General features: G+C 40.9%; 2 protein-coding genes across 6 annotated transcripts in view; both read left to right on the top strand.

Annotated features, from left to right (window-relative positions):
• LOC149815302 (serine/threonine-protein kinase PBL34-like) overlaps positions 1–3624 on the top strand; it is a 9641-nt gene extending 6017 nt beyond the window's left edge. Inside the window, exons 4-7 of one of the 3 annotated variants that reach the window (XM_089988353.1) lie at positions 381–517; positions 1796–1919; positions 2865–3344; positions 3527–3624. In XM_089988353.1, the coding sequence (XP_089844479.1) occupies positions 381–517; positions 1796–1919; positions 2865–3344; positions 3527–3561 (776 nt within the window). In that variant the 3' untranslated portion in view covers positions 3562–3624. Of the gene's footprint in view, positions 1–380; positions 518–1795; positions 1920–2864 lie in introns of all 3 variants that reach the window. The other 2 variants (XM_089988354.1, XM_089988355.1) reach the window with 2 other exon arrangements.
• A 17014-nt stretch (positions 3625–20638) lies between these two features.
• Positions 20639–64352, top strand: LOC149815301 (hypersensitive-induced response protein 1). 3 transcript variants are annotated; one of them, XM_089990310.1, is made up of 6 exons: positions 20639–20757; positions 24385–24583; positions 62194–62314; positions 62948–63039; positions 63143–63239; positions 63758–64352. In XM_089990310.1, exons 2-6 carry the CDS (start codon positions 24395–24397, stop codon positions 64159–64161), a joined length of 903 nt encoding a protein of 300 aa, XP_089846436.1. In that variant the 5' UTR covers positions 20639–20757; positions 24385–24394; the 3' UTR covers positions 64162–64352. The 3 variants fall into 3 exon arrangements, with proteins under 3 accessions (XP_089846436.1, XP_089846435.1, XP_089846437.1); XM_089990309.1 differs by having other exon boundaries at positions 20667–20757; positions 24392–24583; XM_089990311.1 differs by lacking the exon at positions 20639–20757 and adding an exon at positions 22406–22420.
• Positions 64353–72089: the final 7737 nt, after the last annotated feature.

Genomic DNA, 72089 nt, shown 5'->3' with positions numbered 1-72089 from the left:
TGTCCAACTTTTGGACTCTATATATAATATAATTTTTTATATTTTTGCCGCACCCCCGCACCCAGGTTTTTTTAAAGTGCCGCACCCGCACCCATGTGACATAGTTTGGCATGAATATCATTTAACACCATGTGCAATTTAGGACCAATTATTGTGCTTTTTCCTTTTTTGTACTGTACACTGTCTTTTGCTTTTTGATCTTCCATTTATTGATTTGACCAGAAATCAAATTGTTGGTGATAACATTAGTGATCTTATTTTGTGAATGGCTTGAGTCTCTTTTTCTTTTGTTCCCTTGGCTAGGTCATGTAATACTTTTTCTCGCTCTTGACTATGAAGGCTTTAATGTTTTCTGGTAACAACCACTTTTGATGCAGAAGGGTCTCTGCCTCTTCCATGGTCTATCAGAATGAAAATTGCCCTCGGGGCTGCAAAGGGTCTTGCTTTTCTTCATGAAGAAGCTGAAAGGCCAGTAATCTACCGGGATTTCAAAACGTCTAATATCCTGTTAGATGCGGTATGTATATAAGCAAACTGTCATTCTTTTGATTCTATTGTGTTGGTTTAATACTTGACTCATTATGTGATAGCACTATGGTCTAGTCAATGAAGGGGTTTTCATCTGCTTAATATTAAGCATGCTTAGTATAGGACGTGGACCAGGCTGTCATCCATTGTTTGTTGGTTGATGAGAGTTTAGAGTCAGTTAATCTTTGTTTTGTTTTGTTAAGAGTGTTGTATCTCCACCGAATCTTCTCTTTATTAATGATACTTTTAATGTGCAAATTGTCATAAATGCATAATGATAGTTTAAGGTGATTCTAGCATGTGGAGTATTTATCCATTTTTCAGTTTTGTGTTGGTTTCATTGTAGTATGTCAAATATAAAGGAGTATATCCTTGACCATATCTTTTGTTTTCCCCCCATGTTTATGTAGAATATAAAAGTTCTAGTTTATCCATTACTGTGATTACATGAAACCTGGTCCATCTCTTTTTCTTAATAAACAAAAATGTTCATCTTTTGATTGGACTCACCATATCAGTTTTTTTTTTCTTTTTGTGTTTTTGTTTGTGTTAAATATGACAATGTGATATCTAATCTTGGCTAGACCCCAATTGGTTGCCCACATGGCCTCAGGCTTGTGGATGGAGAGCTTTCCCCCTACCTTGGATTTGATTCCCTGCGTGCACACTCCCCTTTCACAAGGCAAAGCTGGAGGCTCCCTAAGGGTTGAGGGGGGCACCCATGGAGCTTTATGCCCTGGACAGCGACTGCAGGTACAGCAGGCAAAAGAGCAGCGTGACCAGGTCTCTGATTTTGGGTGCACTCTCTCTGTGTAATAAATGGAAAAAGATCTAGTCTAGGCTGATCTAGATGTGACAACAATGTGGGGTCTTATATTGAATTTGTTTTCTCAGTCTTTCTTAAGTGCACTGTTGTTATAGCCCTATACTATTTGGATATCATGGTTTTATTTTTCATGTATTGTCCGTGAACTTATGTTTGTTGGTTTTGTTTATTAATTAATTTGTAAACCACATATATACATGGAAAACTTATGCATTTGATCCATGAGTCAACCTGCCTCAACAAGTATTTGATTCTGAAGCTCATAAGGATATTAGGCTGAAACTTTTGTCTTGTTTCATTAACTGACATGATATAAGGCCACTTGCACAAGTTTGCCTGGGGCTTATGACTACCAACTCTAGTCTCTTTTCAAGTTTTAGTATTTAGTCTGATTATGTTCTTTTTGGTCTAGTCCTCACAGTTGTGAAATATTTTCTACAGGAATACAATGCCAAGCTCTCTGATTTCGGGCTGGCCAAGGATGGTCCTGAAGGGGATAAGACTCATGTGTCAACCAGAGTAATGGGAACTTATGGTTATGCTGCCCCCGAGTATGTGATGACTGGTGAGTTTCATAAAATTTTCAATTTCTTGTGGTCAACTCTATATTTCCTCCTCCGAGGAGTTGTTAAAGAATTGGCAGAGAACCATTTGGTTATGGTTACGTAACAGTAAGACTGCTTATTGCTGGAGTTTTTGGCCAGTCCAAGTTTGAAGAACGTCTTAGATAGGGCCATCTGAAATGGTTATGGTCTCCATCTGGAGTTATCGAATGAGTTTCTACTTCTCATGGTAAAAAATGTTGGCATGCTGCTTTGCATTTGATTGCGCCCATCACATGTACCGCGGTTCATCTTGTCCCTTAGATATCCTCAATTTGAAACAAAAACTGCTTCCAGCTTGGGATGCTTGTCAGAACTGTTATGATCTTAAATTACTTGTCCTACCTCTATATTCTACTCTCCCTCAAGTTTGTTTGAGTTGTCCAATGCTTGGTTGATTAATCAATTATCGGGTCCTAAACACTTCTGTGCATATTGTAGAGTCTCTGGTTTCATGTATTGATAAGGTTTTGTCTGAGCTTTCAGACATCATGATTGCACCACTAGGGTCTTAATCAAACAGCCAATACCAATGTTTAGAGAAGTGTTTATAGATCAGAAAATGGTTGGATCCACTAGTTCTGTCTCAGGCCTGGTTATCCTACTGTCCTAGTGAAATCATGGTGTTACGTTTGAAGTTTGTCCTAGTGAATCAAGGTGTTATGTTTGAAGTTTGGTTAATAGGCTGCTATCTGTAGAATTGATCTGCATCTAGCTCGTGCAGTTTGTGGTACTTTTCGAATTCAAGTGTGGATAATTGTGAAAGGTTTTTGTTCGAACAGATAATACAATGATTTCCTTTTGTTATTGCTACTTATTGATGGGGATGACTAGTAAACTCAATCTGGAGTTAATTCATCTTTCCTGGAATTGTTGGTCTTTCTCAATCAATGAATCTCCTCCATCAGGGCATTTGACATCCAAGAGCGACGTTTACAGCTTTGGTGTTGTTCTTCTTGAGATGCTGACCGGCAGGAGATCCATGGACAAGAACCGACCCAATGGTGAACACAATCTTGTGGAGTGGGCTCGACCTCATCTAGGAGAGAGGCGTCGCTTCTACCGGCTGATAGACCCTCGGCTCGAAGGCCATTTCTCAATCAAAGGTGCACAGAAAGCTGCACAGCTGGCTGCCTACTGCCTCAGTCGTGACCCAAAAGCTAGACCATTGATGAGCGAAGTCGTCGAAGCCCTCAAGCCGCTTATAAATCTCAAAGACATGGCCAGCTCCTCCTACAATTTCCAGCCTTTCCAGGCTGAGCGCCGTAGTGCCAGTTTTAATGCCAGAAATCCCAAAGCTCAGGCGCATGCTTTGAGAAATGGCCCGGTGAGGACCTTATCAAGTGGTGTTCATGCTTCTCCTTACATTCAGTCACCCAAGCCGAATGGTAAGCAAACATAGATCGGCGACCCTTGCCATGTTATCTTTCTCTTTCTCTTTCTCTTCTTACCACACGAAATTCATATATTTGAGACTGAAATTGTGATGCCATGGAGTTATTTTGACTGTTTTGGGCAGCGGATGAGGGTCTCTCTCTAATATAGTTTTGGATATCAACCTTGTTAACAGAGGAATACAGGGGAGTCGTGCTTATGATTCTGTGAAAAGCTTGTTACTGTTATAACTAAGTTTGTGTTATTCTGAAATGAGTAATCATCTTGCTCGTCTATCTGCATCTCTATGTGTGCACGCACGGGTGTGTGTGTGGAGAGAGAGAGAGAGAGAGAGAGAGAGAGAGAGAGAGAGAGAGAGAGCTATTTCATTCGAACCCAGGTAAACATTTGAAGGGAGAGATTGTACATCTTATTTTGCATCTGTTTGGGGCCTTGAATTAAAGGTGGATTGTGGTTTCTTCTAGTTCTCTCATGCTCTCTGCTATTGCTATTTGGAAACAGTAGTGGTTGCCAAAACACTGCATTGGGAACGGAGTTGGCAGCCCCAACAGCGCATTTCAACACCATTTACAAGATGTGTTTTTGGCAGTTCCATTCTCAACATTAGATCTTGGTGAAACCATATTTTGGCAATACATGAAAATGGTGTTTCCATCTCGATGCAAGGCTGTCAAACAGAGCCTTAAATATGAGAGATTGTTTATTACAAGAGTTTGTAGCTACAAATGTCTCTTTATCTCCATGGTGCTTGTTGTTTTGATCCAATTGGATTTCATAGATGAAAAACATGTCCAAAATAGTGGTGACTGGCTTTTGGGTCATGTTTTATCGATTTTATGACTCGAAAAAATTATCATTATCGTACATTGTTGACCGTTTATTTTTTAAATCTTATAAAAATCTGCCCAAGTGTCTTAATTGGACGGTCCGAGAGCTAATTTCCACTAAGAAAAACATGTAGATCACGTCTTTTAAGTTTTTTATTTTTTATTTTTCGAAAGGCAAGCTGGGGTTAGGTTGGCCCCCTACCAGAACAACACAGCCACCCCATGTGGCAGAAGGATTCGATCCTGGGCCTTCAGCTTGACACAGGATCCAGATCACGTCTGTAAAGTTAGTTTCATGAAAACACTAAAAAAATGAAAAAAAGAAAGGAGGCATTTGTAGTTGCAAACGAATGTAGCAAATATGGTTTCTATAAATATTATTTTAGTCTCTAGTAAAACCCGCAACGCTGAACGAGTTTATCGTTGAATGACGACAGACGCGCCCCTGGGCAGAAAAATGACGCCCGCGGCTGATCTGCACGCGATCAACCGCAGACATTTGTCCGATAACATCGGACAGAATGTTCGTCAACTGTTACGTGTTACTCTCTCTATATCCCAAAAAAAAATTAATCTCTATCTACATAAACATTATTGGTATAGTTATTAATAATGTTGTTAAGTTGATGATATTAGTGGGCAATGTGCATGTGCAAACTGATAATGATCTTATTGGGCTTCTAATGATCCGAGCTTTAAGGTTGAGTTTGGCACATTAACTAAATAAAAAGTTTGAGCTAAGCCCTTGAAGAATTGATCTTTGTGCTTCACGGCAGAATCATGGCTCGCTGCCAACTCTTCTATATCGTGTATTGGACCTTGTTATATTAGAACCGAATGCAATTATGAGAGACCCAAATCATATTAGATATAATCTTACAAATCTTGTATGCTAACTCATATTAGGGGTGCAAATTGGTGAGATTACAGACTCTGTTCTGAACTGAATCTAACTCATGTTGTCAGATCTGGATAGTATACATCTAAATCTGGGTTGGTTTCGAAACAAATATGGTGAGTCTAGTCGGATCTAGGTTGGAAACGAGTAATCGGACTGTTGGATATGGGTCTAACACAACCTGTTCACATTTTTAATATGAAAACAAATCATTTGACCATTTTCGGCAGATCTAATACCATAGAGACTCAACTCATACTGGATTGAGGACTCACATTGTGACATTCGATTGGATCCAGATCTGAAACATATTCCAAACTAAAAAAAAGATCGATAATTTGTCAGGTAAAGTATGAACCGACCCATATACCACAAGTCCCTAGTCTAGATGCTCATTTTTTTTAGTTTGGAATATGTTTCAGATCTGGATCCAATCGAATGTCACAATGTGAGTCCTCAATCCAGTATGAGTTGAGTCTCTATGGTATTAGATCTGCCGAAAATGGTCAAATGATTTGTTTTCATATTAAAAATGTGAACAGGTTGTGTTAGACCCATATCCAACAGTCCGATTACTCGTTTCCAACCTAGATCCGACTAGACTCACCATATTTGTTTCGAAACCAACCCAGATTTAGATGTATACTATCCAGATCTGACAACATGAGTTAGATTCAGTTCAGAACAGAGTCTGTAATCTCACCAATTTGCACCCCTAATATGAGTTAGCATACAAGATTTGTAAGATTATATCTAATATGATTTGGGTCTCTCATAATTGCATTCGGTTCTAATATAACAAGGTCCAATACACGAATGCAATTATGAGAGACCCAAATCATATTAGATATAATCTTACAAATCTTGTATGCTAACTCATATTAGGGGTGCAAATTGGTGAGATTACAGACTCTGTTCTGAACTGAATCTAACTCATGTTGTCAGATCTGGATAGTATACATCTAAATCTGGGTTGGTTTCGAAACAAATATGGTGAGTCTAGTCGGATCTAGGTTGGAAACGAGTAATCGGACTGTTGGATATGGGTCTAACACAACCTGTTCACATTTTTAATATGAAAACAAATCATTTGACCATTTTCGGCAGATCTAATACCATAGAGACTCAACTCATACTGGATTGAGGACTCACATTGTGACATTCGATTGGATCCAGATCTGAAACATATTCCAAACTAAAAAAAAGATCGATAATTTGTCAGGTAAAGTATGAACCGACCCATATACCACAAGTCCCTAGTCTAGATGCTCATTTTTTTTAGAATATGGTGCATCGCCTTTTTCATAGGCTTTAGGGTATCTGTGGGCATCGTGTAACTGCAACATGACATGTATTATTTCACAAACTTGTGTAAAGTTGGGTTCGGGACCCACTTTCTGCAATGAAAGCGAGTATTTTTTTTTAACCCGAAGAAACAAAAAATGTTCAAGGCTAGGACCCCAGTCTTAGGAGCCCATGCTGGACGTTGGCTTGTGCAGATGAGAGATGCTCATAGGAATCGAACCTTGACCGCCCATCTAGCAGCCAAGGCCGCACCCCAATATGCCAACCCCCTTTGGGCATGAAAGTGAGTAACTTGTTTGTATTACCACGGTGAGTTAGATTTTTTTAATTATATAAAAATTTTAAAAGTTAGCTATTACATAGTAACTTGGATAACTATTATTATTTACCTAATTAGTTGCATGGGAACTTTCTATTTGTTAATTATTACTATTTACCTAATTAATTGCATGAGAACTTGCTATTCTCACATTAACCCAAAATTTTATTGATGCATTTTAAGATTAGGCCAAACAGGGCTAGGCCTGTCTGGGCCATGAGCTTCTCTTCAAACACGAGCCCATTAAGAACCAGGCCAAAACCCGACCCATTAGTAAACGGGCCGAACCATTGACTGGTCCGGCTCGATCAACAGCCCGTTCCATTAGCGGGCCCACCAGATGCCCACCCCTAGTCTATACCTTGATGGTGCCATCTTACAATTAAAAGATGCTTAACTGGCTCACTTTCTCAAGTCCCACGAAAGCTTTGAGTGGTGAGACAATGACTGCCATTACAGTCTCAAATTCAAGCTAAACGTCATCAACACACTTAGAAATTGATAAAAAGAGATGGAGACATATGAAAGAAAGATTGTGCTATGGCTGCACAAAACTGTTTTTTATTTTTTTTGTCCTCAAGAAGACTACATAATCATGATATCATTTTTCATTTTTTTTCTTCTAGATATAGAAATGACCTTTCTCATAACTTTCAAGAAGCTATATCTTCATATCCAAACAAGACCAGGCGACCATAAATTGTTGAAGTGTTTGCTACTGCATATCTCCAATGCCTTTCATATAGATATCAAGCTTTTACTGTAATATCCCGTAAAAATCGTAGGTTTTAAAATTTAATACTTGAATAAATATATTTTGGTTGTTTTGGGTTAATATAATATATTCATAATAGGGGCTGACACCCCGATATGGATCATGGACTCATTGGCCAAGATCCATGATCCATCAATGTTAGGATAAATAAGTTTTAAAGATAATAATTATAATAATAACTATATTAATAAAATAATATATATAATATATATACATATATACTTTAGAGTTTAGATAGAAAGGAACTTCTATTTTCTTAAAGAAATAGAATTTCTTTTATTCTAAAAATTAGAGAACATCTCCTCCTTAGAGGAGGGGTTCTATTTTATAAAAAGGGTATGACCCTCTCCCTCTCAAAATCACGATTTTGAGAGAGAGAGAGAGAGAATAAGCGTTAGAGAGAGAGAGAAGGCTGCAGCGTGCTCTCCTCTTCACCATCTTCTTCTTCTTCGTAAATCAGCCTATAAGATACGGGTCTCTCTCCCTTGGTTTGATAGGCAAGGAATCTAGCATGGGTCGAATCTCTCATGGGCTTAAGAAAAGAGACTTTAAAACAAAAATTTGTTTGAGAATAAACGTTTTAGGATAGCAGGCTTAATTACTCAACTGTTCTAATTTGTTCTTGTTGTAACATGAATGGATCTGTGAGATAGCTTGTTCACAATTTTTTTTTTCATAAATCTGATTTCATAGATATATGCGTCTCTTTTTGGATTTAATGGTCAATTAAAATTGTATATTAAGCCAATCATGTGCGCCATGCATGGTTATGCATTAAGAATAAAAGGGGTTGAATGAATTGTAGGCATGTGTGGGATCTTGTTTTATATATATCTTGATCAGTTTATATATATATATATATATATATATATATATATATATATAGTATGACTTGTTTTTTTTGTATAGCATGATCTGTTTAGGCGTGTAGAAGTTTTAAATGCCTTGGATGGTTGTTGCGTTTCAGAAATTGTAATGGCTTAAACTGATCTTTGCTAGTTAAATTTTAATAGCGTAAACTGTTGTTGCATGTACGTTTATTGACTGATGTTTGTGCGATTCTTCTGAACCTGTATTGAGATGTTTATAAGGGGTCAGGATTAGATCCTTGGACTGTTTGGGTTTGGGTTTTTGGACAAAACCCAAGGGTCTGATCCAAACCCAGATTGCACGAGGGATTAGGATTGAACCACCATAGAAAAATTTAGTTGTCCAGTTTTCCTTGGTGGATTCAGATTGGACCACCACAGAAAATCGAACGGTTTGATTTTCCTTGGTGGGTATGGTCTGAGTCCTAGATCAGTCCAAACCTTGTCCAAGTTGGGTTTGGGTTTGGGCTGGCACATAAAAAAAATTGGGTGAACCAATTCTTCTCTTTTTTTGAAGACATAGACTGATCAAAATAAGAAAAAAAAAGAGAATAAATAAATAAGTAATAATGATGCCATGTTCAGTCGTGTATGCAAAATTATCTGTCTCGAGTATGGTTAAATAAAAATTGAATCTGGGTTTTTCTTTTGATTAGATTAAAACTGGTTTTGTCGTTTAGTAAAATCTGATTGTCTTTATTTAGATGGTATAAACTGGTTTTATGGTCTAATAACATTTGAATTGAGAGTTTATAAGAAAGAAAAATCCGAGTCTTAATTGACTTGTAAAAATCAGTGTTAGCAGATTAATTAAACTGGGTTTAGATCTAAATGTACCTGAGTCTTTCTTAGTTTAATAAATTTGGAATTTTTAAAGAAATAAAATCATGTTTTGTTTTGCTGAGAAATTCGGATATGTTTTTGCTTGAATTTAATCAACTAAGCTGCAAAATTTGTGTTCAAAATCTGCTTTTGAAATTTGATTAGAAATTTGAATTCATTTAGTTCAACTAAATCTGAGTTTTATTTGAAATTGTAAGTCTGATTTGTTTTGGTTATTGAGTTAAATCTGAATTTAATTGAAGTAAAAAGCTGAATATGGTCGGTTATAAAAGTTTGGATTTTAGTCAAGTTAGTAATTGAATTTTTGGCTGGCATTATAAATCTAATTTTGGTTACGATGTGCATGTGATTTTAGCCATGAATATGCATTGTGAATGTACCATGAATACAAATTAGTATTCCTCTATTTATGTGGGATTGTTATCCACTTAAATTTTGCAATGTCCTTTAAATATATTAACTATGTAGTGGTTATGAATAAACCACTAGTGGTTCTTTGAAGGCCAGAGGTTTGTGTTGTTTTTTAAATACCAAGTGTTGAATGCATTGTAATATTGTTTTATTATGCTTCTAAGTTAATTATAAATTATGAATTACACTGTTGAAATTAACGGAGCAATGACCCAATTAATGAATGCATGTTGATTTGCATAATTTTTCGTTTACGAAGAACCCTTAATTAAATAAGAATGATATAAGAGATCAAATAGTATAATAACTTTTTCTTTCTTTGTGGCCTCTGAAAATGTGGGATCCATGGATGGCAGTGATGGGGGACCATGAGGATACTGAATGTTGTTTTTATTGCTTTCTTCAAGAACCCGATGAGTAGTTTATGTTTTCAGCCATGGTTGTAGGAAACTTTCATCACTTTGTCTGGGGATGGTGTCATTTGACTCAGCTATAGTTATTAGTATACCAAGAAAAGTGGTGTTGAATGTTGATGGTCTTGTCGTTCCGACATTTGGTGATGATTCCTAATATTCTAATTTAGAATGATGATTCTCACCGTCGATCGAGGGATATGTGTGAGACCCAGTTAGTGTGATAAGATACCACTAAGGACTATCTTGGACCTCAAGATTTTTGCCCATTTTTATTATTTGCAAGTATATGCAAGATAAAAATTAAATGTGTTGCATTAAGTAAGGATATATATTCAAAAGCAATACTTAATAATTAAATTAAAAAGTTATTCATGCAAGTTGCATTGGTTTATGCATCCTTAAATATTTATGTAACATGTGGTTTTTGATTGCTTGTAATTGAACTGATTATATTGCAAGCTTTTTTCGAGTATGAATTGTTTGTTAGAACCTTCTTAAACTTATATTTAATTTGATTTGATTTATATTATCTTCCTTATTATTAGATTTCGAGAGGGTTTCATACGAGAACTTTGGTTCTTACCCATTTGTTATTTTTTTTTCAAGTACTAAGGCTTAGTGATACATGACCGACTTATTGGAGGGAGCGAGAAGTTATGATTTGGTGGACCGAATTCTGACCATTGTAGTAGTTATTATTTTTGGGGAACTTGTTGAATCTGAAATTATGACTATTAAATTTAATTTAATTTAATTTAAATTTATGATTTGAATAATTCTATGTTTGAAATGTATGTTGGTTTATGGATATAAAATCTGTAATATGTCCTGGATCCCTAGGATATCTTTCTGCAGTATTTTAAAATAATTTATTCATTTAAAAAAATCTGCAAATTTTTTTAGGATCAGTTTGGGGTCATTACAAAGTTTGCATCAAAGCTGGTTATAATCAACACCAAAAATCATAAACTCACACTCCAAAAGTAGTCTACGCATCACTTGTAAGAAGCATTTTGCAAATTTTTATTTATTTATTTATTTTGCAATTATGAAAATTGTTATTATGCAATGTGAACTATTACAATTAATCAATGTATGTTGATTAAATTTGTATGGTTGATATGATTATTTTTTTTTTAAAGCGAGATCAAGCCTAAAGGGGTAGGTTTAATCTATGGGCATAGTTTAATAACAATTTTTTTGTTTGGGTTAATTTTTATATGTATACCCGTGCTTGAGCAAACACTCTTGAGAACTGGCAAGAACAGAGAGACTTCCTGACGAATGCTCTAACAGCTTGACCAAGATAGTCACTAACCATATTCAGGCCCAAACTACTCAATCTACTCTAGTTGTGACCCCTAACTCAAAGAAGTTTTTGAAATTGGATCAACCAACTTTTTTGGGGAAGGACGACCCTGAAGCCACCAAAAGTTGGGTCGATGAGATAGAGCATGCCTTTTGCATCCTGCCTATGCCAGAAGATAGACAAACTGACTTTGACACCTACCATCTGAAAGGCAATGCCAAGAAGTGGTGAGATACAATTCAGAAAGTTAAGTTCGATGTGGTGGATTTCATACCCTATAAGACTTTCCAGGAAGCATTTTTGGAGGTCTATTTTCTCTCATTCTCTAGTGAGGGGATGCAGTAGGAGTTCCTCGGGTTGACTCAAAAGAACATGAATCTGGTGGATTATACTACTAAGTTTCTTGGTCTCGAGCGTTGCAGCCTCAATCTTTTTACTAATGACAAGGCGAGGACATCGAAGTATGTGCGAGGACTCAAGGATGGGCTGTGAGTTCATGTGATGACTAGCTGTCCTACTATGTTCAACAATGCGATTGAGATAACTTAAGTCTTGAAAAAAGAATGAGAGAGATTCAAGAGAGGCCAGTCCAAGAAGACGGATGACAACAACAGTGGCAACGATAATGGTGGAGCTCGAAAGCATCCACCCACTAGTGGTAAGGCACAGAGGGCATAGCCCAAGAAGCAGAAGACCCAACAAGGAAACCACCAGAATCATCATCAACAGAAGCAACCACAACAAATGAAGACTCAACAGACATGTTGGCGGTGCAACAAGAGTCATCCTTTTGGTGCGTGCCCTCTTTTCACCGGCATCTGCTATATGTGCAAGCTTCCAAGGTACATTGCACAGTATTGCTCGAATAAGCCAAGAGCTCGGGGCAACCAGTAGCAGTCACAGCAGCAGCGGGCACAGTGAAAGACCAACGAGCGCGTGTACATTGCTATAGCTGCAGAGCAGAACGATCATATTGAATATATTATAGTTGTTGCTGATCACCTTGCACATGTTATTTTCAATTCAGATGTAACACATTCTTTTATTTCTTCTTTTGTTGGATTGCTTGATATTTTACTGTCTAGCTTAAAGACTGCGTTAGAAGTTATATCTTCTTTAGAGGTATCGACTCAGTGTGCTAAGTATTTTCTTGCAGTTAAAGTGGTTATTAACAAACTTGAGTCATCTGCCGATCTGATTTTACTCGAGATAATGTTTTACAATGTCATTTTGGATATAGATTGACCATCTCGTCATAACGTGACTCTTCAGTGTCGGGGCAAGAAGTGAGTTTAGAGCAACCTGATCTATCAATATTGGTTTTTCAGGAGACAAGGCATGTTGGCGAGGTGAAGATCGTATCAACATTGAAGATCTCGAAGTACTGCAAGCAAGGGTGTACTATGTTCTTGGCTAGTGTATCTGCAAGCAACTGATAGCTAGGAGTCACCGTTGGAGCAGTTGGACGTAGTCTGTGAGTTTTTTGATATTTTTTTAGAGGATTTACCAGGATTACCGCCTCACTGTGAGATTGAATTTTCGATTGAGTTGATGCATGGAACAACACCACTGTCAAGAGCATCGTATCGTATAGCACTTGCTGAGATCATGGAGCTAAAGAAGCAGTTGTAGGAGCTTCTTAACAAGGGGCTTATCAGACCATGTGTGTCGCCTTGGGGTGTATCAATCTTGTTCATCAAGAAAAAAGATGGATCAATGAGGCTTTGCATCGACTATCAAATGTTGAAACAAGTAATGGTGAATAATAAGTACTCTTTGCCTAAGATAGATGATATGTTCGATCAGTTGCGCACAACAAAAGTATTCTCAAAGATCGACCTTCGATCAGGATATCATCAGTTGCAAATTAAGGCAGAGGACATCCCAAAGACTACTTTTCGGTTAAGATACGAGCATTATGAGTTATTGGTGATGTATTTTAGACTCACTAATATCCTAATAACTTTCATGGACTTGATGAATCGAGTCTTTCTGTTGTGGTTAGATCAATTTGTGATATTATTCATTAATAACATCTTTATCTACTTAGAAAGTGAGGAGGAGCATAGAGAACATTTGAGGATTGTGTTGGAAACACTGAGGGAACATAAGTTCTATGCTAAGTTCTTAAAGTATGAATTCTGGCTAGATATGGTTATATTCATTGGTCATGTCATCTTGGTAAACAATGTTGAGTTAGATCTAGTAAAGGTGGAAGCAATATTGTTTTGGGAGCAATTGAAGATGGTTATAGAGATCAGGGTTTTCTTGAGATTGGTTGGATACTATCGTAGATTTATCCTAGATTTTTCTTGTATATCTAATTATTGCAAAAGGGAGCAAAGTTCGTATAAACGCTTCATTGTGAGGAGAGCTTTCAGGAGTTGAAGACAAAGTTGACCTTAGTTCCAATATTGACTTTGCCTTCAAGATCAAGAGCTTTTGTAGTATACTGTGACGCTTTAGGAACTGGATTGGGTTGTATCTTGATATAGCACGAAGAGATGATTGCTTATGGTTCTAGGCAACTGAAGGTGCATGAGAAAAAATACCTGATGCATGACTTGAAGTTAGCAGTTATTGTCTTTGCACTAAAGATTTGACATCATTACTTGTATGGAGAACAGTTTGAAGTTCTCTCTGATCATAAGAGCCTCAAATATATATTTACGCAGAAGGATCTGAATTTGAGACAACGCAAGTGGCTAGAATTCTTAAAGGGCTATGAGTTCTCTATTGCTTACCATCTGGGTAAAGTGAATATGGTGGCAGATGCATTTACTAAGAAGACTTCAGTTTTAACTAGTTTGATTGGACAAAGTTGGGATTTATTTGAAGAATTCATCAAATAACAACGGTTTGCAGATGAGGTTGAGCGTATATATTATGCAGGGATGAGAGCACGATCCAACACCATAGATCTTGTTAAGGCATTACTATCAGATGATTCGGACTTCGAAAAGATGTGTGAAAGTGCTCAAAAGTCAAATGCACAATTCTACCATGAGGAAGACGAGATCATTATGTTTTAAGATAGATGGTGGATTTCAAAGGATCTCAAAAAAGAGCTGATGAGTGAAGCCCACAAATCGAAGTATTCAGTTCATCCTAATAGAATCAAGATGTTCAAAGACTTATAGAGAACTTTTTGGTGAAACAAAATGAAACGGGATGTGGCAAAATATATGTCTCACTGTCTTACTTGCCAACAAGTTAAGATCGAGCACCAGAGACCTGGTGGGCTGTTACAACCATTGAATATCCTAGAGTGAAAGTGAAATGACATCTCGATGAATTTCATAGTGGGACTATCGATGACCCATCGTCAGCATGATGCTATTTGGGTAGTAGTGGACCGACTGACGAAGAACACACACTTTTTGCTTATCAGGGTGAGTCAGACCCTGAGAAACTTAGCACAAAGGTATTGAGGCTCACTGATATCAAGACCGGTTTGACGGAGGGAATGAGGGGTTATGATTTGGTGGATCATATTCTGACCATTCTAGGAGCTATTGTTTTTGGAAAACATGTTGAGCCTGAAATGGAGATTATTTAATTAAATTAATTTAAATTTAAATTTATGATTTAAATAATTCTATGTTTGGAATGTATACTAGTTTGTGGATATAAAATTTATAATGTACTTGGATCCCTGGGATATCCTTCTGCAATAACATGGACCTTTTTGGTGGCACATGCTGAGCAAATGCATTGTTTTTTTCAAAACCTCTCATCTGACTAGGGATGCAAATGGTTTGAATTTAGGATAAAAAAATACATTGGGAAGTTGGATCCGGTCGTATCCATACAGCCAAAAATTGCAAAAGCCCCATGCTGAATATGAATTGTTTGCAACCTTACATCTCACCACACATTGTTAGACACATGTATTTTTTTTATATTTACACGGAGAACAATTTTTGACAATGGTAAGATTTTCAGGTAGATATGAGAGGAACGAGTGGAACCTTGTACCACCTTTTTTTTCTTTTTTGAAAGGAAGTTTGGTCTAAGCAAACCCTGCCATTTTTTTTTTTGCCACAAAACCACTTGTACACTATATAGACAATCTAAGCAAAACAATTAATACACAAATTAGTTACTGTGTGCCACTTCAATGTGCCTGTCTAGTGGATAGTCTTGCCAGTGACATTCATTGAAATTGTTTGCTTCTCATTAGTAAGAATGTGACTGAATTGCACTTTGGACCTCATAAAATTGTACAACTCCTTAGTAAGTCATGTGGAACCAAATCTGGCTTTCTCTACCATTTATGCCCTAGGTCACTTGTGTGTAAGACATCAACGGGTCGGGTTTGGTTTGGACCCAGTTGGAATCAGACTTAAACTAGATTTTTGGATATGGTATCGGGTCCGAACTTGGGTTTAATAGAGTCCTCTATAAGAAAAACCATACCTGAACATGATAAGAACTACATGAACCAAACCCTGACCATTCCCAGTAAAACCACACTTTTTATCATTTTTACATTGAAAAATTGCAGGTCTTAATCACAACTTGCATCGGGTCCAGGCAGAGCCGTACCTATGTTTTATGGGGCTTGAGGCGGAGGGAAAAAATGGGCCCCCTATTAATAGTAGGAGTTCGGGGGGCAGCGCCTCCAATTTTTTTTTAAAGAATCAAAATAACAATAAAATTTGCATTCACATTAAACAAATATAATATTCCAAATATTTATATTATATTAAATAGAAATGTATAAAATATTTATATAAACTACCTAAACAATACTCGTCTGATTGTTTTAGAGGCAAAAATAGTTATCAAATCAGTTTAATCAAGTTGTTCAACATTAATTAACAGAGATTAACTAATACAAACATTTATATTATTTTTATATTTAACTAGCAATAACATCAATTAACATAAATTAACTAACAATAATTAATAGTAATTAATTAACAAAAATTAACTACTAACAAAAATTAGAAATTAGAAATTAGAAATTAGAAATTAGAAATTAGAAATTAGAAATTAGAAATTAGAAATTAGAAATTAGAAATTAGAAATTAGAAATTAGAAATTAGAAATTAGAAATTAGAAATTACAGTGAAACAAGAAAGTCAAGAGAATAAGACACAAGCTGAGTTCAAATAATGATAAGATTTATATTTTTACTAAACAAATATGATATTCTAAATATTTATATTATATCAAATAACAATGTCTAAAATATTTATATAAACTACTTAAACACTACTCGTCTAGTTGTTTTAGATGCAAAAATATTTATCAAATCAGTATAATCAAGTTGTTCAACCATTTCTTTCTCAATTGACAACATAGCCAATCCATTCAATCTGTCCTGAGACATAATTGATCCAATATAATTCTTGATTAACTTCAATTTTGAGAAACTTCTTTCCGATGATGCAACGGTAACTATTATTGTTAGCAAAATCTTATAAGCAATATAAGCATTTGAGAATAAACCATTCAGTTTCGCCAAATAACATAGTACATCAATTGCCGTTCTTTCAGTGGTTAAATAACACCTCAGGGTCATCAACTCTGTAGATAAATCATAACCATCAATATTTGAACGTCCATCATGACTTAAAAATTTATCAAGCTTCTCACAATACTTCTTTAAGCTATTTAAGGGATCGGTTTCAGTCTTCAACTTCTCTAAGTTTAACAAAAATCCAAGTCTCTTCATATTGTTTAAATTGTTCAAACCGGAGTTGAAGGAAAGATCGAGCTTGATCAATTATAAACAGAAAATATTCTACTCTAAAAGATTCTTTACTTGATAGTATTACATCGTCACTGCCACTTTCATCAAACTGTTTCTTTCTTCGGGTTATGCATTTTTCTCGAAATTTAGGTTCAAACCTCATGTCACTTGCTAGTTTCTTAGCTTCATCCATGACACTGGAAAATGGGAAACTCCGGGAGCGAATGCGAAACTCCCCACAATGGTCAAAGAGGGAGATTTCATGCACAAATCCTCTGAATATGGAAAAAACAAACTAATATTTGGTTTCAGCACCAACCCATTTGGTTTCTCAGAAGATCAAATGGAGACTCTTTTCAATTCCACCACAGATGGGAACCACCCTTATGGCAACACGGTAGCACCATGATCGTACACATCACATTCCAAAGAGTAAAATGGTAAATTTTTATTGACAATTTCCCTTAAATTTATAAGAACTGTAAGACATGAAGAAAAAAGTGCATGGTGGTGGCAAAATTAACCAGAAGAATTGCCTTTTTCAAGAAAAAAAGAATAAAAAAAAAGATCAGTAGCAAGTAAAAAGCCATGTAAGCACGCAAATGGGCATAGACCAATAGAACCTAATGGTGGAAAATTGACTAAAAGAACACGAGAAATCAAGAAAGATGGTGAGGGTAGGGAAAAAATAAATGGAGAAATGAGAGTGGTCAGTGGTGCAAACTCCTCAAAGGACAAAGGAAGTTCTAAAACAAGAGAACATTAGAAAAGAAACACAGCATGTAAGGAAGGTCTAATTTGAGAAACAATATGCCCAACATACAGGAGCCAGAAACCATCAAGAGAAGAAAGATGAAAATTTGGTCCAATAAAATATCAAGGAGACGTGATGCTAGAGATTGTAGGTGAAAAAGAAAATGAAGAACAAATTACTTTGAAGCAATGTGGTAAAAATTGTCATAAAAATGACAAGATTTATGATCATATCTTATGATACCGTAACATATAGATCATTGCATTGCATCTATACATATCATACAACACAGTGTGTCGTACACTATCGCCAAAAAAAGTAGGTTCTTTTAATATCTGGACATTTTAGCTCGGATCCATTATAGGGACTAGTAAATTGGAAAAAGAATTGATTCCTAAAAAGAATTGATTGTTCCTTTTCTAAACAAATGGGGGGAGCTCGGGCCTTAAAAATGGGCCCCTAAAATTTTTTTGGGCCCAGGGGCCCTGAGGCCCAAGCCTCATTGGCCTCTTTACAGGTCCGGCTCTGGGTCCAGGTCTGTTATAAAATTTCACAAACTATACCCGGGTCCATGTATTAATCGAATCTTCGGGTCCGGGTCTTAATCAGGTCTTCTTAGGATTCAGTTCTGGTGGGATCCGGGTAAACCAGGCCCGTTGACACCCCTACTTGTGTGTGACACTACCAAATATTCAATCGAACAGAAATTTCTCTCACCTTATTTGGCGACTTGCATGGTGGTAACAAACTTGAATTTTGAAGCTCTACGAGGGCTTTGCTTTGTTGAGGGATATGCATTATCTCCATGGTTTATTTCGGAGCATTCACCATCTAAAGATACATATATTAGCAAATATGAGAATAATTGAGAATATAATAGGGGCATTCCCTTTGCTTGAAGCTGTGTCACAATGATTTAGGGACTCGAGGATTCAGGGTTGAAATTTGACTAAAATGTTCAAAAAAAGATAAAAAAAATAGGACACGAGGACATGTTTTTTTTTATTTTTAATCAATAAATTTTTTAATATTTAATATTAAAATGGATTTTATTGAAATAGAATTAAAAAATAATAAAATATTGTTTGAAATCTTAAAATAACATCGTACGTGCTAGTGTTTGAGTCTGCGGTTCTGAGAGTGTCCAATTGTGTCTCCAGGGACACGCAGCCAAAATGGCATGTCCCTGTGGCATAGGATTGAAGCTATTTTTGTGGATCTGTCCACCAAAATCCACAATTCACAAGAAGTACAAAAACCAGGTTTCAACCTGGTTTAGGGCATCATCTATATGGGGCCATAAAGTTCGGGTTCGGAATCAATTCCATTCAATCAAATCATAACTTAAACTTAAGATTTAGATCAACCATGAAGCAAATTGTGTACGATCTGCTTAAATGGTAAGGAGGTGCTTATGGTTCAAATCCAAAGGTAGGATTTGTCAACCAAGGATCTCTGGCCTGTCCGCTTCTGTCTGTCTGGCCAAATAAACTTGAAAAAGACCATTTTATGTATTCAGATTCCAAAAATGTGGACCTAAAATGCTGTGTTTGAGAATTTTGGATCATGATACAAGGCTCCATGCTATATCAGAACCTTTTTAAGCTGCCTGTCCGTGGTTTTTAAAAAAATGAGTGTGTTTGGAGTAGTAGGGTGAGAACTTGGCTGCTAGACGGGTTGTCAAGGTTTTGATTCCCATGACCATCGCCCTTATGTGCAAGCCAACGCGTAGCATAGGTCTCGAGGGCAGGGGTCTTAGTCTCGGAGTGCGTAGGTATGACAGGCTGAGCCAGTGCGACCAAGTCTTTGTACCGGGTAGGGGTGGCAATTTCTGACACGACCCGCCAACCCGCCTCTTAGGCAGGTTCGGATTGGGCTTAAGCCAACCCGTTTAATAAACGGGTCGACCCGCGTAACCTGTTTATTAAACAGGTCGGGTTCGGGTTGGGGGTATGCCAACCCGCCAACCCGGCTGACCCGTTTAATAAACGGGTTAGGCGGGTGGGTCGACCCGCCAACCCGACCCGTCAACCCGACCCGCCAACCTGCCTACCTGCTAACCCGATCCGTCAACCCGCCAACCCGACCCGTGAACCTGAAAACCCGTTTACCCGACCCAACCCATTTATTAAATGGGTTGGCGGGTCGTGTCGGGTTACCCGTTTATTAAACGGGTCGGGTTCGTGTTTGCCACAGCCGACCCGTTTAATAAAAGGGTCGGGTTCGGGTTGAGGTATGCTGACCCGCCAACCCGACCTGCCAACCCGCCAACCCGACCCGATTGCCACCCCTAGTACCGGGTATGGTTTTTTTGGGTTATAAATCCAAAAAAACACCATAAACATTTCTATTCTTATTACATGTGGAACTCCTCAACTTGCTTTAAGCTTTGTTTGGGATCCTTGCCTTGAGAGAGAAGCACTATTTCCATGCCTTGCCAAAACACGGTATTAACTCTTGAGCGTAGAATTGCGAAAGACATCTTTCTTAAGAATGGTCTATAATTGTGATGTGGAACTGCCAACTCCATTTTCAATGCATTCCGCTCCCAAACAGCCGAGAGCAAGAGAGCATCGGCAGGAACGCAACGCACCTCTGATCTAAGGCTCCCAAACATATCCTCTTGATCCAGTATTACCATATACAGTTCAACTTGAGATTCAATCCTACTGCATCATCTCATCCAGGTTTGGATTCAAATCTCTTAAAATTTGTAATCGGATCAACTATGATCCGGACGACTGCATGCGATCCGTTTGCACCCCGCATCATTCTAAAAAATGATAGCGGTAGAACCGTAATTTTCGAAGTTCATGGGGGTAAACTCTTCAGCTTCGGTACCATATATTTGTTCTCGCCCCCAAGAGAGAGAGAGAGAGAGAGAGTCGTCTTCCTTCCGCCCTGCTTCTCCGTTCAGGATCGCGCTGGATCGGGCGCTTTATGAGACTCGGTCACACGCGAGGGAGAGAGTCGTATCGGGTAAGCGAACCGGATCTGGAATTTCCGATCATCTCCTTCCCTTTCTCCTGTAGTATTCATTGGTTTATCCCGAAGATTTCTTTTTCCTTTTTCAGGATGAACTCTTGATTGTTCGCTCGGGAGGTTATTTTCTTGTTTACGTTTCACGAATTGAATGTTTTTTTGGTAAATTATCGTGATTCTGACGTGCCTTGTTGAATCAATCTAAGGGAACCATAGCTTTTTTTCCGGAAGAAAACCCTAATTTCTCGTTGTTGAAACCACGAAAACTGCTCAAATTTTCATGCCTATCGTGATCTTATTACAATTTACGTTCTTTTTTCTTTGGCGTGTAATGTGAGGATTCTTCGATTTGTTGGTCTCTTTGTTTAAATGTTTTTTTTTTAGCAAAATAAAGGGAATAAGGAAATCGTCATTCTGGCAAGCTTCTTCTTATTTTTTGTTTTTGTGTTGTATTGACAGAAAATTTGGTTTATCTTGATGGATTTTTATCTAATTTTCTTGAATTGTTGATTCTTCTGATGCATTCCTTTTTTATTTTCAGAATTTCGCCGCTAAAAATGACGAGAGTAAATTTGGTTTATCAGCTTCATTTCCATGATTTTTTTTTAATGGTGTCGTTCACTCCGATGAAATTTCGGCTTTATTCCTTATTTTGAAATTAGTAAATATATAAGTTGTTGCTTGTTGCTTGTTACCTGCGCTCTTGATCAAATTACCGTTATGCCCCTTCTCTGTTTCGGCTGCCCGATCTTATTGGGCTTGTGCATCAGACCCGGACCCATGGCTGCCCAATACCAGTCTTATTGGGCTTGTGCACCAGACCCGGACCCATGTATCTTTGGCTTGGTCTCTATCTAAAATACTGAGACCTTTTTTGACCCTCACCAATGATCGCGTCGCTTAATGGGCCTGCCCCCTTTGAGGTAAAACCCGAATGACGACACGACCACTGTGCCTAACACTCTCTACCTCCAATTTTTGGCATGAGTCATACGCCAGGTTCAGTACATGGATGCCGATTCCAAGCCCATCTCGGAACTGACCCTCCTTAGACCAAGTCAATGAAAAAGTTGAACCAGTCAGTGCCCTGCCTCTGAGCCCGTGAGAAAAGTGTTTTGGCATCCTCACCGTCTACAACATGCACATCACCTGATCTGATCTGCTCTCTCCGAGTTCTGAGCTTAAGTGCTAAACTCCTCAAAAAATGCCCCAGGGGGTGATGGCGTAGTGGGGGTGGGGCTTGGCTGCTAGACCGGCAGTTAAGGTTCGATTCTCATGAGTGTCACTACTCTGCATAGGCCCTTGAGGCAGGAGTCCTAGCTTAGTAGTTTTACGCTGTTGGCACGATGACCCTTAGGTATGGCAGGGTGAGCCAGCGCTACCAGGTCTTTGTGGCGGATGAGGTTTCTTCGGGTTATAAATTAAAAAAAAAAAAACTCCAAAATGTGGGACCAATGGGGGCGTGGCTCAGGACTGATCAGGCTGACTGGGCCCATTTGCTGGCTGTGATTGGTAAGGAGGAACCGTGGGAAGGCGGCATAGTGGTTTCCAATATTCCTTGTGGGGGCGGAAAGGAAACTACTCCCGTTATTATAAATCAAATGCGTTTGTTCTCTTTTCTCTTTGTTCTGTTTGCCAACAGGCGAAGTACCTTCTCGAGGTAGGGCTAACCGTGCAACGGTTAATTCCTTCTTCAATCATCATCGACTCAGTCTGTTTGGTTTTCTTCATTCTCTTTTTCAATCAAGTTTGTGTGATTCCATACACCCCTTTGTGTTTTCTTCCTTTTTCCTTGGGCATGGTTTGAACATTTCCGTTGTGTGGGTTGTTTGCACGTCTTGTTCAATTTCTGAAAGAGTTATGGTTAAGGCTCTTTGGAAACAAAGTCACAAACAATAAGAGAACGACCGAAATTGCGTGGTTGTGATCTTTCCTGTGAAACCATGACTTAAAGTTGTTTATTAATGTTAAATTGTTATGTCATGTCCACAAGATTGCCTTGTCGTGTCGAATTGTGTTAAGGATCTGGGCCCGACTCATTCAATGGACGTCCCAGCTAATGCCAACGATAAGATAGTGGAAGGGGTCATGTAACCTCTATTTTTTCTATTTAAGAGAACCTCTCATCTCTGAAAACGTGTGAAGCGAGATTAGGGATGGGAGTGGACCGGGGGGAAAATGGGACCTCGCCGGTTTGGACCGGGGATGGAGGACATGAAACGGGGATGGAGGTTAAAATCAAAACCCGTGTGGGGATGGAGGCGGGGATGGACTTACACTTTTCTCCACCCTGTCCCGTCCCATATCCTTCTTTAGGGATGGCAGTGGATGAGGGGAAATGGGGCCCCACTCTGTTTGGACTGGGTATGGGGGACATGAAACGGTGATGGAGGTTAAAATCAAAACCCATGCGGGGATGGAGGCGGGGATGGACTTACGCTTTTCCCCGCCCTGTCCGTCCTCAATCCTTCTTTAGGGATGGCATTGGACTGAGGGGAAACGAGGCCCCGCCCCGCCTCCCCCTGTTTGGACCGGAGATGGAGGGCACGGAATGGGGATGGAGGCGGGGATGAAGGTTAAAATCAAGACATGTGCGGGGATGGAAGTTAAAATCAAAACCCGTGCAGGAATGGACTTACGCTTTTCCCCGCCCCGTCTCCGATCCTTCTTTAGGGATGGCAGTGGACAGGGGAAATGGGGCCCCGCCCCGCCTCCCCCCGTTTGGACCGGAGATGGAGGACATGAAATGGGGATGAAAGTTAAAATCAAGACCTGTGCGGGGATGGAGGGCAGGATTTTTAGACGGGGCGGGGGTGGAGACCTTGTCCCCCCGCCCCGGTCCACTGCCATCCCTAAGAGAGATAGAGAGTGAAACCTTTCCAGCCGTGGACATAGACCCTTCCCTGGGTAGAACCAAGTTACATTTGTGTCATGTGTGCATGTGTGTGGTTGCTTGATATCTCTTTTAACTGTAAAAGTCTAAAAAGGGCAGTTTTAAACGCAAATTGTTGGTGCCCCTTGGTGGAGTCTTTATGGGGAAGTGCTGTTTTTTTAGATGCTTGAATTGTGCTCCAACCATGACTTAGATATTTTAATTAACTGTTGAAGAAATTAGCAAGCTGTAAGTTTTGGACAACGGGTGCTCAGTGTATTACTTCTCTATAATTCAAAAATTTACTTTTGCCCTTGCAAATCTGCATTTTTTTTTATAGTTTGGTCATTCATGTCATCCTATTAGTTTGGTATCTTCCTGTACTTCTAAGGAAGACATACAGAAGTTAAGTATTTGCTTATCAAATTATAAGATATTTCTATATGCAAGTCTGCAAATGATCAGCAGTAGTTGGGTAATGTGGCCATTGATACTTGGATGCCTGATATATGCCATAATCATTTGTGACAGATAGTTGGCGTTACACAATGACATGATTTTTATGTGCAAACAATATACTTAGAGCTTAACAAATGATATTCATGGACTATTCTAGTTGTCCAAATTGTGAAACTTGGTGTTGAGTTGATGCTGTATAGTTTTCTCCCTCTTGATGACTATGTCAAATAGTACACTTGTTTCTGCATGGTTGTTCAGTTTTTTTATGTTGAATAATCATTCCTTTTCTATAGGAGGCAGATCATGGGGCAATTGCTTTGCTGCTTACAAGTCGACCAGTCAACAGTCGCTATTAAAGAGACATTTGGAAGGTTTGATGATGTGCTTGATCCAGGATGCCACTTCCTTCCTTGGTGTTTGGGAAGTCAAGTAGCAGGCTATCTTTCCTTGCGAGTGCAACAACTTGATGTTCATTGTGAAACAAAAACCAAGGTTCATGACTTTCTATCAGCTTATATTGATATCACCTTGTGTCCGTTTTCTATTTTATCCATCTACAAGCTCCTTATTGTAGTAGTCACAAACATGGTTTAAATGCTTATTTAGAAGATTTTGGAGACTGGCTGGTAGTCCAGATGAATTAGTAGGACCCAATGCACCGAGGGTTTTGATACTTAATGAATTTATTTATCTAGATTTATTTTCTGCATTGCGGTTTCTTTTGTCAAACTGTTATTTTTCTCTTGTGACTGTTGATCTTTTATTTTTATTGTTCAAACTAAGGACTTCATGATTTTCTTTTGTCAAGTTCAGTCACTATTGGACCTACTGACTTAGCTAAAGTTTCTCCAGTTGAAAACCAATATTCATTGTTGTCTTGGCCAGCAATAACATAATTGCCAACAATTGGGCATTTTGGATGAATATATTGTTAAAATATATTATGTATTAGAGTTGTCAGTTGAGGAAGCGGGACTGGGAAGCGAGGCACTTCTAAATTTTTAGGAAGTGAAAAGTGTGGTACAACTTATAAGCGAACCGAGAATTGTCTTAGAAGCGAGGGTGAAGTGACCTAGGAAGCAAGCTGGAAGGGAACAAGGATTTGAAGGGCAAATGAAATGGGAAGCGGCCTAGGATATAAGTGGGAAGCGAGTAGGAAATGAAAGGGAAGCAAAATGTATATTTTTCTAATTTATCAAAATATAAGATTTATATTATCATTGACAAAATAAAACATGACTAGATAACGTTAGTAAATCAGCAAGAGTATTACTATATAGCATAAAAATTAGAGAATGATTGCAGAAAAAATACAAAAAATCACATAAAAAAGCCTAAAGTTCCCCCAATATATTTATCGATATTCCCTATTCATACATGAGCTTTTGAGTTTTGACCAGCATAACCCAAAGTCCAAACAAAGTGAGGAGCTTGCCATATATGCACCGTTGAAGACCCCACACTTAATTCTTATAAAAGTGAACCAGCCATTATATTTAGTTCATAACTTCATATAAATAAGATCACCCACAATATTTAGTTATTTATTATATTCCCAAACTATAGAAAACCGAAAAAGAAAACCCGATAACAGAACCTACAAGAAAAAAATGATCCAAATTGCTAATATGATTTGAAATTTTGAATTGTATGAAATATGAATCACACTTTTCAATTATTATAGCTGCATATATCAAATAATCAAACTACTTTTATATAAGCTAACTGATTGACAAAGTCTTATTAAAACTTTCAAATAATCAAATGTACACTTTAAAGTCTCATATCATGATATCATCACAAGAAACAAGATCCAAAAATAGGGGAAGAAACAAAAATGGGAGAGACAAGGGGAAAGAAAGTGATAGACAGAAGTAAAGAGAGCTAGAGACAGAGGGAGAGTGAGTGAGTGGCAGAGAGACAGAGAGAAGCGAGAGTGGGAGAGGAGAGTGAGAGACAGAGGGAAAGAGAGTGAGAGATAGAGAGACGGAGAATGAGTGAGTGACAAAGGAAAATAGAGTAAGAGACAGATAGACAAAGAACGAGTGAGAGACAGAGAGAAGCGAGAGAGGGAGAGGAGTGAGAGAGACGGGCATACCTGAATATTACACCCATCGTCGCCCGTCGTCGAAGGTCGTCAAAGGAGGTCATCGCCGAAAATGATAGAGAGAGAGAGAGAGAGGAAAGACTTGGGAAAGTCAAATAGGGCATCGACTTTCCCTTTTATATGCCCAAAAAGACTGTTATACCCTTTAAAAAAACAGGTATTTCATTCTTTTGTGTTTTTTTTATAAAAACTGAATTTGTAAGGGCTAAAAATGTCCTTTAATAGGAAGCACGCTTCCCATTTAGGGGAAGCATGCTTCCTTCCCAATTAGGGGAAGCTCGATTCCTATTGAAGGGGAAGCACGTGTCTTCTTAAAAGGGAAGCGTGCTTCCCATTTCAAAAGGGCGCTTCTCCTGGCGTTTCGGAAGTGTGGCGGTTTGCGCTTCTGAATCCCGTTTTGGGAAAGCGCGCTTCCCCGCCTATATAGGTGCTTCCGGTAACCCTGATATGTATACATGTTTATGTATTAATGTAATAGGTAATACCCTCTAGGTATTTTTGTCTTTTCACTGATATATAATAGGTGTTGCTAATTAGGGAAGTTGTCTTTTCCTTTTTATTTTTTTCTATTTTGTTGTTTTGTTTTAGACGAAGGACATAAAGGTCAAATGACCTTAGAGCAGTTAGGAGCTCCTCAACTGCTCTAAGAGCCTCTGAAATGCCTATATAAAGTGGTCTTTGGCCTCTCTTCATGTATGCTTGTCTTTAGCATTTTAATACAAAATAATTTTATATATTTTGTGCTCTCTTACTCTTTGTGCGTGGTTTTGTGCTAGCCCTTGTAGCTTATTCTATTTTGCTCATTAGTGGCTTTTGTGTTTGTGCACACTTTATTCTCTCGTAGCCCTTTAGTGGCATTATTTTTTTGCACACTTTGATTTCATTACGTGGTATCAGAGCAATACGAGTTATTGACCTTGGAACATGTGGTTTATGGTGATCAAGGGGCTAGGTGCTCGTGGTCGGCTTGTTCGTGACGATCTTCCTCTTTCTACTTCTATCTTTCTCTTTTTTTTGCTCTTCACCTTCATCATGGAGCAAGATGCCAATATTGAGCTTTCTTTTAAACTCAATGGAAGTAACTATATAATGTGGTCTGATGCAATGGAGAACCACCTCAAGGGAAAGAAGCTTTGGGGGTATGTGCTTGGCACTACTCCTGATTCTTAACTAAAGCTTGCCAAACTTGAAGGAGGTCAAGGGAAGGCTGTTGAAGGAGAAGACTGAATCAAAGCTATATATGAACATCAATTGAAAATAGAGGATTGGAAAAACAACCATGTCAAAATCCTTGTATGGTTCATGAATAATGTGGATATTAAGATATGTGTTAACATTGCCATGTTTAGAAAGGCAAATAAGGCATGATCATTTATGAAGGATATGTATACCAAAAAGGATCTTGAAAGACAATATTTGTTGCAAGAGTAGATTAGGTCTACTAAACAAGGTGACATGAGTGCCCGAGACTACTTTAGTGTCTTATCTCTTTTGTGTGATGAGTTAGTACTGCTTGAACCCAATTGGAAAGTAGTCGCGGATATAGAACTTAGGCAAGAGCAAATGGAGAAAACATTTTTTTCAATTTTTGCATGGTCTACGACCGGAGTTTGAACAAGTTAGATATTCCCTTCTTCATATATCCTCCTCAATGTCTCTTAAATGTGTCTCTTGTCGAAATATGTCAAGAAGAAACTCATCTTGGAATGACCAAAAGAGGAGATGAAGTATTGGTCATGGCTAGACTCGAGTTTGAACAAGTTAGATATTCCCTTCTTCATATATCCTCCTCAATGTCTCTTAAATGAGTCTCTTGCCGAAATATGCCAAGAAAAAACTCATCTTGGAATTGTTAGAAAACAAAGGGTTTGATAATGAACCCATAAATGCACACTTAAGGTGCAAATACACAAACCCACTAAGGGGCAACCAAAAGCACATAAAGTGCTAAACTCATAAACCCACGAAGGGGTTAAGCCAAAAGGCTAAAAGAATATTTCTTTATTATGAGAAATAGGGTAAAAACCCTTTTACAATGGAGCTAAAGCTCCCTCAAGAATATCTAAAATACAAGGGGAAGTCCCCTATTTATAACACACAAGAGAAGCAAGGAGGGGCTCCTCTTATAGACGTTGGAGGGGCCCAACGTCTCTAAGAGTGGGCCCCTTATTGTACTTTGAGAAGTACAAAAATAAAAAAGGAAAAAATAATAAAAAATAATAAGGATTACAATCATGTTTGTTAGATAGAATATGTGTAAAATTAAGTGAAATGACTAAACTACCCCTATGGCTAATAATAGAGAAATATATATTTTATATATATGATTACAATGATTAAAGAATACATTTTAACACCCCCCTCAAACTTTGCGTGGGGGAACAAAAAGATTGAAGAACACAAGAGGAAGAATCTCAAGGCTTCAAGAGTCTTCAGTAAGGATGCCATTGAAATTTGCAAATGTCTTCCTCCAATTGTCTTTAATGGTGAACACCTTACATGATCTATCCAAGATACTCCTTTCTATCTCATCTTCAAGATCCTGTGGAACAAACCAAGAAAAGGTCCAAGTAAAAGATATCTTTACACTTTAATCAAGTGGAATATTTCAAACAAGATGAATCAATCAAAATCATATCATATGATTCATCAAAAAAGAACAATGGTGCAAAAAGATATTCTATGCATAGTAAAGGCATAATTATTTTATTTAAAGCACAGTATTCGTCAGGACAAGATAATTACTTATGCTTGCAAACTGTTTTTAGAAGACCAACCTTTAAAAACATATCCTTGAAAATAAGTAAAAATGAGAAAATTTTAAAGTGTATGTGGAAATGTATAATATCATGTAAAAAAGTAGGCGAAAAATAAGAATGCTTAATGCATTCATAAAGTCCAACAATGGACAAATACGAACCCACAATGGGAATAAATAAATAGTCCACGAAGGGACAACATAAGAAGCCTTCAAAGAGGCAACACATAAGAAAATATATGAATCTTAATTGAGCGAGGGGTTAAAAAGCCATTGTGAGCATATGCATACAATATCATGTAATGAAATGAATACACTAAAAAGGTCATTTAATGAACATGCTCCAATCATACTTTAATCAAGTATATTACTTGAGCTTACAAGACGGGAAAGACAAGTGTTATTGAATTGAGCAATTCTTTTAAAGGAGATTTCACAAAGGAAATGCTCAAGAGCATATGATAAAAGAGAGTGTATAAAACACAAGAGTTTAAAAGTTTCACTTATGAGACAAAACAACCAAAATATATTCTTTGATTAAAAGAAAACATGTACACATAACAATTGTGCTATAAAATGAACATGAATTAGAAAATCTCATATTAAAACCAAATTTTAAATTTTCATAAATATGGATTTTTGTAAATCTCAACAATAGTTCATCCACTACAAGCAATCACCTTATTAGACCTCCAAAAACCCTCAAATCAAGTGTATAAGCGATTAGAACAAGAACATAAATATAATGCCACCAAAGGGCCAAAGACACACACAAAGGTGTGTAAACATCTTTTGTCTACATATAATAATACTTGAAATGAGTATATTAGCAACTAGAACAAGAGTACAAATGCCAACATGAACTAAAAATCACACATAAAAATGTCAATAAACATCTCTTGTCTAGATATAATGACACTCTAAATCAAGTATGTACAGCTACTAGAATAAGAGTGCAGAGCCAACCATGGGCTAAAACACACACTAAGGTGTGACAACACATCTCTTGTATACATAAAATGACACTTAAAATGAGTGTATCGGCGACTAGAACAAGGACACAAAAGCCAACCATGGGCTAACATCAAACACAATGGTGCAAAATAACAATCTTTGTCTACATATAATGACGCTCAAAACAAGTGTGTTCAGCTACTAGATCAAGAGAACAAAACCAATATATTTCTTGTCTACATATGATGACACTTAGATAAGAGGCATAAAAGGATAAAACACTTGAGGTAAGGAAGTTTGTAATGAAAATACAATTAAAGAACATTAATTTTCAATATACCTTGAAACACTATGGTTTCAAACCTTAGACATCCATCACAGGTATACATAATTAAAAGCATCCAAAATAAAATCAATGGCCAAAAACAAACGAGTGACACACTCATAATCAGAGATCACATAACATGTCATTTAGAGTCAAACTACAAGTTGACAATCTAAAATGACATAACACAAGGTTCACATAACTCACCTCAACAAACATTTCTGTAATAACAAGGCAAAAAAGGATGCATTATATAACAACTTGTGATGGACAACATAAGAGTGCCATAAAAGGCAAAAAATACGCTTTAAAGACAACATTTTGGGATAATCAAGACTAAAACCAAGCTTTAATATTCCTTGATTGTAATAAGATATGCGGAGACATAAAAATGCTATAAGCACTTACAATGTCCTACAATGGACAAATAAAAGAGTCAATAGCTAAGTCCACTAAGGGACAATACATACACAAGCCTTGAGAAAGACACTAAAATATAAAAGCTTATTTAAAGAGTATTCAAACAAGCACTAATACTTTCACAAAAGAGACAATACGCATACAAGCACAAATACTTTGAAGAAGATGTGCACAAAGGCACTCACACAACACTTGAACAAATACGCACAAAGGAGTAAAAATAAGCAAACATGCACAAAGGCATGTATCTATTGAAAGAGGGCAATGCTTGAGTCTCTCAAGCTTTAATTATGCAATTATATTTTCAATTCAATGTAAGAAAATGAGGACATATTACGGCCAACGTAGGCATCTTTTAATAGAAGTGATATAATCAAGAGGTTTGGAAATCTCATGTGAAAAATACAAACAAACAAGTTTATAAACTTGCACCATTAGAAGAAAATCCAAACTAATGAAATCTTTTATACCAAAAGATCTTATTATGCAATAAATACAATATGGAATTTTAATACTTACCACAAAAACTTTTAAAGATTCTTTAAATAAACCAAAAACATTTAAGGACCTTTACAATCCTTCTTTTCACAAAGATCGCGGAATTCTCACAAATAGTTATCATTAACAAGAACCACTTAGGGTTCATACAAAAAAATGAAAGACTTAATTCAAATGTGAGAAATTTACATTCAAGAATTACCAAATTCATATATCAAATTTTCGCAAAAAGTGCACTAAGACACACAAACAAGAGAGTATCTCAAAACAAATTAGGTTTCATATGAGAGTCAAGAGTATTAAGCAAAAACCAATAATACTCATTTAGCAAGAAAACATATATAATTTTAGAAGTTGACTTATAAGTCAATCATGAAATAACTATGTAAAAATCATCAATCTTACATAATGGAAGACAATTTTGAAAAACATAAATTACTATTATATGTGATGGGTAATCGATGAATGCGTAGAGAAGTATGTGAATTATCACAATCCTTTATATACTAAAATTTTCAATCTCAACCAAACTTTCTTTAAGCACTTCCTACACATATAAAAGATTTTTATTACAACCATGTGTGTTCATTCATGTAAAAAATCTTATATAAAACAAATATCTGTGTATAAACACAATGCTAAAAACAAGAAGTGTGCACAAGGGCACAAGGAGAACTCTCACAAGTGCACAAAAGCATGGAAAAAATGAACTTCAAGCTTTTAACACTTGAAGTCAACATAAAAATAGAAAACTCCTAAAGCCATAGACGTGTTCAAGTAGGATTGACATTAATTTTTTTGTTTTTAAAAAACATGATATAAGACCCATTTTTGAGCAATCATATATCTCAGAAAACAAACAAGTTTACCAATTTTAAAAAGAAAAATTTAAAAACATGCTAACAAGTGAAATATGATATGCGAAAATAAAGGGTTCTCAAGTACCACAAACACTAAAATATGCGAAATATATGCAAGAAAATAGTTTCATAATGCATAATACTTTAAGAAAAAGGGATACTGTAACGCCCCAAATTTCAAACTTGCGAACCTTTTCAGAAAAACAGGCAAGATACTAAAAATATCTCTTTCCTTCAGAGTTTGTTTATGAAATCAGCGGAAGATTTTTCTTTGATAAATCATAAGGCAAGCTCACAACTTTGGGCACGTTAGCTAAAAGAACCGAAACTGACAAGATTCGGATATCCTAAGGGAAATCCGATACAAACCCAAGCATCCAGGACGCGAGCTAAGAGCAGGAAGAAGAAGTCTTGAAGCCATCTTGCAATCGCGCCATCGCCCGTAGTGTACCTAATAATCACCTGTACCCATAGAATGGGTTAGTTTCGCGAAAAACTAGTAGGTGCACAAGAGAGACTACAAGGAACTGAATTAAGTACATTTAATTCAGTAGGCTACGCAGTTTAAAGCAGATATGCAGTTAAACAGGTAAGCAATACAAGCAGGTGAATAGTGCAAACACGTAAGCAGTACAAGCGAATAAGGCGTGCGAGCGAGTAAGCAGTGCAAATGCGTAAGTAGTGCAAACAGTAAGCAGTTTAACGCAGGTAAGCAGTTCAAAGCAAGTAAGCAGTGCAACTGACCAACGCAGCATACGATCCATTTGATCATAAGCTGAGAACTACTACGCAACAAGCTTGTCCTCGTTCCTAGAACGAGGTCTCTGCATCTAATCACCATCAGGACATCGTTTGTCGCTCACTACTTCTAACAAACGCGTGGTCCTGAACAACCTTAACCAATTCTCATCTCTCAAAGTCTTACGCGGCTAATCGTCATCGGTTATGACGCACTAAGGCCTCATACTTCCTCAGAGAAGCTCACCCTTCCGTAGAAGGTCCAAAACATGATCACTAACTCAAATCACTAACGATCTGATTCTCACATCTGAGTCATGCATGTAATCATGCTAAAACAGAAAGCCGAAACTATGAATTCATAGTTGGCTATCACAAACAATCTCAGAAGATCGTCACAGCTCATCATAACTTTCTATGGTAAGCAAAAACACAAGATCCACATCGGATCGCTCGGTCTGGGAGGTATACGACCTGACAAGGAATTACCGCCCTAGAGGTTATACCTGATCTTGGACCCTACACTTCCTCACAAGAGTTCACCGTCTTTGCGGCTACCCGTTCGTGGACAATGTACATCCTCACAGAGAATCTTCCCGTCTAGCCGGGTCACCCGATCTGGGAAATGTATAACCTCACAGCGAAACCTTTGGGAAACCGATCCCCAACATATGCCATATCTAATGAAAATCATTGCGATACACGCATCAACACAAAAGACCGCTCTTGGGGTCGATAGCTACTAATACCAACAACAAGATAAACGTCGGATCACCTGGTCTGGGAAATGTATAACCTCACAAGGAATTCCGCTCTAGATGGTATACCTGATCTTGGACCATACACTTCCTCACAGGAGTTCACCGTCCTTGCGGCTACCTGTTCGTGGACAGTGTACATCCTCATAGAGATCTCCCACTCTAGCCGGGTACCGGGTCTTGATCATACACGCCCTCACAGATAATCCTTTGGAGATCAGGTGCTCGTCAGACACCCTACTCGGTGATACACGCATCTATACAATCGACTGCTCCGAACAGTTGACTGCTCTCGAGGTCAGTAGCCACAATATGGGTACAAGCATGTATATCAGCAATATGCATTGTATCACTCAGCGCAGAAGCATATAATCCTACGCATCGTATGATTGCCACAAGGAATATTGCAATCCTCAAATAGGCCCTCAAAGCATGTGTAAACGACACATGAGAACGCGCAGATATGGCAATTCAGTTGATTCTATGGGCGAAGGGTAACTAACTCTACCCGTCAGCCAAACAAAACAACTGAAATAAGACAAGCACTCATAGCAATGCTCGTAAAACATATAATTACCATAAAATGGCTCAGTCCATGAACAAGTAATTAACTTAATCGTAAGGCATAAACCATTACATCACAAGCCATTCATAAGCAATCATACGACAACAATTATATCACAATATGTAAGCAGCTTATAAGACAAGCGACCACAACAATCCTAGTTGCCACCAGTTCGTAGATTACGAGCTGTATGCAATCACATCAATCATAAGAGATGCAAGCCAACCAGTGTTACGCTACAATAAGCATCAAATAGTTCAACCAAGGGATAAAGCAAGTCACATGCTAATATGTAGCAACTGGCATAATGCTACTATTATAAGCATTTAACTAGTATGAGAAACTCCTTATTACTCCACAAAGAACTGCGTAAGCAGTTTAACCAACTAGAGTAACGCCTTGACAGACGTACACAGCTCAACGAGTAGCATATTGAACTATCGAGCAAGCAAGCGAATTAGTAGTGCAGGCGAAGCAGTAGTGCAAGCGAATCAGTAGTGCAAGCGAATCAGTAGTGCAAGAGAAACAGTAGTGCAAGCGAAGCTCACGACCCAACGACCAGTGTGAACAGACCTTATGTTTCGATAATTACGAACCTGCGGGTACGCGCAGGCAAAACGTACAACCAACTGAGACTAGTTCGGGCGTCTGTTATTCTATGTATTTTCAATAACCCGAATATCTAGTTGAGTTCGCTCCAAAGGGACGGCTTTAGCCGAGAGAGGATTCCCCAAAGGAGGCTGTGCCACGGACGCATCCAACTTCTGCAGAAGTGTTGAGCTAACTAATGTAGCCCCTTTCCCCTAACTCCAATGACTGGGGAGGCCGGATCGTTGCCCGTAGGGTGGTTGTTAACAACCTGTCCATTGGAGTTTGTACCGCTCTGTCCTCTCCCTTGACAGACACAAAGAAGCGAATAGGTACGTTAGGGGTTGCTTAACTAACGACCCATTCTATGCTGTGGTATTTAAACCACTCGAGCATCTTGCCTGTGAAGGCGAATGTGAGGCCATTTATGTGATTTCAACATTTTGCATTTAGCGTTGTTCGAGGTCGCACGATCGTCTCATCCGATCATCGCAGTACTAGACGTGTCGTGCACGACTACAAGTACTCTGGGATGAAAGGGGGGTATAGCTCCTCAATAGAAGCCTCAACAGGAGTGTTTCACAAAGATGTAAAGTTTATCTACTTTACTTTATCTTTTGAAACAGCAGTACCTTGTGCCAACATGATGCATGTGATTATCTCGAATCACATCCACTATCGGGGTATCTACATGTCTCGCATGACTCGATACTGGCCCCGATAGACGGGATACGGGTTTCTCAACAGAACACCCGCTAAGAAGTTCGCTCGAACCCCCAATTCGGGATCACCCGAGATATGCCAAAAAGGCGAGCAGAACCAGCCAGTCACATCCTTCCAAATGCTTCGATTTGGAGCAGTCTTCGATGCTTTTGCGCAGCTCCCTGAAATCTCAAGTCGACTCTGCAGGACTGCACACACGAAGAGCCAGGATCCTTGCGAGGTATCCCTCTCCTTAGACGAGGATGTGCCGCTCGCTCCCGACTGAACTCTTGTCGCAAGAGTGAGAGGGGTAAATGCCCCTTGCATCCTCCACGAGGATGCCTTTAAGGCATACGCAAAGATCAAGAACTTGCACGTCATCTGCAATAGCAAGGCAATACCAACACCTATGCAAAGGCAAGAGCCTAGGCGCAAAGCGCGACGGCAAAGTAAAGGCGGTAAGCAGAAGTGCAACGCAAACCCCCGGCACAACACGCAACGGCAAAGTAAAGACCGTAAGCAGGAGTGCAACGCAGAACCTTTGCGTGATGCACGACGGCAAAGTAAAGGACAAGGATCGCGAAACCGCGTCCTTGAGTTACATACGTACTCATATAAATATATATACATATATATTTATTAGATTGTCCTTTTTAGTTAATTGAACTCAATTCAATTGTCCAAGTCTTTTGTGCAATCTTCCCCTACCTGGAGAGGTGACGGTCTTCGTATGCCAGTTGCGTAGGTAAGCACAAGCTCAAGCCATGAAGAGCGAGCAGGAACCATCGTTCAACCTGGAGGTCTTAGAACTTTAGTATGCTAAACCATAAAGAAAACAACAGGAGGTGGGTCCGACAAGACCCGATGCGAAGCAAAACAAGGGACTTCGCTCCCTGCAGACACGCTGCGGAAGCAGAGGCCAGGGGCACGAGCCTTGCTTAGTGCGGCAGGAATAGGGGAGGAGAGCCCTGGCTTTATGCCAACGAACAGAGGCAGGGAGGCCTGCTCCCTGCCAGGCAAAGCAGACCGAGAAGACAAGCAGGGAGCAACCGCTCCCTATTTGTAGAAGACTCAGGTGGCTAGGGTCCAGCCCCCGCCGACCTGCCAGAGTACGAGGGGGGCGGAGCGGGGCGGAGCCCCCCTGTCGGAACAACAAACGAAGGCAGGGGCGGCAAAGGCATCACCCCTACCTTCCGACCAGAAAGGAAGGTGGCGACACAGGGGCGTCGCCTCTGCCACAACGCTGGAAAAGAAGGTGTCAACAGGGGCATAGCCCCTGTCGGCGGTCAAAAGAAGAAAAAGAGAAGGGAAGGGGGGTTGCGCCCCTTCCGTGACCTCACCGAGCGGAGGGTGCCGAAAGGCTGGTGCCCTCCGATCGGTCAGCAAGAGAGAGCAGGGAGGGAGGTCACGGCCCTCCCTGTCAAACGAGAAGAGAGAGAGAATAGGGAGGGGGTCGGGCCCCTCCCCTGTCAAATGGGAAAACAAAGGGAAGGGGGTTACGCCCCTTCCCGGATATCAGCGAGGAAAGGGAAAGGGGCGCAGCCCCTCCCTGGCCAAAAGAGGCAGCAGGGAGGGCTCGACCCTCCCCTGCCGTCAAAGGTAGCAGGGAGCAGGGAGGGGAACTCGACCCCCTCCCCCATAATAGCACATAGGGAGGGGCTCGACCCCTCCCCTGCTAACAAAGGCATCGGGAGGGGCCTAGGCCCCTCCCTTGCAAAACCCATCGCAGGGAGGGGGCTCTGCCCCGCCCCTGGGGTTTTAAGGCAGCAAGGAGGGGGCTTTGCCCCTCCCTTGCGATTGAGGGAGGCGGCTCAGCCCCTCCCTGCGCAACAGAGAAGTGAGGGAGAAGAGACAGACGAAGGAGAAGAGGGACGAAGGGAACATACCTGGAGGGGGTCGCCTGAGGAAAGCTCGTCGGCGTGGGAGCGTCGCCAGCGAGGTTGCAGAGGGGAGACTCGAGCAAGCTGGTGGTCGCCGGCGGCGACAGCGGAGGCTGTCGGCTCCCTGCAGCACACGGGATAAAGGCGGTGGCCGACAGCAAGTCACCGGCGTCGGTGGCCGCAGGGACGAACGAGGGGGAAAGAGTCGGTCGGGGGAGAGAGACCGAGAGAGGAAGAAGGGGGGCAGGGGTTATCTTTGAAACCCCTGCCTCCCTGTGTTAAAAACACGGGAGGCGGTGCCTCCCTTCGGGTCCGGGTCGGGTCCGGGTCCGGGTCCGGGTCCGGGTCCGGGTCCGGATCCGACCCGAATCCAAATTAATTTTTTTCTTTTTTTTTCGTTTATTACATCCTACCCTCCTTAAAAGAATTTCGTCCGCGAAATTACCTTGGCGTACATGTGTAAAAATACAAGTCAGAGAATTTTTCGCTAATATTCGACTATTCGTCAGCCGAATCTTCGTTCGAGTTCTTTACTATCCTTGATGTAAACAAGGGATACCGAAGATCAAAATCTAAGGAAACTCGAAAAAGAAGCCAAAAACATCTGTACTACTCATGCGTAACATGAGTAGTTCACAAAAACCCCAGCAATGCTGGTACATAAGCATAGCATGTCAAGCCATTTAGCTTAACAACGCTAAAAACATCTATAAAATGAGGAAAATTGTATACTTACAGCGCGATGCGGATGCTCAATGGTCAAGAATCCTTACTTCCCTTAGCTCTGATACCAAGTTGTAACGCCCCAAATTTCAAACTTGCGAACCTTTTCAGAAAAACAGGCAAGATACTAAAAATATCTCTTTCCTTCAGAGTTTGTTTATGAAATCAGCGGAAGATTTTTCTTTGATAAATCATAAGGCAAGCTCACAACTTTGGGCACGTTAGCTAAAAGAACCGAAACTGACAAGATTCGGATATCCTAAGGGAAATCCGATACAAACCCAAGCATCCAGGACGCGAGCTAAGAGCAGGAAGAAGAAGTCTTGAAGCCATCTTGCAATCGCGCCATCGCCCGTAGTGTACCTAATAATCACCTGTACCCATAGAATGGGTTAGTTTCGCGAAAAACTAGTAGGTGCACAAGAGAGACTACAAGGAACTGAATTAAGTACATTTAATTCAGTAGGCTACGCAGTTTAAAGCAGATATGCAGTTAAACAGGTAAGCAATACAAGCAGGTGAATAGTGCAAACACGTAAGCAGTACAAGCGAATAAGGCGTGCGAGCGAGTAAGCAGTGCAAATGCGTAAGTAGTGCAAACAGTAAGCAGTTTAACGCAGGTAAGCAGTTCAAAGCAAGTAAGCAGTGCAACTGACCAACGCAGCATACGATCCATTTGATCATAAGCTGAGAACTACTACGCAACAAGCTTGTCCTCGTTCCTAGAACGAGGTCTCTGCATCTAATCACCATCAGGACATCGTTTGTCGCTCACTACTTCTAACAAACGCGTGGTCCTGAACAACCTTAACCAATTCTCATCTCTCAAAGTCTTACGCGGCTAATCGTCATCGGTTATGACGCACTAAGGCCTCATACTTCCTCAGAGAAGCTCACCCTTCCGTAGAAGGTCCAAAACATGATCACTAACTCAAATCACTAACGATCTGATTCTCACATCTGAGTCATGCATGTAATCATGCTAAAACAGAAAGCCGAAACTATGAATTCATAGTTGGCTATCACAAACAATCTCAGAAGATCGTCACAGCTCATCATAACTTTCTATGGTAAGCAAAAACACAAGATCCACATCGGATCGCTCGGTCTGGGAGGTATACGACCTGACAAGGAATTACCGCCCTAGAGGTTATACCTGATCTTGGACCCTACACTTCCTCACAGGAGTTCACCGTCTTTGCGGCTACCCGTTCGTGGACAATGTACATCCTCACAGAGAATCTTCCCGTCTAGCCGGGTCACCCGATCTGGGAAATGTATAACCTCACAGCGAAACCTTTGGGAAACCGATCCCCAACATATGCCATATCTAATGAAAATCATTGCGATACACGCATCAACACAAAAGACCGCTCTTGGGGTCGATAGCTACTAATACCAACAACAAGATCAACGTCGGATCACCTGGTCTGGGAAATGTATAACCTCACAAGGAATTTCGCTCTAGATGGTATACCTGATCTTGGACCATACACTTCCTCACAGGAGTTCACCGTCCTTGCGGCTACCCGTTCGTGGACAGTGTACATCCTCATAGAGATCTCCCACTCTAGCCGGGTACCGGGTCTTGATCATACACGCCCTCGCAGATAATCCTTTGGAGATCAGGTGCTCGTCAGACACCCTACTCGGTGATACACGCATCTATACAATCGACTGCTCCGAACAGTTGACTGCTCTCGAGGTCAGTAGCCACAATATGGGTACAAGCATGTATATCAGCAATATGCATTGTATCACTCAGCGCAGAAGCATATAATCCTACGCATCGTATGATTGCCACAAGGAATATTGCAATCCTCAAATAGGCCCTCAAAGCATGTGTAAACGACACATGAGAACGCACAGATATGGCAATTCAGTTGATTCTATGGGCGAAGGGTAACTAACTCTACCCGTCAGCCAAACAAAACAACTGAAATAAGACAAGCACTCATAGCAATGCTCGTAAAACATATAATTACCATAAAATGGCTCAGTCCATGAACAAGTAATTAACTTAATCGTAAGGCATAAACCATTACATCACAAGCCATTCATAAGCAATCATACGACAACAATTATATCACAATATGTAAGCAGCTTATAAGACAAGCGACCACAACAATCCTAGTTGCCACCAGTTCGTAGATTACGAGCTGTATGCAATCACATCAATCATAAGAGATGCAAGCCAACCAGTGTTACGCTACAATAAGCACCAAATAGTTCAACCAAGGGATAAAGCAAGTCACATGCTAATATGTAGCAACTGGCATAATGCCACTATTATAAGCATTTAACTAGTATGACAAACTCCTTATTACTCCGCAAAGAACTGCGTAAGCAGTTTAACCAACTAGAGTAACGCCTTGACAGGCGTACACAGCTCAACGAGTAGCATATTGAACTATCGAGCAAGCAAGCGAATTAGTAGTGCAGGCGAAGCAGTAGTGCAAGCGAATCAGTAGTGCAAGCGAATCAGTAGTGCAAGAGAAACAGTAGTGCAAGCGAAGCTCACGACCCAACGACCAGTGTGAACAGACCTTATGTTTCGATAATTACGAACCTGCGGGTACGCGCAGGCAAAACGTACAACCAACTGAGACTAGTTCGGGCGTCTGTTATTCTATGTATTTTCAATAACCCGAATATCTAGTTGAGTTCGCTCCAAAGGGACGGCTTTAGCCGAGAGAGGATTCCCCAAAGGAGGCTGTGCCACGGACGCATCCAACTTCTGCAGAAGTGTTGAGCTAACTAATGTAGCCCCTTTCCCCTAACTCCAATGACTGGGGAGGCCGGATCGTTGCCCGTAGGGTGGTTGTTAACAACCTGTCCATTGGAGTTTGTACCGCTCTGTCCTCTCCCTTGACAGACACAAAGAAGCGAATAGGTACGTTAGGGGTTGCTTAACTAACGACCCATTCTATGCTGTGGTATTTAAACCACTCGAGCATCTTGCCTGTGAAGGCGAATGTGAGGCCATTTATGTGATTTCAACATTTTGCATTTAGCGTTGTTCGAGGTCGCACGATCGTCTCATCCGATCATCGCAGTACTAGACGTGTCGTGCACGACTACAAGTACTCTGGGATGAAAGGGGGGTATAGCTCCTCAATAGAAGCCTCAACAGGAGTGTTTCACAAAGATGTAAAGTTTATCTACTTTACTTTATCTTTTGAAACAGCAGTACCTTGTGCCAACATGATGCATGTGATTATCTCGAATCACATCCGCTATCGGGGTATCTACATGTCTCGCATGACTCGATACTGGCCCCGATAGACGGGATACGGGTTTCTCAACAGAACACCCGCTAAGAAGTTCGCTCGAACCCCCAATTCGGGATCACCCGAGATATGCCAAAAAGGCGAGCAGAACCAGCCAGTCACATCCTTCCAAATGCTTCGATTTGGAGCAGTCTTCGATGCTTTTGCGCAGCTCCCTGAAATCTCAAGTCGACTCTGCAGGACTGCACACACGAAGAGCCAGGATCCTTGCGAGGTATCCCTCTCCTTAGACGAGGATGTGCCGCTCGCTCCCGACTGAACTCTTGTCGCAAGAGTGAGAGGGGTAAATGCCCCTTGCATCCTCCACGAGGATGCCTTTAAGGCATACGCAAAGATCAAGAACTTGCACGTCATCTGCAATAGCAAGGCAATACCAACACCTATGCAAAGGCAAGAGCCTAGGCGCAAAGCGCGACGGCAAAGTAAAGGCGGTAAGCAGAAGTGCAACGCAAACCCCCGGCACAACACGCAACGGCAAAGTAAAGACCGTAAGCAGGAGTGCAACGCAGAACCTTTGCGTGATGCACGACGGCAAAGTAAAGGACAAGGATCGCGAAACCGCGTCCTTGAGTTACATACGTACTCATATAAATATATATACATATATATTTATTAGATTGTCCTTTTTAGTTAATTGAACTCAATTCAATTGTCCAAGTCTTTTGTGCAATCTTCCCCTACCTGGAGAGGTGACGGTCTTCGTATGCCAGTTGCGTAGGTAAGCACAAGCTCAAGCCATGAAGAGCGAGCAGGAACCATCGTTCAACCTGGAGGTCTTAGAACTTTAGTATGCTAAACCATAAAGAAAACAACAGGAGGTGGGTCCGACAAGACCCGATGCGAAGCAAAACAAGGGACTTCGCTCCCTGCAGACACGCTGCGGAAGCAGAGGCCAGGGGCACGAGCCTTGCTTAGTGCGGCAGGAATAGGGGAGGAGAGCCCTGGCTTTATGCCAACGAACAGAGGCAGGGAGGCCTGCTCCCTGCCAGGCAAAGCAGACCGAGAAGACAAGCAGGGAGCAACCGCTCCCTATTTGTAGAAGACTCAGGTGGCTAGGGTCCAGCCCCCGCCGACCTGCCAGAGTACGAGGGGGGCGGAGCGGGGCGGAGCCCCCCTGTCGGAACAACAAACGAAGGCAGGGGCGGCAAAGGCATCACCCCTACCTTCCGACCAGAAAGGAAGGTGGCGACACAGGGGCGTCGCCTCTGCCACAACGCTGGAAAAGAAGGTGTCAACAGGGGCATAGCCCCTGTCGGCGGTCAAAAGAAGAAAAAGAGAAGGGAAGGGGGGTTGCGCCCCTTCCGTGACCTCACCGAGCGGAGGGTGCCGAAAGGCTGGTGCCCTCCGATCGGTCAGCAAGAGAGAGCAGGGAGGGAGGTCACGGCCCTCCCTGTCAAACGAGAAGAGAGAGAGAATAGGGAGGGGGTCGGGCCCCTCCCCTGTCAAATGGGAAAACAAAGGGAAGGGGGTTACGCCCCTTCCCGGATATCAGCGAGGAAAGGGAAAGGGGCGCAGCCCCTCCCTGGCCAAAAGAGGCAGCAGGGAGGGCTCGACCCTCCCCTGCCGTCAAAGGTAGCAGGGAGCAGGGAGGGGAACTCGACCCCCTCCCCCATAATAGCACATAGGGAGGGGCTCGACCCCTCCCATGCTAACAAAGGCATCGGGAGGGGCCTAGGCCCCTCCCTTGCAAAACCCATCGCAGGGAGGGGGCTCTGCCCCGCCCCTGGGGTTTTAAGGCAGCAAGGAGGGGGCTTTGCCCCTCCCTTGCGATTGAGGGAGGCGGCTCAGCCCCTCCCTGCGCAACAGAGAAGTGAGGGAGAAGAGACAGACGAAGGAGAAGAGGGACGAAGGGAACATACCTGGAGGGGGTCGCCTGAGGAAAGCTCGTCGGCGTGCGAGCGTCGCCAGCGAGGTTGCAGAGGGGAGACTCGAGCAAGCTGGTGGTCGCCGGCGGCGACAGCGGAGGCTGTCGGCTCCCTGCAGCACACGGGATAAAGGCAGTGGCCGACAGCAAGTCACCGGCGTCGGTGGCCGCAGGGACGAACGAGGGGGAAAGAGTCGGTCGGGGGAGAGAGACCGAGAGAGGAAGAAGGGGGGCAGGGGTTATCTTTGAAACCCCTGCCTCCCTGTGTTAAAAACACGGGAGGCGGTGCCTCCCTTCGGGTCCGGGTCGGGTCCGGGTCCGGGTCCGGGTCCGGATCCGACCCGAATCCAAATTAATTTTTTTCTTTTTTTTTCGTTTATTACATCCTACCCTCCTTAAAAGAATTTCGTCCGCGAAATTACCTTGGCGTACATGTGTAAAAATACAAGTCAGAGAATTTTTCGCTAATATTCGACTATTCGTCAGCCGAATCTTCGTTCGAGTTCTTTACTATCCTTGATGTAAACAAGGGATACCGAAGATCAAAATCTAAGGAAACTCGAAAAAGAAGCCAAAAACATCTGTACTACTCATGCGTAACATGAGTAGTTCACAAAAACCCCAGCAATGCTGGTACATAAGCATAGCATGTCAAGCCATTTAGCTTAACAACGCTAAAAACATCTATAAAATGAGAAAAATTGTATACTTACAGCGCGATGCGGATGCTCAATGGTCAAGAATCCTTACTTCCCTTAGCTCTGATACCAAGTTGTAACGCCCCAAATTTCAAACTTGCGAACCTTTTCAGAAAAACAGGCAAGATACTAAAAATATCTCTTTCCTTCAGAGTTTGTTTATGAAATCAGCGGAAGATTTTTCTTTGATAAATCATAAGGCAAGCTCACAACTTTGGGCACGTTAGTTAAAAGAACCGAAACTGACAAGATTCGGATATCCTAAGGGAAATCCGATACAAACCCAAGCATCCAGGACGCGAGCTAAGAGCAGGAAGAAGAAGTCTTGAAGCCATCTTGCAATCGCGCCATCGCCCGTAGTGTACCTAATAATCACCTGTACCCATAGAATGGGTTAGTTTCGCGAAAAACTAGTAGGTGCACAAGAGAGACTACAAGGAACTGAATTAAGTACATTTAATTCAGTAGGCTACGCAGTTTAAAGCAGATATGCAGTTAAACAGGTAAGCAATACAAGCAGGTGAATAGTGCAAACACGTAAGCAGTACAAGCGAATAAGGCGTGCGAGCGAGTAAGCAGTGCAAATGCGTAAGTAGTGCAAACAGTAAGCAGTTTAACGCAGGTAAGCAGTTCAAAGCAAGTAAGCAGTGCAACTGACCAACGCAGCATACGATCCATTTGATCATAAGCTGAGAACTACTACGCAACAAGCTTGTCCTCGTTCCTAGAACGAGGTCTCTGCATCTAATCACCATCAGGACATCGTTTGTCGCTCACTACTTCTAACAAACGCGTGGTCCTGAACAACCTTAACCAATTCTCATCTCTCAAAGTCTTACGCGGCTAATCGTCATCGGTTATGACGCACTAAGGCCTCATACTTCCTCAGAGAAGCTCACCCTTCCGTAGAAGGTCCAAAACATGATCACTAACTCAAATCACTAACGATCTGATTCTCACATCTGAGTCATGCATGTAATCATGCTAAAACAGAAAGCCGAAACTATGAATTCATAGTTGGCTATCACAAACAATCTCAGAAGATCGTCACAGCTCATCATAACTTTCTATGGTAAGCAAAAACACAAGATCCACATCGGATCGCTCGGTCTGGGAGGTATACGACCTGACAAGGAATTACCGCCCTAGAGGTTATACCTGATCTTGGACCCTACACTTCCTCACAGGAGTTCACCGTCTTTGCGGCTACCCGTTCGTGGACAATGTACATCCTCACAGAGAATCTTCCCGTCTAGCCGGGTCACCCGATCTGGGAAATGTATAACCTCACAGCGAAACCTTTGGGAAACCGATCCCCAACATATGCCATATCTAATGAAAATCATTGCGATACACGCATCAACACAAAAGACCGCTCTTGGGGTCGATAGCTACTAATACCAACAACAAGATCAACGTCGGATCACCTGGTCTGGGAAATGTATAACCTCACAAGGAATTTCGCTCTAGATGGTATACCTGATCTTGGACCATACACTTCCTCACAGGAGTTCACCGTCCTTGCGGCTACCCGTTCGTGGACAGTGTACATCCTCATAGAGATCTCCCACTCTAGCCGGGTACCGGGTCTTGATCATACACGCCCTCGCAGATAATCCTTTGGAGATCAGGTGCTCGTCAGACACCCTACTCGGTGATACACGCATCTATACAATCGACTGCTCCGAACAGTTGACTGCTCTCGAGGTCAGTAGCCACAATATGGGTACAAGCATGTATATCAGCAATATGCATTGTATCACTCAGCGCAGAAGCATATAATCCTACGCATCGTATGATTGCCACAAGGAATATTGCAATCCTCAAATAGGCCCTCAAAGCATGTGTAAACGACACATGAGAACGCACAGATATGGCAATTCAGTTGATTCTATGGGCGAAGGGTAACTAACTCTACCCGTCAGCCAAACAAAACAACTGAAATAAGACAAGCACTCATAGCAATGCTCGTAAAACATATAATTACCATAAAATGGCTCAGTCCATGAACAAGTAATTAACTTAATCGTAAGGCATAAACCATTACATCACAAGCCATTCATAAGCAATCATACGACAACAATTATATCACAATATGTAAGCAGCTTATAAGACAAGCGACCACAACAATCCTAGTTGCCACCAGTTCGTAGATTACGAGCTGTATGCAATCACATCAATCATAAGAGATGCAAGCCAACCAGTGTTACGCTACAATAAGCACCAAATAGTTCAACCAAGGGATAAAGCAAGTCACATGCTAATATGTAGCAACTGGCATAATGCCACTATTATAAGCATTTAACTAGTATGACAAACTCCTTATTACTCCGCAAAGAACTGCGTAAGCAGTTTAACCAACTAGAGTAACGCCTTGACAGGCGTACACAGCTCAACGAGTAGCATATTGAACTATCGAGCAAGCAAGCGAATTAGTAGTGCAGGCGAAGCAGTAGTGCAAGCGAATCAGTAGTGCAAGCGAATCAGTAGTGCAAGAGAAACAGTAGTACAAGCGAAGCTCACGACCCAACGACCAGTGTGAACAGACCTTATGTTTCGATAATTACGAACCTGCGGGTACGCGCAGGCAAAACGTACAACCAACTGAGACTAGTTCGGGCGTCTGTTATTCTATGTATTTTCAATAACCCGAATATCTAGTTGAGTTCGCTCCAAAGGGACGGCTTTAGCCGAGAGAGGATTCCCCAAAGGAGGCTGTGCCACGGACGCATCCAACTTCTGCAGAAGTGTTGAGCTAACTAATGTAGCCCCTTTCCCCTAACTCCAATGACTGGGGAGGCCGGATCGTTGCCCGTAGGGTGGTTGTTAACAACCTGTCCATTGGAGTTTGTACCGCTCTGTCCTCTCCCTTGACAGACACAAAGAAGCGAATAGGTACGTTAGGGGTTGCTTAACTAACGACCCATTCTATGCTGTGGTATTTAAACCACTCGAGCATCTTGCCTGTGAAGGCGAATGTGAGGCCATTTATGTGATTTCAACATTTTGCATTTAGCGTTGTTCGAGGTCGCACGATCGTCTCATCCGATCATCGCAGTACTAGACGTGTCGTGCACGACTACAAGTACTCTGGGATGAAAGGGGGGTATAGCTCCTCAATAGAAGCCTCAACAGGAGTGTTTCACAAAGATGTAAAGTTTATCTACTTTACTTTATCTTTTGAAACAGCAGTACCTTGTGCCAACATGATGCATGTGATTATCTCGAATCACATCCGCTATCGGGGTATCTACATGTCTCGCATGACTCGATACTGGCCCCGATAGACGGGATACGGGTTTCTCAACAGAACACCCGCTAAGAAGTTCGCTCGAACCCCCAATTCGGGATCACCCGAGATATGCCAAAAAGGCGAGCAGAACCAGCCAGTCACATCCTTCCAAATGCTTCGATTTGGAGCAGTCTTCGATGCTTTTGCGCAGCTCCCTGAAATCTCAAGTCGACTCTGCAGGACTGCACACACGAAGAGCCAGGATCCTTGCGAGGTATCCCTCTCCTTAGACGAGGATGTGCCGCTCGCTCCCGACTGAACTCTTGTCGCAAGAGTGAGAGGGGTAAATGCCCCTTGCATCCTCCACGAGGATGCCTTTAAGGCATACGCAAAGATCAAGAACTTGCACGTCATCTGCAATAGCAAGGCAATACCAACACCTATGCAAAGGCAAGAGCCTAGGCGCAAAGCGTGACGGCAAAGTAAAGGCGGTAAGCAGAAGTGCAACGCAAACCCCCGGCACAACACGCAACGGCAAAGTAAAGACCGTAAGCAGGAGTGCAACGCAGAACCTTTGCGTGATGCACGACGGCAAAGTAAAGGACAAGGATCGCGAAACCGCGTCCTTGAGTTACATACGTACTCATATAAATATATATACATATATATTTATTAGATTGTCCTTTTTAGTTAATTGAACTCAATTCAATTGTCCAAGTCTTTTGTGCAATCTTCCCCTACCTGGAGAGGTGACGGTCTTCGTATGCCAGTTGCGTAGGTAAGCACAAGCTCAAGCCATGAAGAGCGAGCAGGAACCATCGTTCAACCTGGAGGTCTTAGAACTTTAGTATGCTAAACCATAAAGAAAACAACAGGAGGTGGGTCCGACAAGACCCGATGCGAAGCAAAACAAGGGACTTCGCTCCCTGCAGACACGCTGCGGAAGCAGAGGCCAGGGGCACGAGCCTTGCTTAGTGCGGCAGGAATAGGGGAGGAGAGCCCTGGCTTTATGCCAACGAACAGAGGCAGGGAGGCCTGCTCCCTGCCAGGCAAAGCAGACCGAGAAGACAAGCAGGGAGCAACCGCTCCCTATTTGTAGAAGACTCAGGTGGCTAGGGTCCAGCCCCCGCCGACCTGCCAGAGTACGAGGGGGGCGGAGCGGGGCGGAGCCCCCCTGTCGGAACAACAAACGAAGGCAGGGGCGGCAAAGGCATCACCCCTACCTTCCGACCAGAAAGGAAGGTGGCGACACAGGGGCGTCGCCTCTGCCACAACGCTGGAAAAGAAGGTGTCAACAGGGGCATAGCCCCTGTCGGCGGTCAAAAGAAGAAAAAGAGAAGGGAAGGGGGGTTGCGCCCCTTCCGTGACCTCACCGAGCGGAGGGTGCCGAAAGGCTGGTGCCCTCCGATCGGTCAGCAAGAGAGAGCAGGGAGGGAGGTCACGGCCCTCCCTGTCAAACGAGAAGAGAGAGAGAATAGGGAGGGGGTCGGGCCCCTCCCCTGTCAAATGGGAAAACAAAGGGAAGGGGGTTACGCCCCTTCCCGGATATCAGCGAGGAAATGGAAAGGGGCGCAGCCCCTCCCTGGCCAAAAGAGGCAGCACGGAGGGCTCGACCCTCCCCTGCCGTCAAAGGTAGCAGGGAGCAGGGAGGGGAACTCGACCCCCTCCCCCATAATAGCACATAGGGAGGGGCTCGACCCCTCCCCTGCTAACAAAGGCATCGGGAGGGGCCTAGGCCCCTCCCTTGCAAAACCCATCGCAGGGAGGGGGCTCTGCCCCGCCCCTGGGGTTTTAAGGCAGCAAGGAGGGGGCTTTGCCCCTCCCTTGCGATTGAGGGAGGCGGCTCAGCCCCTCCCTGCGCAACAGAGAAGTGAGGGAGAAGAGACAGACGAAGGAGAAGAGGGACGAAGGGAACATACCTGGAGGGGGTCGCCTGAGGAAAGCTCGTCGGCGTGCGAGCGTCGCCAGCGAGGTTGCAGAGGGGAGACTCGAGCAAGCTGGTGGTCGCCGGCGGCGACAGCGGAGGCTGTCGGCTCCCTGCAGCACACGGGATAAAGGCGGTGGCCGACAGCAAGTCACCGGCGTCGGTGGCCGCAGGGACGAACGAGGGGGAAAGAGTCGGTCGGGGGAGAGAGACCGAGAGAGGAAGAAGGGGGGCAGGGGTTATCTTTGAAACCCCTGCCTCCCTGTGTTAAAAACACGGGAGGCGGTGCCTCCCTTCGGGTCCGGGTCGGGTCCGGGTCCGGGTCCGGGTCCGGGTCCGGGTCCGGGTCCGGATCCGACCCGAATCCAAATTAATTTTTTTCTTTTTTTTTCGTTTATTACATCCTACCCTCCTTAAAAGAATTTCGTCCGCGAAATTACCTTGGCGTACATGTGTAAAAATACAAGTCAGAGAATTTTTCGCTAATATTCGACTATTCGTCAGCCGAATCTTCGTTCGAGTTCTTTACTATCCTTGATGTAAACAAGGGATACCGAAGATCAAAATCTAAGGAAACTCGAAAAAGAAGCCAAAAACATCTGTACTACTCATGCGTAACATGAGTAGTTCACAAAAACCCCAGCAATGCTGGTACATAAGCATAGCATGTCAAGCCATTTAGCTTAACAACGCTAAAAACATCTATAAAATGAGAAAAATTGTATACTTACAGCGCGATGCGGATGCTCAATGGTCAAGAATCCTTACTTCCCTTAGCTCTGATACCAAGTTGTAACGCCCCAAATTTCAAACTTGCGAACCTTTTCAGAAAAACAGGCAAGATACTAAAAATATCTCTTTCCTTCAGAGTTTGTTTATGAAAACAGCGGAAGATTTTTCTTTGATAAATCATAAGGCAAGCTCACAACTTTGGGCACGTTAGTTAAAAGAACCGAAACTGACAAGATTCGGATATCCTAAGGGAAATTCGATACAAACCCAAGCATCCAGGACGCGAGCTAAGAGCAGGAAGAAGAAGTCTTGAAGCCATCTTGCAATCGCGCCATCGCCCGTAGTGTACCTAATAATCACCTGTACCCATAGAATCGGTTAGTTTCGCGAAAAACTAGTAGGTGCACAAGAGAGACTACAAGGAACTGAATTAAGTACATTTAATTCAGTAGGCTACGCAGTTTAAAGCAGATATGCAGTTAAACAGGTAAGCAATACAAGCAGGTGAATAGTGCAAACACGTAAGCAGTACAAGCGAATAAGGCGTGCGAGCGAGTAAGTAGTGCAAGCGAGTAAGCAGTGCAAATGCGTAAGTAGTGCAAACAGTAAGCAGTTTAACGCAGGTAAGCAGTTCAAAGCAAGTAAGCAGTGCAACTGACCAACGCAGCATACGATCCATTTGATCATAAGCTGAGAACTACTACGCAACAAGCTTGTCCTCGTTCCTAGAACGAGGTCTCTGCATCTAATCACCATCAGGACATCGTTTATCACTCACTACTTCTAACAAACGCGTCGTCCTGAACAACCTTAACCTATTCTCATCTCTCAAAGTCTTACGCGGCTAATCGTCATCGGTTATGACGCACTAAGGCCTCATACTTCCTCAGAGAAGCTCACCCTTCCGTAGAAGGTCCAAAACATGATCACTAACTCAAATCACTAACGATCTGATTCTCACATCTGAGTCATGCATGTAATCATGCTAAAACAGAAAGCCGAAACTATGAATTCATAGTTGGCTATCACAAACAATCTCAGAAGATCGTCACAGCTCATCATAACTTTCTATGGTAAGCAAAAACACAAGATCCACATCGGATCGCTCGGTCTGGGAGGTATACGACCTGACAAGGAATTACCGCCCTAGAGGTTATACCTGATCTTGGACCCTACACTTCCTCACAGGAGTTCACCGTCTTTGCGGCTACCCGTTCGTGGACAATGTACATCCTCACAGAGAATCTTCCCGTCTAGCCGGGTCACCCGATCTGGGAAATGTATAACCTCACAGCGAAACCTTTGGGAAACCGATCCCCAACATATGCCATATCTAATGAAAATCATTGCGATACACGCATCAACACAAAAGACCGCTCTTGGGGTCGATAGCTACTAATACCAACAACAAGATCAACGTCGGATCACCTGGTCTGGGAAATGTATAACCTCACAAGGAATTTCGCTCTAGATGGTATACCTGATCTTGGACCATACACTTCCTCACAGGAGTTCACCGTCCTTGCGGCTACCCGTTCGTGGACAGTGTACATCCTCATAGAGATCTCCCACTCTAGCCGGGTACCGGGTCTTGATCATACACGCCCTCGCAGATAATCCTTTGGAGATCAGGTGCTCGTCAGACACCCTACTCGGTGATACACGCATCTATACAATCGACTGCTCCGAACAGTTGACTGCTCTCGAGGTCAGTAGCCACAATATGGGTACAAGCATGTATATCAGCAATATGCATTGTATCACTCAGCGCAGAAGCATATAATCCTACGCATCGTATGATTGCCACAAGGAATATTGCAATCCTCAAATAGGCCCTCAAAGCATGTGTAAACGACACATGAGAACGCACAGATATGGCAATTCAGTTGATTCTATGGGCGAAGGGTAACTAACTCTACCCGTCAGCCAAACAAAACAACTGAAATAAGACAAGCACTCATAGCAATGCTCGTAAAACATATAATTACCATAAAATGGCTCAGTCCATGAACAAGTAATTAACTTAATCGTAAGGCATAAACCATTACATCACAAGCCATTCATAAGCAATCATACGACAACAATTATATCACAATATGTAAGCAGCTTATAAGACAAGCGACCACAACAATCCTAGTTGCCACCAGTTCGTAGATTACGAGCTGTATGCAATCACATCAATCATAAGAGATGCAAGCCAACCAGTGTTACGCTACAATAAGCACCAAATAGTTCAACCAAGGGATAAAGCAAGTCACATGCTAATATGTAGCAACTGGCATAATGCCACTATTATAAGCATTTAACTAGTATGACAAACTCCTTATTACTCCGCAAAGAACTGCGTAAGCAGTTTAACCAACTAGAGTAACGCCTTGACAGGCGTACACAGCTCAACGAGTAGCATATTGAACTATCGAGCAAGCAAGCGAATTAGTAGTGCAGGCGAAGCAGTAGTGCAAGCGAATCAGTAGTGCAAGCGAATCAGTAGTGCAAGAGAAACAGTAGTGCAAGCGAAGCTCACGACCCAACGACCAGTGTGAACAGACCTTATGTTTCGATAATTACGAACCTGCGGGTACGCGCAGGCAAAACGTACAACCAACTGAGACTAGTTCGGGCGTCTGTTATTCTATGTATTTTCAATAACCCGAATATCTAGTTGAGTTCGCTCCAAAGGGACGGCTTTAGCCGAGAGAGGATTCCCCAAAGGAGGCTGTGCCACGGACGCATCCAACTTCTGCAGAAGTGTTGAGCTAACTAATGTAGCCCCTTTCCCCTAACTCCAATGACTGGGGAGGCCGGATCGTTGCCCGTAGGGTGGTTGTTAACAACCTGTCCATTGGAGTTTGTACCGCTCTGTCCTCTCCCTTGACAGACACAAAGAAGCGAATAGGTACGTTAGGGGTTGCTTAACTAACGACCCATTCTATGCTGTGGTATTTAAACCACTCGAGCATCTTGCCTGTGAAGGCGAATGTGAGGCCATTTATGTGATTTCAACATTTTGCATTTAGCGTTGTTCGAGGTCGCACGATCGTCTCATCCGATCATCGCAGTACTAGACGTGTCGTGCACGACTACAAGTACTCTGGGATGAAAGGGGGGTATAGCTCCTCAATAGAAGCCTCAACAGGAGTGTTTCACAAAGATGTAAAGTTTATCTACTTTACTTTATCTTTTGAAACAGCAGTACCTTGTGCCAACATGATGCATGTGATTATCTCGAATCACATCCGCTATCGGGGTATCTACATGTCTCGCATGACTCGATACTGGCCCCGATAGACGGGATACGGGTTTCTCAACAGAACACCCGCTAAGAAGTTCGCTCGAACCCCCAATTCGGGATCACCCGAGATATGCCAAAAAGGCGAGCAGAACCAGCCAGTCACATCCTTCCAAATGCTTCGATTTGGAGCAGTCTTCGATGCTTTTGCGCAGCTCCCTGAAATCTCAAGTCGACTCTGCAGGACTGCACACACGAAGAGCCAGGATCCTTGCGAGGTATCCCTCTCCTTAGACGAGGATGTGCCGCTCGCTCCCGACTGAACTCTTGTCGCAAGAGTGAGAGGGGTAAATGCCCCTTGCATCCTCCACGAGGATGCCTTTAAGGCATACGCAAAGATCAAGAACTTGCACGTCATCTGCAATAGCAAGGCAATACCAACACCTATGCAAAGGCAAGAGCCTAGGCGCAAAGCGCGACGGCAAAGTAAAGGCGGTAAGCAGAAGTGCAACGCAAACCCCCGGCACAACACGCAACGGCAAAGTAAAGACCGTAAGCAGGAGTGCAACGCAGAACCTTTGCGTGATGCACGACGGCAAAGTAAAGGACAAGGATCGCGAAACCGCGTCCTTGAGTTACATACGTACTCATATAAATATATATATACATATATATTTATTAGATTGTCCTTTTTAGTTAATTGAACTCAATTCAATTGTCCAAGTCTTTTGTGCAATCTTCTCCTACCTGGAGAGGTGACAGTCTTCGTATGCCAGTTGCGTAGGTAAGCACAAGCTCAAGCCATGAAGAGCGAGCAGGAACCATCGTTCAACCTGGAGGTCTTAGAACTTTAGTATGCTAAACCATAAAGAAAACAACAGGAGGTGGGTCCGACAAGACCCGATGCGAAGCAAAACAAGGGACTTCGCTCCCTGCAGACACGCTGCGGAAGCAGAGGCCAGGGGCACGAGCCTTGCTTAGTGCGGCAGGAATAGGGGAGGAGAGCCCTGGCTTTATGCCAACGAACAGAGGCAGGGAGGCCTGCTCCCTGCCAGGCAAAGCAGACCGAGAAGACAAGCAGGGAGCAACCGCTCCCTATTTGTAGAAGACTCAGGTGGCTAGGGTCCAGCCCCCGCCGACCTGCCAGAGTACGAGGGGGGCGGAGCGGGGCGGAGCCCCCCTGTCGGAACAACAAACGAAGGCAGGGGCGGCAAAGGCATCACCCCTACCTTCCGACCAGAAAGGAAGGTGGCGACACAGGGGCGTCGCCTCTGCCACAACGCTGGAAAAGAAGGTGTCAACAGGGGCATAGCCCCTGTCGGCGGTCAAAAGAAGAAAAAGAGAAGGGAAGGGGGGTTGCGCCCCTTCCCTGACCTCACCGAGCGGGGTATGCCGAAAGGCTGGTGCCCTCCGATCGGTCAGCAAGAGAGAGCAGGGAGGGAGGTCACGGCCCTCCCTGTCAAACGAGAAGAGAGAGAGAATAGGGAGGGGGTCGGGCCCCTCCCCTGTCAAATGGGAAAACAAAGGGAAGGGGGTTACGCCCCTTCCCGGATATCAGCGAGGAAAGGGAAAGGGGCGCACCCCCTCCCTGGCCAAAAGAGGCAGCAGGGAGGGCTCGACCCTCCCCTGCCGTCAAAGGTAGCAGGGAGCAGGGAGGGGAACTCGACCCCCTCCCCCATAACAGCACATAGGGAGGGGCTCGACCCCTCCCCTGCTAACAAAGGCATCGGGAGGGGCCTAGGCCCCTCCCTTGCAAAACCCATCGCAGGGAGGGGGCTCTGCCCCGCCCCTGGGGTTTTAAGGCAGCAAGGAGGGGGCTTTGCCCCTCCCTTGCGATTGAGGGAGGCGGCTCAGCCCCTCCCTGCGCAACAGAGAAGTGAGGGAGAAGAGACAGACGAAGGAGAAGAGGGACGAAGGGAACATACTTGGAGGGGGTCGCCTGAGGAAAGCTCGTCGGCGTGCGAGCGTCACCAGCGAGGTTGCAGAGGGGAGACTCGAGCAAGCTGGTGGTCGCCGGCGGCGACAGCGGAGGCTGTCGGCTCCCTGCAGCACACGGGATAAAGGCGGTGGCCGGCAGCAAGTCACCGGCGTCGGTGGCCGCAGGGACGAACGAGGGGGAAAGAGTCGGTCGGGGGAGAGAGACCGAGAGAGGAAGAAGGGGGGCAGGGGTTATCTTTGAAACCCCTGCCTCCCTGTGTTAAAAACACGGGAGGCGGTGCCTCCCTTCGGGTCCGGGTCCGGATCCGACCCGAATCCAAATTAATTTTTTTCTTTTTTTTTTTCGTTTATTACAGATACATACCGAATAGCTTCAAGAAAGAGAAAAAAAACAATGAGTACTTCACCATTCTTTGAAGTTTCTTGAGCGACACACTTTCCAATGCACCAAAAGACAACCCGATCATGACCTTGCTCTGATACCATGTTAGAAAACAAAGGGTTTGATAATGAACCCGTAAATGCACACTTAAGGTGCAAATACACAAACCCACTAAGGGGCAACCAAAAGCACATAAAGTGCTAAACTCATAAACCCACGAAGGGGTTAAGCCAAAAGGCTAAAAGAATATTTCTTTATTATGAGAAATAGGGTAAAAACCCTTTTACAATGGAGCTAAAGCTCCCTCAAGAATATCTAAAATACAAGGGGAATTCACCTATTTATAACACACAAGAGAAGCAAGGAGGGGCTCCTCTTATAGACGTTGGAGGGGCCCAACGTCTCTAAGAGTGGGACCCTCATTGTACTTTGAGAAGTACAAAAAAATAATAATAAGGATTACAATCATATTTGTTAGATAGAATATGCGAAAAATTAAGTGAAATGACTAAACTACCCCTATGGTTAATAATAGAGAAATATATATTTTATATATATAATTAGGTAGATACATATACATATATACCATATATGTATGTGTATCAGCCTTTATATATATATAATATATATATATATATATATGATTATAATGATTGAAGAATACATTTTAACAGGAATAACCAAAAGAGGAGATGAAGTATTGGTCATGGCTAGACTCGACAACAATGTTAGGACCCACAAGCCTCTACATTTTTTAAGGCAAAACAACAATAGAGGATCAATAAAGATAACATGTGACTATTGTAATGAACTGGATCATATCAAGCCGATGTGCCCAAAACTCAAATAGAAAATAGCTTTTGTTGGAGAATTCCCATCCAAAAAGAGTGAAGAAATGAGAAAAAATGAAGGAGATTGTTAAAATAGTATATAATATATATAATATATATATAATATATATAATATATATATAATATATATATACTATAATGTGTCTGTAATTTTCTTTTGAGTCAGGGATATTTTGGTCTTTTTTCTTATAATAAAATATCCATTAGGGATTGTGTGTACCCCTTTCTTATTTTTTATTTTTTTGTTCTTGGTCAAATGACCAAGGGCTCTTTGGTCATTAGCCAAAGAGTTGTTTGAGGCTGTCGAACGGTCAGATTTCTAACCATTGGGAGCTCCCAACAGCTCTTTGGAGCTCCCAATAGTCTTTCCTGTGAATGGGGGCTGAGTATATAAATAGGGGTTTAAGCATTTAATGAGTAAAGGCTGATATTTTTTACTTTTGTGTTTTCACTATTGGCATTATTGGTTTTTGTATTGTCCCATGGTGGACTTGTACATATGCACTTGTGTGATTATAATCTTGTAAGCCCTTAGTGGCTAGTGTTTTTCGTGCTTCCGCATATTTCATTACATGCTATCAGAGCAAGGAGTGCTCTTGGACTTGTGGAAGGTTTCCATAAAGTGATCATGTTTGTGACAAAGTCTCCTAAGGGATTGTGCTCTCTTCTTTTCCTTTACACTCTCTTCCTCTTCTTCCTTTGCTTACGCAATGGAGACCAAAATCGACCTTTCCTTCAAGCTCAACAGAAATAACTACATGATGTGGGCTTCTGCCATGGAAAATAATCTAAAAAAAAAAGCTTTGGGGATATGTGGTGGGCATTATCCTCGAACCCCAACTCAAGCTCACAAAACTAGAAGGGGGTCAAGAGAAGGCCTTAGAGGGAGATACTCGTGCCAAAGCCATTGAAGATCATCATAAGCAAGTAGAAGATTGGGAGAACAACCATGCAAAAATTCTTGCAGAGTTCATGAACAACGTCGAGCTTAAGGTATGTGCAAATATTACTAAATTTCGAAAAGCCAAGGAAGTTTGGTTTTTCATGAAGGGTATTTATACCCAAAAGGATCTTGCACGAGCATATTTTTTGCAAAAAAAAGTTAGAACCACCAAGCAAGGGAAAATATGTATTCAAGACTTTTATAGTGCTTTAAATCCCCTATGGGATGAACTAGCACTTTTGGAGCCTAAGTGGTTTGCTATTGAAGACGTGGAACTTAGGCAAAAACAAATGGAACAAGAGAGATTTTTTCAATTCTTGTATGGGCTCCGTCCCAAATTTGAACAAGTTAGATCTTCTCTCCTACATAGATCTATTATTCTTCCTCTTGAAGATGCTATTGCCGAAATTGTTTAAGAAGAAAGTCGTCTTGGTATGAGTAAAAGTTATGATGAAGTGTTGGTGGTATCTAAACCCGGTAACTATGTTAAGACCTATAAGCCTTCATACTTTGAGGCAAAATAAGTATAGTAATAATAATAACTATAGTGATGGAAGAAAAATGATTATTTGTCATCATTGTAATGAGTCGGGTTACATTAAACCTGCTTGCCCTAAGTTGAATGGAACCTTCAAGTATAAGGTTGTTTTCGTTGAAGAATGTACTTCCAAGAAGGAAGAAGGTAAAAATGGAGCGAATCTTAAAGACACACTTGGCCAAATATCCATGGCACTTCAATAAATTCTTAAAGCAACTTTTCCTACATTGGGTTACGCCATCACCTCCTCATCTTCACTTGGTACATATTCTTGGATTCTAGATTCGGGTGCATCTTTCCATATGACTCATAAGAATGCCTTATTCAATATATGCATCAACTCAAACTTGTCTTGTGTTTCTATGGTCGATGGAACCATTTTGAAAATTAAGAGTATAGGAACATTAGATTCTAAAAATCTTCAAAAAAAATTTGTCCCAAAAGTGAGAGTTCTCAAACTAATTTTTTTTGGTTTCTTAAATTGCCGACCATGGATGTGAAATATCTTTTTCATCTAAGGGTTGCTTTGTGGAAGTTCTCCAGTTGGAAAAGCGGATTGGGCAAGGCCATAGGAAGGGAGATCTTTACTTTAAGGACTTATTGTCTCTTCCTTTAAAATCATTTTGTACCTATGTCCAAGATAAGGTTATTGAAACTTGGCATAAAATATTTGAACATCCAAGCTATTCTAAAATGTATCTTTTTTTTTTTAGAAAAAAATTGTAATGAAAAAGATATGACTTGCAAAGATTGTATTCTTGAAAAAATAAAATCTATCTCATTTTCAAAGAGAACCTTTGTTTCAAGAAGACCTTTTGAAATAGTGCACTCGGATGTATGGGGTCCTTCTCCGGTCATATCTAAAGGTGGTTACTCGTATTATGTGACTTTTATTGATGACTTTACTAGATATGTGGGTATACTTTCTTAATTTTAAATTGAAAGTTTTTTTCTTATTTAAAGAATTTTACATTAAAGTTAAAAATCAATTTCAAAGCAATATATCTATTATTAAATCAGATTTGGGTGGGGAATATCTATCCAATGATTTTCAAAACTATCTAAAACAAAATGGGATTTTCCATCAAAGATCTTGCCTTAAGACACCTCAACAAAATGGACTAGCAGAAATAAAGCATAGAAACTGCTAGAACTCTACCTATTTCAAAAAATATTCCCAAAAGCTTTTGGGTCGAAGCCGTTTTAACTTTCACTTATTTGATAAACAAAATGTCATCATGTACTTTACAAAATGTTTCCCCTTATGAAAAGCTTCTCAAAATGGCACCCGATTTTAATCGTTTACAATTTTTTTTTTGTAAATGTTTTATGATTTTACACAAAAAAGTTATCACCAAAAGAAATTGAATGTGTCTTCATTGGATATAGTGAAAATAAAAATGGATATAGATGCTTTGATTTCAAAAATAATAAACTTTGTGTTTTCAAAGATATGACATTCCTAGAAGATGAAAATGATTTTGAAGAACATAATAAAATGGAGAATGAAATTGACTATGAGGAAACCTTTGCACTCGTAACTAAAATAACTAGTATTAGAACTGTAATTGTCATTACTTCAACTAAAAAATGACCTATATATTTCAATTAGATGTTAAAATTATTTTTCTTAATGGAGAACTAAATGAAGAAGTTTATATAGATCCTCCGCCGGGATTTGATATTGAAAAAGGAAAATCTCTTAAACTTTTAAAGGCTTTATATGGTCTTAAACAGGCCCCTATGGCCTAGTATGGTTTTCATTCTTGTTATACTGACACTATTCTTTTTTGTCAAAAGTATAGGTACCAACATTGTTATCCAACTATTTTACGAAGATGATATGATAATAACAGAAAATGACAAACATGGAGTTAGTAATGTTAAAAATGTTTAAAAAAAAATGATATGTCTGACTTACGATTCTTAAGATATTTTTTAGGAATTGAAGTTGCATATTCCCCCAGGGGTTACATCCTTTCTCAAATAAAAGTTGTTGCAAATATTGTGTTAAATCTGGAATTGCAGATGATCAGAAAGTGAAAACTTATGAAGTGGTGAATGCTAAACTGAGACTTGAAGATGAGATTTTTCTTGAAAATCCCATACCTTACTGACAGCTAATTGGGTCTCTCACTTATCTGTCTATCACCAAATCAGATATAGCACATGAAGTTCACTCTGCTAGTCAATTTCAACATGCTCCAACAACTATACACATGAGTGTTGTATTAGGGATCGTCAAATATATCAAGAACACCATAATTAAAGGGCTCTTTCTATCATCATCCTTATCTTTAGACTTACTTTCTTATACTAATGTTGATTGGAGAGGAAATCCCAATAATAGAATCTCGACTACCGTTTTTTGTGTATTTCTAGGTGATTCTCTTATTGTTTGGAGATGCAAGAAACAACAGGTCTCATTATCTTCTATTGAAGCCGAATACAAAGGTATGACAACTATAACTATGAAACTTGTAGCCTAATACAAAGCTATGACAACTATAACTATGAAACTTGTATGGTTAAAAAGTCTTTTCAGAGATATGGGTATCAATATCTCCAAGCTTTCGAAGATGTGTTGTGATAATAAAAGTGCAATTTACATTGCCAGCAACCATTACCTTCCATGAGCGCATCAAGCACATCGAGATGGACTGTCATTATGTTCATGATGAATTCTTGAGAGGAACTATTGAGTTGCCTTTTGTCACTTCTGAATTCCAGATTGCGGATTCTTTTACTAAAGCTCTTGTTGCTCCGTGTTTTTTGTTCCTTGACAAACTTTCGGTGTTTACACTGTAAGTTTGAGGGGGGTGTTAAAATAGTATATATATATATACTATAATGTGTCTGTAATTTTTTTTTGAGGCATGGATATTTTGGTCTTTTCCTCCTATAATAAAATATCCACTAAGGACTGCATGTACCCCTTTTTATTTTTTTATTTTCTCTTTTTTTGTCCTTGGCCAAATGACCAAGGGCTCTTTGGTCCTTAGCTAAAAAGTTGTTGGAGGCTGCCCAACGGTCAGATTTCTTACCGTTGGGAGCTCCCAACAGCTCTTTGGAGCTCCCAAATAGTCTCCCCTTTGAATGGGGGCTGAGTGTATAAATAGGGTTAAACCCCTCTTGTTTTCTTTAATGCTTGTGTTAAGCATTTAATGAATAAAGGCTGATATTTTTTACTTTTGTGTTTTCACTATTGCCTTATTAGTTTTTGTATTATCACATGGTGGACCTGTGCATGTGCACTTGTGTGATTATAATCTTGTAAGCCCTTAGTGGCTAGTGTTTTTCGTGCTTCTACATATTTCATTACAAAGATCTCAAAGACACCATTAATCAATTAATGGAGACACCATTAGTCAATTAGGCATTGAAGTAGTCTATTGACTCTATTCTCCAAAATGATACATTTTGTATCAGATGAAATTTTCAGCCGATATTGTTGCACGCTCGAGAATATCAGATGATAAACATGCTGACACACCAAAAGTAGTTAATGCCAAGATAAGAGCTGAAGATAGGATTCTACTGGACTATCCAACATTGTACATACAACTTATTGAATAATTAACTTGTCCATCGACTTCATCACTCGACCAGATATTGTGCATGCAGTTCATATTGCAAGTCAATTTCAAAATGCGCCAACTTCTGTTCACATGAGTGTCGTATGGTGAATAGTACGATATATAAAGACTATTATATCCAAAGGGCTTCTCTTGTCTTCTTCTTCGTCTTTAAATCTTATTGCTTATACTAATCTAATTGGGGAGAAAATCTCAATAACCGATACTCAACTACTGCTTTATTGTGTGCTCTTAGGTGATTCTCTTATATCTTGGCAGTGTAAAAAGCAATAGAAGATATCATTATCCTCCACAGAATTTGAATAGAGCGATGACTACAACAATAACTAAGGTTTTGTGGTTGTGGTTCTTGCTTAAAGATACAAAAGTTTATGCTTCAGAACCTTCAAAGTTGTGTTGTGACAACAAGAGCACTATATACATTGCCAGTAATCATACATTCTATGAACGGACCAAGCATATCGAGATTGACTGTCATTATGTTCGAGAAGAGTACTTGAAGGGGACTATTGATTTTCCATATGTACCATATGAATATCAGATTGCGGATTTTTTCACTAAAGTCATTCCTTTACCGTGATTTCTCTTCCATAGCAAACTTTCTGATCTCACTGTAAGTTTGAGGAAGGTGTTAAAATGTGTGTGTGTGTATATATATATATATATATATATATATAATATATCTTGTACCTTTTTTGTTTTTTTATTTCTTCCTTTTTTGTTTTTGTTTTATTTGTTTTTTGGTTCCCCACTCTCAACGGCTAGCTCTTGGCCCCTTGTACTCTGTAAAAAGGGCATTGAAACCCTCATTGTTATGCAAGCTTCTTGTGAACATTTGATAAATAAAATATTATTTTTTTATGCTCTTGTTCTCCTCTTTTGTGTCTTAGTGCTTTGTATTGTCCATAGTGGCTTGTATTCTTGGCATATTGCCTATTGTTTTTGTGTATTCCTATTCTTTGTTGTTTCATTTCACTCACAAAGAGCTAACTTTTCTTTTATTTTGCAGGATAATGTGTTTGTTACTGTTGTTGCATCTGTTCAATATCGTGCCTTGTCTGATAAAGCTTCTGATGCCTTTTACAAGCTTAGCAACACACGTGAGCAGATCCAAGCTTATGTTTTTGATGGTATGCCTATAATGATGATTCTTAGGCAGCTTATCACTGTCAATTTTAGAGTACATAATCCCTAACTTTTTTTATTCCCATTGTTTGTTCACAACTTTATAAAGGTAAGTGTATATAGGCAATTGGTTTTGGTGTGCCTTTGTGTTGATGTTTCGTAGAAAGGTGAAACTTGCATCTGGCCCTGTTTAAACTCTCTCATCCTTCTTTATGCTGACCAACTTAGATGCTTGCTGAAATTATATTTGAAGCATCTTGATGCCCTAAACAGTTGAACTATTAAACAGTGTTCGATAAAGCATTCACATCCATCATTTGGATCTTAATCGGCATGACAATACATGATGATGTCCCTGCTCAGTAGAGCAGATGTGCACTAGCACACTCATGCTATTAGGAATGGCTTATGATATATGCTCATGGACCTGAAATAGTCTACAGATGCAATTACTTTGAATGACCATGGGAACTTATGATGTGAAATGGCATTGGCTCCTTATTGTAGTGATTTATGTCGTATTGTGATTTTGCTTTTAATATACTGATAAGAATTAGAATTAACATCCAGGAAGGGAGTTATTATTAAAGCAGAACAATATGGAACAGGAAATTTGACTTTTCTTTTCTTCGTTGCAGTCATTAGAGCTAGTGTTCCAAAGTTGAACTTGGACGATGCTTTTGAACAAAAGAACGAGATCGCAAAAGCAGTAGAAGATGAACTTGAGAAGGTAAGCTTTCATGTGGCTATTTGTTGGTGTATTTTTTGAGCCATTGCCCATGTCAACAATGTAGTTTAAATTTCATCTTGTTTTTCTTACCATATCAATGTAGGCTATGTCCGCATATGGGTATGAGATAGTCCAGACGCTCATTGTTGATATCAACCCTGATGAGCTTGTTAAGAGGGCGATGAATGAAATAAACACAGGTATGTTCCTTCATACCAACTATTCATATGTACATTTTAACCATTGGATAGAATGTTTTCCTAATCACTGAACAAGTCTAAAATATCTTGTATTAGATCATGGAGATGACTGATCACTCAAAACAGAGTTCATTGTGATCTAGCCTTATAGGCTGTTGAGCCATGATTTAACAAAGTCATCTGAGTCAACCTTTTTCTCTTCAGTTTTTGCAACAAATGCATGAAGCTTATCACCTTATGCTCCAATATCTCAACAGCACTTCTTATGATGATATCTCTGGAGATTGTGTGAATTAGCGGTGGTCTGTTGCACAAGCCACTGCTTTTGAAGATTAGTCTGCTAGTATGCTTTGTTGGTGGAGCTTCGACTGCTACTTGATTGCATATTTTTCTGCAACTACATGCTTGTGGGTTGCTGGTGGAGAGTCCTCAGATGAAGTTTGGTGTCATAACTAGGCTTGTATGCAATTTTGTAGCATAAATTTCTGAATTTGCATTTATTCTATGAAATTTTGCAGCTGCGAGACTGAGGGTGGCAGCTAATGAGAAGGCGGAAGCAGAGAAGATATTGCAGATAAAGCGTGCTGAGGGAGATGCTGAATCAAAGTATTTGGCTGGGCTTGGTATAGCCCGTCAGCGGCAGGCGATTGTTGATGGTCTTAGGGACAGTGTCCTTGCGTTCTCTGTTAATGTTCCTGGCACGACTGCCAAAGACGTGATGGATATGGTGCTGGTCACCCAGTATTTCGACACAATGAAGGAGATTGGTGCATCCTCCAAGTCATCATCTGTTTTCATCCCTCACGGCCCAGGTGCAGTACGCGACGTCGCTTCTCAGATCAGAAATGGGTTGCTTCAGGCTACTCCACAGTCCACAGTAAAGCCTTCATCAGGATCTTCTTGTGTAGCATATGAATCATAACCTCTTGAACTAATGACATACTGGTGATTGGTAATTTTGTCTCCGGTTTTGTTTTGAGATTTACATGTGAACTGGGGGGTTTTGGTCCATGTCTTTCATATCGTTTAGCAAGTAAACTTTTATGTAAATTCTTCAAACTTGAAAACTGCTACTCATACGTAAATGGATGCTTGAGCCACATTGTTGTTTAAGCAGGTAATATCCGAGACATTTGACGACCCAGGATTGACTGGGAAATGAGTGCTTGAGCCCGGTTTGTTGGTCTAAAAGGACACCAAGACCTGCTATTTTTATATGATTTTTCATGAAGAACAGTACATAAGGCCCTGCTTGATTTTTTTTTTATAACCTGAAGAAACTGCACCCAGCACGAAGACCTGGTCGTGCTGGCTCAACCTGCTATACCTACGGTTGCAGCATAAAACTCCAAGGCTAAGACCCCTGCCCCAATGGCCTATTCTGAACGTTGGCTTGTGCAGACTAAAGGGGTATATATATATAAAAAAAGGTTCCTCCTGCCTACCGGAAAGTAGACTTAGCTTCAACCTTGTCCAAGAACGCCTTTCATGGGTTTCAAACTCGTGATGTCCTGTCAATTTGGTGATGTTCACAAGGCGCCCCTACCAGATGAGTTGGAGTCCTTGTGGGCCAGGATGTGAGTATGAAACAAAACATTCTACGATCAAGTTTGGTCACCCTTTGTTTCATTCATCTTTCTACTCCATCTATTCAAGTGGATCTAAATCAGATCTGCCATTAATCTGAGCTGGGGCAAATTTTATCGCTCGATGGATACTAAGGTGGAAGTTAGTCAACCAAACCTGATCCAAACAGATGAACCAAATTGATCAACTCTAACCCAAGCCTAATTTATTAAATGCAAGTCAAGTTGGGCCCAAAATCTAGACCCAATTGAAAAGGCGGGTCAGTGACTCAGGTATGAAAAGTTAAAACGGAACCTGCTTGTACCCGATTCATCCATATCCCCAATGCAATTGGTTCCTTACGACATGCGCCCAAATCGACACAAACACAAACCAAACTTGGACCCGAAGTTATTTGTACCCGAATTGATTTATACCTGAACCCATAACAACCCAAACTGCTATGGACTCGAAGCAAAAGCAGCGAATGAAGTTGTGTCAGACCCTATGAATGTGCAGATATTTTTTATCTTATAAAGTTGCCTAATCAAAATTGGCTGCATCTTTGTTTTTTTCTTAAACCCCAGATCACCCTTGCCCACAACGGAGTATATCCAGCTTCGGCCTGGCAGCATGATACATGCACCCATGAGTTTCGAACTCGTGAGGTCCCTTCAGCTTGGTAAGATTCACAAGTAACCATTGTCAGATGAGTGGTATCTATATTCAACGCTTGATACCCATAAATTTAGGGGGTTTCCTAGACAAGTTCAATTCTCTTACCTAGTTTTAGCCAACCTAACTAGTTCGTACCCGTATTAAATAAAGCCTAAATTTTTTACCCAAGCTAAGTAAAATTGAAGGGCATGTTTGCTTTGGCCACAGGTAAGAAAGTTGAAGCTGTGATGATCCAAGAATCACAAGACATTCCAAACATACCCGAAAATTTTCAAATTTCAAGCAAAGCTTTGGATCTGGTCCAGTTTTAAAATTGATACCGGAAATAAGTCTGAAATAAATAGCATACCCAAAATCCAACCTGAACCCGGCTCGTATTAGTTTCTGGACCAAAATATTAGACCCCATTCAGAACTGGATCTGATGAAGCCATGGTGGGAAAAAGCTGAAGTCTCCACTCAGAGCCGGTCTTTTCCGTCCCTTTGGTCTGGCGTTCATTTCTTGTCAGTGTGGGCTTTTCCCATGAAAAAGCGTTGAAAAATAAACAGGCCTTACAGATCCTTTTAACTAAATCATAAAAGCTTAGGAAAAAAATCCAACTTGTTCTTTGGAGGATGGTGCTTTTGGTCCTTAGCAAGTGAGGTTTCCTTTGTTTCATTCTCATGTAAAGGAAAGGCTTTTCATGCGATGAGTAAGGGTTTCTAAAAAAATCCTATCATCTTAGCCTTCTTATGAGAAAACTTTGACTAAGAGGGAGGTATAAAAGGATTTGCATATAAAAAGTAGGAGGTGGTGGTAAGAACTGGGACGTGAGAGGGTAAGTGAGGTGAAAAACAGATGTTGAATGTTATTCACTTTTCCTTAGAAAAATGAAAACTCCAAATTATAAAGGATTTACGATTTAGCTAGTCCCTTGATTCTAGATAAATCGGTTCCTGATCTCACCCGTGACTTATCAGGAAAGTAGCTTATCCAGATAACTTTCCCGATTTACATTTTATCGTTACAAAACAAATTTAAGAGAAAAACAAATGTATAACAAAAACTTCCAATAGCAAGACAGAGAGGAGATATTTTCTCACTTTGTTTTTTTTAAATCTCTTGCCATGTAAGCTTAACAAAGAGGTATAAATTATTGGGTGGAAAAGAGCTTCTTGGTTTTTGAGCTGCCCATTTTGTCCTTCCTGAAGGTCACTTCTGTTTTTTATTCATTGTTTCTGTTCTTCTAGATTGCATGCTGAAAACTACCTTGACCCAATTGTTGGGTTTCTTCTTGGGATGGTGAACGTCTATTGATTTTGTCATTTATCTTTTTGTATGCAAAGTTTCTTAAAGAGATTTAGAGTACTGCATAAAATGGATTGCAGAAGAGCTACTTATGGGATGCGGCTTTGAATGATCCAAACGGTGGTTCGGTGAATGCGGATACACCCTCAATAAGTCTAGGTTTGAATGTCGAGAGGTGAGCAGGACCCTTGAACCCAGATAGATCACACAAGAATGCGACACTCAACAACCATGTATGCTCTCATGGTAGTTTTCATCAAGCTACTATAGATTTCTCCTATTTATAGTGAGATTTAGGAGAGGCCTATAATGAGTCCTTAATGTGTTCATAATGAAAACTAGTGGAGGTCCCTAATAGGTATAAATGAACAGTTATGAGATCTCATAACTGTCTTGTAACCTCTAAAACCCAAGAGCCACACCCATATATGTCTCTTGATGTGCTCATGTCAATATGGGTCACATCAAAGTTGAATCTGATTCAATCCAAAATTTTATATTCTATCACATGTCTCATTGACATAGAAAAATATATAATCGAGGTTCTTTACCGTTATCTCAATTTAATTTTCATGTGTGTTTACATGCTATCCTGTATAACAATAATGAATCATATGATTCATGGAGATGAACACCTCTATATGAGATGTCATATTTTTATGTACTATAATATTATTCATTTTCAGTGTTTAGCATGTTAAGAATATCTTTATGAATGGGTTGATCTCTGACCCATTCTATTGATTTTTTTAATATTGTTATTCTATTATTCTTTCTTTATAAAATGATAGACACTTTACACATAATCAATAATACACAAAATCATAGATAATCAATTTAGTTTCATAAATGTAATCACATATAATCATAATGTATTGTCATACATCAAAAGGAATCAAATAGACTTATCCTCATTATATGTTAATAATATAATTTCAGTGTTAGCCTTTTAGTAAGAAGATCTGCATATATTTTTTTTCGTATTGATTGTATCAATACACACTAAATGATTCTCAATTCTTTACTTAACAATAAAGTACTTTAACTCTATGTGCCGATATGAGGTGAAGCTTTTGTTGTTATTTAAGAATTATACAACAATTTTATTATCACATAAGATCTTTAGTGGTTTCTCAATAGAGTCCACTATACCAAGACCATAAATAAAGCTTTTAATCCCTATGTTCTAAAATCTTGTTTAAATCAATAATTTATGCCCCAATGACTTTCAGAAATTCTTTTAATGTCTTATAGTGAGATATGACACCTCGAATATTTTTAGCCACTAGAGATTGTAAAAGCAACAAGATAAGATTATTTGAGCACTCTCATTTCTCATAAACAACCTTTTTAGTGCTCCCACTTCTTATAGACAACCTTATGTTCGGTTGTGTTATTCTATGTATGAGTGAGAGATTAATCACTCTATATGAGATTCATATCGAAAAGATAAATGTGATACCCTTTATTATTCATATTTTTTAAGACAAGTATAATAAAGTCATTATCGTTTCACTTTGGTAAAAATAATAATACTTTGAGCTGTTTCGCCTCCTCAAATCTCAAAGAATTGACTTCAATTAATGAAACTAATATATCATTTAACCAGAGATAATTTAGTATTGTACCTTTGAGTACAAACATGCTTCATGGGTTGGTGTATACATCTAATATTACACCCTATGTGAATTTGAAACACAATGACCTACCTTTGGGTAAAATCATTATTTTATAAAGTCATACACAATCTCAATACCTAATTGCAATCTCAACACGGTCCAAGAAACTCTTAATCAACAAAACTCAAATCACTTTTGTGATAACTAGAGTGAGTTGATCGAAATATTTTACTATATGATCATGTAAAGCATGTCATAACACAAATAAAGTGCATACATTCATAATTATATGCTTAAATAATCATGGATAACTCAAAAAATAATATAGAACACACCTTATATCATGTTAAAGTTACCGAAAAGTATGAGATCAATGACAAAGACATGCATTTACGAGTCATATTCAGGATTAACGTCTTAAACGGGTTCTTAAAGACCATAAACCAGTCACAAAAAGCCTTGAATCGGTCACAAAAACCTTGAATCGATCAAGAAAACCCTCGGACTAGTCTCATAAACCATTGAACTGACCTCGAAATGACCGATCAGTCCCTAAAATGCTAGAATTAATTCTAAAATGCATGAACCAATTTCAGAAACTTCAAAACTGGTATCAGGAACCCCTAAACCGGTCTCAGAATGATTGTATGAGTTCTTGGACCGGTTCTATCCTTAATGGGTTAAATGTTCAGTGATGGACCTAATCTGACCCATGGTTACTGACTCACTCCACCCAAGAATAGTAATGGGTCTTAGACCAGGTCTCAACGGGTCAAGACCAGACCCGATCCACTAGAAACCCTAACGGGTCTGGGTCTGACAGGGTCGGGCTCAGACCTAGTCCAACCGAAACTCCAACGAGTTCGGGTTCTGAACTGGGTCTGATTGTGTTTCAGTCTCGATCCACCCTGACCCAACAAGTTCAGGTATCGGATAGGGTCCAATCGAGTCAGACTCATACCGGTCCACCCAGTACTCTAATGGGTTCGGGTCCTAGACCGAGTTCGACCAGGTTGAACTTAGACCCGGTCCACTCGAAAACCCAACGGGTTTGAGTCTCGATCTGGGTCTGACTTAGACCTGATCCACCAAGAACCCCTAATGGGTCTGGGTCAGACTCGAACCCAGTCCACCCATAACCTCAATGAGTTCGGGCTCCGGATCGGGTTTGACCTAGTCAGACTCAAACCAGTCCACCCAAACCCGTTGGGGTCCAGGTCCTGGACCAAGTATGACAGAGTCAAACTTAGACCCGGTTCACCTGAAACCCAAACAGGTTTGGGTTTCGTATTGGGTTTGACCTGGTTGGACTTAAACCGGTTCACTAGAAACACCAATGGGTTCGGGTCTTGGATCGAGTCCGATCAGGTCAAATTTAGACCTGGTCTACCCGAAACCCCCAACAGGTCCAGGTCTCAAACTATGTTGGACTCAAACCATGGGCCCATAACTCAATGTTGGCATAAAATGGATCACGAAAGAGACACTTATCGAATGTGGCATTGGATGATCTGAATGGTACTTTAGTGGATGCGGGTGTTTGGCATTTTCTTCAACCAATCGACACCATCAATGAGCTCAGGCCAGAATGCCGGCAGCTGAGCAGAACCCTTGAACCCAGAGAGAGATCACACAAGAATGTGGTACTCAATAACCATGTATGCCTTTATAGTAGTCGCTATCAAGCTACCATGGATCTCTCCTATTTATAAGGAGATCTGGAAAGACCCATAATGAGTTAATAATGGGTCTATAATGGGCATAAATGAATAGTTACTAGACTTCATAAGTGTCCTGTAACTTACAAAACTCAAGAGCTACACCCATATATGTCTCTTGATGTGCCCATGTGAATATGGGTCACGTCCAAGTTGAATATAACCAAAATCCAATAGTTTTTGCTTAGTTTTTTAGCTACCCATCTTAATTTGGGGATATTTTTTTTTAAGTCAACTTTGTTTTTGTTCAACTTTTTTCTTTCTTTCTTTGTTCACGTTCCTGTTGTGTGGAAGTAATAGATACCCACTTTAGTAATTCTTTTTTTTTAATATTTTAAGAGGATGAGCTAACTTTAAAGCTGAATTGTAAGCTATCCTATGTTTTTTTTAATGCGTCATCTGAAACTTTTGTGGGTGTTTGAATATTGGCCTAACTTTTTTTTTTTTAATGTCTTCTTCAGTAAACCCAAGAAGGGGAAGGTATATTTGGTTTGAAATTCGGTTTAGAAATGGGTTATTGGTCAATTTGGAGAGTCTAAGGCCGTTTTAGCTGTTATGAGGAATTGATTGTTGCTATTGACCAGCTTTTGGGGAATGGGGATGGCATTGTTGCTGTTGTGGTCATTGATCATGCAGTGTTTCCTTTAATTAGTTATTTTGTCACTTTCAACAATTTTCTTCTCTACTGTTCACTTTTTTTTGAGAGAAGATATGCATTTAAATGACAAAAAATGATGAGGTATCACGCTCAGGCCGAGGGTCAGGGGGGGGGGGGGGAACAGAATATCCCCAAGAAGAAAATAAATAAATAACGTCTGTAAACAGAGTGGCAGCAGGTCTAGAAGATAATTCTGTTCTGACCGATCTAAAGAATAGATATTTCTGAAAATACGCTGGTTCCGCTCCATCCATACTGATTTCCAAGCCGTCAAAGTTCAAGTGCGCCACAAAAATGTTCATTTATCACAATAATAGCCTGTCTAGAAAAAGAAATGTTATCCCAGCTGAATCCGAGGTCTCCCCAAGCATGCTGCAATAAAAATCTGATGAAGTCGGTCCCAAAAAAGGTGTTGGATCGATTCCTGGCTTCGATGGCATAGGAACATTGCCTTGTTACAAGTCTGATTTCAGCGACAGACTCTTAGTTTATTACAAATATCTGATCTTGAAATTTACATGAGAGATGACTTTCAGCATGTTCCACCTTAAGCGAACAGAATGATCACAAAAGTACTCACACACACAAAAAACAGCAAAATTGTAAGTGGGGTCTCATCACCTTCTCTAATTATGTGAACTGAGGTATTTTTTTCTATCTGTGGTTTTCCACCAAACTCTTTTTACAGCACAATTATTTACCTAAAACTTTTACCAAAATTAATATTCAGTTTGGGGAAAAATCGCACACACCACTCTCAACGGATTGGCCACATTTTGAGGTAGGCCGTTTCTGCAAGGCAGCAGCTCCTAAGGGTGGTGTATTTCATATGTTGATAAGTAGAGAAAAATCTCTATGGAGAAACATAAGAATACAGAGAGTGAAACATATGAAAAAAATCCTCTTTAAGGTATCAACCTTGTCGATTCCTAACTGAGAAGCATCTTGCTCACTGATCTTCGTGGCTCACCCTATTGATCCCTTTCGTTGCTCTCGATCCAACAATGATATCAGTGCCACATTGGCAACTTCATTATTCTATTCAAACAGTTACTTGACAGTCGGTGGTAACCTCTGCAACTAAGGGTACATCAAACGTCCATATTCTCTTTGGAGTGTCAATTTCGTTCTTTCATCCCTGCAACAAAATTATTTCTCAACTTTTGAATACAGTGTTTACGGATGCATATTATTTTTGTTGCCTCGTTGAGGCATTTGATTGAACACATAGTATGCAGCCTTCTTTGCACATGGTGTTTAGTAGTATAGACATTGAACCAGTTAGTGGTGTCCAAATAAGATCTGCACACCATATCACTCATTT

This window comes from Nuphar pumila, chromosome 15 (genome assembly GCF_984573655.1).
Source record: "Nuphar pumila chromosome 15, dmNupPumi1.hap1.1, whole genome shotgun sequence".
Lineage (NCBI taxonomy): Eukaryota > Viridiplantae > Streptophyta > Magnoliopsida > Nymphaeales > Nymphaeaceae > Nuphar > Nuphar pumila.
This window is presented reverse-complemented; position numbering and strand designations above follow the sequence as displayed.

Bases quoted from the DNA above. Each gene is read 5' to 3' on its own strand.
- LOC149815301 (XM_089990309.1), top strand. From the start codon at position 20,719: ATGAGACTCGGTCACACGCGAGGGAGAGAGTCGTATCGG. The intron at 63,040-63,142 runs GTAAGCTTTCAT...ATATCAATGTAG, and splicing joins TAGAAGATGAACTTGAGAAG to GCTATGTCCGCATATGGGTA. The intron at 63,240-63,757 runs GTATGTTCCTTC...GAAATTTTGCAG, and splicing joins GATGAATGAAATAAACACAG to CTGCGAGACTGAGGGTGGCA.